Source organism: Patella vulgata, chromosome 2 (genome assembly GCF_932274485.2).
Source record: "Patella vulgata chromosome 2, xgPatVulg1.2, whole genome shotgun sequence".
NCBI lineage: Eukaryota > Metazoa > Mollusca > Gastropoda > Patellidae > Patella > Patella vulgata.
This window is the reverse complement of record NC_065880.2, coordinates 91,513,426-91,585,514: the sequence shown is the minus strand read 5'-3', so window position 1 is coordinate 91,585,514 and position 72,089 is coordinate 91,513,426. Positions and strand designations below refer to the sequence as shown.

General features: G+C 39.5%; 2 protein-coding genes across 2 annotated transcripts in view; one reads left to right on the top strand and one right to left on the bottom strand.

Annotated features, from left to right (window-relative positions):
- The first annotated feature begins 34,403 nt into the window (after nucleotides 1–34,403).
- On the top strand, nucleotides 34,404–67,496 carry LOC126810099 (parapinopsin). The gene is made up of 4 exons (XM_050535065.2): nucleotides 34,404–34,526; nucleotides 55,246–56,257; nucleotides 65,033–65,138; nucleotides 66,700–67,496. The coding sequence occupies exons 2-4, from the start codon at nucleotides 55,571–55,573 to the stop codon at nucleotides 67,185–67,187; spliced, it is 1,281 nt and encodes a 426-aa protein (XP_050391022.1). The 5' UTR covers nucleotides 34,404–34,526; nucleotides 55,246–55,570; the 3' UTR covers nucleotides 67,188–67,496.
- Nucleotides 67,497–71,416: 3,920 nt separating this feature from the next.
- The window catches only part of LOC126810098 (QRFP-like peptide receptor), a 1,921-nt gene continuing 1,248 nt past the window's right edge, over nucleotides 71,417–72,089 (bottom strand). Inside the window, exon 1 of the mRNA XM_050535064.2 lies at nucleotides 71,417–72,089. This exon is cut by the window's right edge and continues 1,248 nt beyond it. Within this exon, the coding sequence (XP_050391021.1) occupies nucleotides 72,044–72,089 (46 nt within the window). The 3' untranslated portion in view covers nucleotides 71,417–72,043.

Here is a 72,089-nt window from a genome sequence, read left to right as displayed (position 1 = left end):
ACAATTGGGGGTGGGGGGTCGGATCCCCCGGACCCCCCCCCCCCATGTGTGACGCCGATGACCATACAGTGCTGTGTGGTTGACATTTTGCCCGGGCAGTAATCAAATACCAAATGTCAGGAGTTCATTTCACCCGAACAACTAAACCCCGGTCCTTGTAACTCCCCCGCTCTGCATCACTGATCGAGGCAGACCACGCTGGAAAATCCCAAAGATATTTCTCAATCCAACATCGGGGAGCCACGGTGGCTAGGTGGTTAAGACGCTGGCTCGCTAGCCTGGAGGTCGGGTGTTCGATCGCTGCATTGGCCGAGAAAGTTCATCTGGATTTTCCGACGTGGTTTCCCCTTGTCAGTGGTGCAGAACGGAGGGCCTGACAAGGACAGCTGTCTAGTCCTTCGGATGAGACGAAAAACCGAGGTCCCGTATATACATTGGAATGCCCATAAAGATCCCTTGGCAGTTGGAATTCGATATAAGAGTAGGCGATAGTGCCTCTGCCCGGGCAAAATTTCCCTCATAGCCCAGTATAGGAGCAGAACAGTAGGACGTTAAACCCCATTTCATTTCATTTCCATCCAACATCGGGATAATGCGCCAGCGTCTTACTCTCTCCACCAGCTTGCAATCCCATGCATGGCGCATAAAGGGCTTCGTTAGCTCGGTAGCTGCTTTCGAATCGTGAGGGCGTGGGGTGTGTAGTGACCGAATGATTTAAAGCGTGTGCATTATATCATAACGCCCATCATTGAGTCAAGTGCTGTGCTTTCGATTACACGCCTGTACGTGGCAGGGAGTAAGGTTGCCGGTCAGACCTCTTGGGTTTTCTCCGGGTCCCGAATTATTGTGTCGAGATGACGTCAAACTCTCTCTTTCTCTCTCTCCCTCTCTCTCTCTCTCTCTCTCTCTCTTTCTCATTTAAAGAAGAAATTACACGGCACAAGAGTTGATATAATGTCATTCTGGTATTTCGTTCCGCTTTATTAATGAGTTTCTAATCATAAATTATATATATATATAAATAGATTCTGACTACTCTATATTCCCTTGCAATATGGTTAAAACACTGATCCTATTTCGTTTCGTTTTTTCATAGTTTAAATTTTTGTTTTACTTGTCTTTATTAAACTAGGATCTGGAAGAGTTGTTATATTATCGGCGTTCTGGTTGAAGTGAGGGATTGGCCAATGAAATGGTCTGTTACGGCAAGTTGTTGGCGTGCGATGCACAGAAACCACTAGAAAGGTCAACGCTGATTGATTAATCAATGTCTGACATCATAGGGTCAAAAGCCGCTCCTACGATCCCTGGCGCGACCTTCCAGTACAACTTGTCAGATCTTCATGTAGTGTAGGCCATCGAAAGTATAAAAAAAACGAAACGAAATATAGATCTGTATTTTAATCCGATTGATTCCCTTGTTAACAGGTATTAATCACCGAATTACACCTAACAGTGTTAACTCTCCTAGAATCCTGTATATCAATGTACAGCCAGGTCTAATACCTTCCCCGGGGACCTTTGGTACATTACAGCTAATTTAACATAGTATCAAAGGCTGTAACAGTAGGGGAACACACATTGATAATTATTAAATCTATAATTCTAACAACCAATACAGGGCACGGGCACATATCATATCATTTCCTATAAAACACAAATTAATATGGAAAACAATCACTGGTTTTATTTCACACTACGTTTCAACAAGTTCCTCTTGTCGTTGTCGTTCTTGTTGAAACGTGGTGTGAAATAAACCCAGTGAATGTTTTCCATATAAATTTGTGTTTTATATCATATGTTCAGTTACTAAATGCCGTATAAGGATTATATCCATAGGCGTACGCTGCCCCCCTAACTTTCGAGCAAGCTGACTCTTCGGGCAGAAGGGTAAAGTGAAAAATTTTTTTTTAATTTCATCTACTTGGCAAAATAAAGTGCCCGAAATCTAATAAAACACTAATTTTACGGGCTGGAATAGCAGTAAAACGCGTTTGCGGCCGTCAAAACCGGCGCCGCTGTCTGTAAACCTGAAATTTTTTCGGGCATTTCTAGTTTCTGTCATTGAGCCCTAATAAAACATTAATTTTACTTTTCGTTTAATAGCCGTAAAACTCGTATGCGGCTATTAAATTTTCAAAATTTTCTCCAATCTTTTGATTGGAATTAGAGTCAGCCATCTTAATTAGGCTATATTAGACCACTTTGAAGTTGCTTTGTTCACGGGCCGTCAAATATTCAAAAATTTTCTTGTGGGGGGCGGGGGGGGGGGGGGGGTACAATACAAGGGGAGCTCTGCTTCTTCGCCTCTCGAGGAATATCGGCGCCGCTGTCTGTACACCCGAAATTTTTTCGGGCATTTCGGGTTCTGCCCCCCTAGCTGTCATCCAGCCCGTAAGCCTATGATTATATCATATAATATTGTAGTCATTTCGACCTCGTTCTGTCTCGAGCATCCTAGCTTCTCTAGTGAGCAACCAAAGCCCGTCTCATTTTATGTCATATACCTGGGCTCATTTATACCAATTCAATTCATTACAGTTATATAATTAACTAGTATTGTACATGCATACATAATAAGCAGGCTATTATAACAATTGATGTGTGACAACTTATGTTACCACTATACATGATTATCTAACTTGAGCATTTACATACATCAGCTGGACTGATTGTATCTTCAACTTATATAACTCTAATGGCCATGTAATCCCATATCTTCGAAGGTCAGTTTTTTAAACATATTCCTGAAGCAATGGCCCGAGAAATCCCTCTCTGGCCATTGATCCCAAGTACAGCAGCATGACAGCCCTTCGTTTAAAGGCTCAATACCACTCTTGTTGTAACTGAATAATATGTCCCAATCTTTATTCTGGTCAACAAATTGCACTATTTTACAATATTCCAATTAATTGATGATACAAATTTCATCTTAACACACCAAATTTAAAAAAATTGGAAAAATTCAACTAAATGATTTGAAAAGCCTGACGTAAAGCTTTTCAAATGTGACTTGGATTCAAAAATATTTTTGAACCCTCTGGACAAGTAAAATAGGATTTAATGGATAATTTACACAACAGGTAGGACACTAACACATCTAGTACTTAGAATAAGGCTATTTTTTTTGGAGCTGTCATACCAGCAAGAGTGTTATTGTCCCTTTAATCTGGGTCTTCCCTAAAACTTTGGACAGTGATTTAAGGTATTAAAAACTGTGAAAGTATTGTTCGTCTCCAAACAGTATTGTTTACATTGTATTTGATATGATAGCCTCGTTTGTCACGCAATTAGTTTTCTACAATATTCTGCTATGCACTGGTTAATTGGGCATAATGAAATCGTGAGTCATCACGTAACGTTATGTAAACATATTCGGTCCAATGTAGAGCTATGTTTAAAGCGTAATGATATTGGTTGTTAATGGGACTATTGACCAGTCATAATTTGGAACAGAAATATGCTTCCATTAAAAATGGGTTCTAGCGTACAAACTGGGTGATTTAATGGTATATATGGACTAAAAACATATTCAAACTAATTAATTTGTCATAACTTTGCTTCAAATCGTTCTCAAACATTGTAATTGCGAAGGAATTCGATCAAATCAGGTCATGCTTACGTCACGTGACTTACCTGTCTTGGAAGTCAGAGGAGAATTCATTGCATACATAAGACGATGTTGTCTTTAATCGCTTACTATTTATTACAAATATCGAATCCTAATTAAATTCTCGGATTATCTACTACCCGCGTCTTTTTCCGTCATTTTTATCTCAGAGAGTGTTGTACGTCTAACTCTTCATAAAGTTTATCAACTTGTACATCAAGCGCGCAATGTTCGCTTGTGACCTTTGACATCACGCGTGCAGAAGTTCCTAATCGTCGGGCTGTTGATTAGGGGAACCCTTACATTTTTGTCCTGTATACGCTCCATGTGTGTTTTTCGGGGAATCCAGTATTTTTCTAGTAAGATTGGATATCTCTATTTTCCACATATACCAAAATTACCATACTTTTATTGGAAAAAACCACCCGATAAATACTTTTCTGGGAACCCATCTTTAAAGGAGCTAAGTCGCTAATATTTGGGACCTAGAAATTGGCACAAATGGGTCGCAACACATATAATAATGTAATATGAATTTATATAAACTGTTTTACATTCAATCGTGTCGGTTTTACTGTGAATTGTCATCAGAAGTCTCAACCGCAAGTCAGTTTCTAGTGTCTGGTTATTCCAGTCAACACCGATAATATTTATTGCGCATGCTCTCCAAATAAGAACATGATATCACCGTTTCACATGACTTGTGGAATATGTCTAGTCTCATTCTTAGAGCACCTTGTTACAAATGGCGCTGAAACGCATTATGGTACACGATTCGTGTACCAATGGTAAAATGTTTATTTTGTCTTAAATATTGGATATCAGAAGCCCATCTTTTCCTGTTAAGATCACAACACCAATGCTGATTTAAATTGCCCAAAAAATCGTGTTTTCAATGTCGAAGATTTTGGATGATATTGAGTTACGGACTTAGCTACTTTAAAACAGTGTTTGGTGGGATTAGGTCTAAGTAAACGAAACACTGCGGGGAGTATGTGTAATCCCATATCTTAGAAGGTCAGTAGTAAGTTGACTACAAACCAATTTAAATACTGATAGGATGTTAAAAGGATCAAGAACTTTATTCCCTAATCGGATTGATCGACTATGTGAATTTCATTCTTAGTTTCTATCGAAGAATCATGAATGGTGTCTACTCTTGAAATAGGGAACAGAAATAAACATTACTTGTTTGAAAAGGGCCGACATATTGTACTGACAAGCCAATTAACATCATATATAGAGAAATGAAACGAAATAAAATGGGGTTTAACGTCCTACTGTTCTGCTCCGAAATGGGCTAATGTGACAAAGTGATCTATACCTTTCCTCAAATTGAACGATCATTTAGGTGCATAGAACTTTATGACCTCTGCTAGTTTTGATAATATATGATATTGACTTTTCAACTCTGTAAATACTTCTGTAATTAATCCCATATGTCATTTACAAACTACATATGATCTGTGGACACGTTACGCTTTACTTCAAAGGATATACATACTGGTCAGTAAGCATGCGATAAGGCCGTTGCCCGGGCAAAATTTTCCTCATAGCACACTGTATGGTGTATGCCCGTCTTCATTAGGGGGGTTAGATGGCTGAATGGTTAGCGTGCGCGCGCTGTATCATAAAGTCTGTCATTAAGTCGACTGGCGTGGTTTCGAATCCCCGGTTGTACGTGACAAGGAGTAGGGTCGCCTGTCCAACCTCGTGGGTTTTCTCCGGGTCCTCCGGTTTCCTCCCACTGCTAAAGACCCCTACGCGCAAGCGAATTATTGAAATAAAATTAAACCATATGTTAGTCCCGAAATGACCTAGTTTGTGTTGAGTGGACGTTAAACCCCATCTCTCTCTCTCTCTCTCCGTCTTCATTAGCTCAGTTAGGAGCAAAACAGTAGGACGTTAAACCCCATTTCAATTCATTTCATTTTTCCTTTTAATCGTATCGGCATATTTCATTTCATTTTTTAAACAAGGGGGAAATACTAATTTTAATATCTAAATTTTTAGCACATATATTTAAATGTCTGGAAATTTTAAAACAGGATTTATTTGTATACTTTGTTGGTGTTAATAGCGATCAGGTGCTCCTAGTTCAGCGCCTGACTCTATTTATATTTATGATTAGAAACTCACCTGGTCTCCACATTAATAAAGCCAAATGAAATACCAGAATGATATTACATCAAATCTCATTCCAGATAGAGTGAGAGAGAAAGCGAGAGAGAGGGGGTGATGTCCAATCGACACAAACTAGGTCATTTGGGGACTACCACATGGTTCAATTTTATTTCAATAATTCGCTATTGCGTAGGGGTCTTTAGCAGTGGCAGGACCCGGAGAAAACTCATGAGGTTGGACCGGCGACCCTACACCTTGTCACGTACAACCGGGGGATCGAAACCAAGCCAGTTGACTCAATGACAGACTTTATGATACAACACGCACGCTGCGAACCATTCAGCCATCCAAATGTATTTTTGGCAGAGGCAGATTCAAGGGGGGGGGGGGCGAGGGGCGCCCCCCCCCTAATTTTCGACAGTGCACTTTTTTACTGCTGAAAGTGCCTTTTCTCAGACCCAAATATGTCCGTTCCCAACCCGTTGCAGGGATCCCAAATGACTCAAACCATCGATTCAAACACACCAGTCTGGTCTAATTAATGCTTCCACTTTCAACCGAATCCTTGTTGTTTAGCTGACGGTGCCCTAATCCTATAGAGTGACTATAGACAGACATCTTGTGGAATCGGCGGCGTATACACTCATGTCCATCACCGACGCGCATGAGTGCAACTTGATGTAGCATTGTTTCATGTGTGGACAGTACAAAGTACGAGTTACAAGGCTTAAATAGTGAAGTGACTAGGGAATAGATTCGTCTTTTTTCACATCATAATGCCTCGCTCGCCCTCGACAATTTTCGAGCCGCATGTTCAACTGGCTTTTTTGCTCGATTTTAAGGCTCTTTTTCAACGATTTCCGAACGTTTACTTAGACGAAAATATCACCCAAATAGCTCTTGGAATGGCTACAGATGCAAGGAAATGACGGATAATTTTCTTGGGGGGACCCCCCCCCCTCCAAAAAAAAATATAAAGTAGAAGAAATGTTTTGATATAAGATATTAATTGTTTGCTATTTTCCTATCAAATAAATAAATCACCTGTCTGGAAACCTGTTTTATTCACCTGGTTATATTCCCTCACCTGTATTATCCATTCATCATAGAAAACTAACTAGCGTAGTTATTCTGCGTTTAATGTCTACGTATATTCATTTGTCAAACTTTCATGATATCGCAATAAATAAAACGTTTAACCGCCTGGCAGAAGAGGGCATTACATTTATTATACAACATCTCGCATCAATTTTAAAAACGCGTACCGCCGTACTCATTCTCCCAAGCAGAGTTATCAACCCTTGCAGTTCGCACTAATGCTGGGCTTAGTGCTAAATGAAAATGCCAGATCAATTTTCGTCATAGGTCACGAGATGTAAACAGGGCTGGCGCTAATCCCAACCTTAACCCTAACTCTGGATCTAGACACATATATTACCCTAACCAACATGTACAATCTCGCCAACAATCACGTGCCCTAACCTTATTTACATCGCAGAGACCTTGACAAAAATTGAGCTGGCCTTAACAAATAGATTTAGCATTAATGCTGGTTAGCTATTCGGCAAACATCTAGTCCCCGCTGTATGACCATAAGGGATATGTAACTACACCCATACAATTGTGATGCGGCTGTCGGTTTACTGTTAGGAAGACCTGCCGCTTTTAGAAAGAAAGCCTCAAAATGGCGTCGTTCGAAGACATTCGTCACACGTCAGTAGACCCCAGTACTCGGCATTTAACATTAGCATTTAAATATGAACACGAGGGAAAACAAAAAATAGACAAAAACGGTGATAAACGATATATGAATTAGTGTCTTTTTCACGAAATTTTAAACTAAAACATCTTAGGGAAGCGGTCATTTTATAGTTTGATGACGGTGGCTAAGTGGGTAAGACGCTGGCTCGCTAGCCTGGCGGTCGCGTGTTAGATCCCTGCATTGGACGAGTAAGTTCATCGTGATTTTCCGACATGGTTTCCCTTGTCAGTGATGCAAGACAGAGGGCCTGGCAAGAACAACTGTATAGTCATTCGGATGGGACGAAACACCGAGGCCCCGTGTATACATTGGCGTGCACGTAATAGATCCATTGGCAGTTGGATTCGATATAAGAGAAGGCCGTAGCGCCGCTGCCCGGGCAAAATGTCTCTCATAGCACTGTATGGCGTATGCCCGTCTTCATTAGCCCAGGTTAGGCGTGCACGTAATAGATCCATTGGCAGTTGGAATTCGATATAAGAGTTGGCCGTAGCGCCGCTGCCCGAGCAAAATTTCCCTCATAGCACACTGTATAGCGTATGCTTGTCTTCATTAGACCAGTCGGAGCAGAACAGTAGGACATTAAACCCCATTTCATTTCATTTCATTGGTTGATAGTTAACACCATAGTACAAACTGTAGCTCTATCGTCAGTGAAGGGACAGAATTCTTAAAACATTTTAGTTGAAACAAACACTACTACTTAATCAAAATCTGCACATCGCCCCATTTTTCCGCCAAAAATGTCAGCCATCTTGGAAATATGCTAAGTATATGAACATGCGATCATTTTACAAGGTTGTAAATGTCAGGAATGGAATCTGTGACCCCCAATACATTTATATTGATACCAAACACAACTACTTAAACGAAATCAGCACATCGTCCGATTTTCCCGCTAAAAATGGTCGCCATCTTGTAAATATCTTCATAAAGTGATGGAAAATATACTACAATATTAATACATTACCAAATCACAGTTGATATGTCGATAACATTATAAATAAGGTGAAAATAAAAAAAATAAGTTGGAATATTATCGCAAAATGGCCTCCCATACTATGAAGACCTACTCAGAAAAAATGTCAACATTGTTTTTTTGTCATCGAACATCAAAACCTACAAAATAAAGCTTATTCCACGATTTCTACCCGTAAAGCCGACGGATTTACATTAACGATTGGACTATATCTTTCTAACATCTGTGATAATGCCATAACTGTTAAATTTTTTAAGTTCAACAGTCTAGCGTCATGGTGTACAAGGGAATAAACAACTTCCAGTCCACCTATAATATTTCAACATATGTTTTGGCTAAATGATCTTGGCAGTGCGTAGGCTCAGTCGTCAATAGCCAATAACTGGAATTATATATATATATAATTATATACAACCGGGGAATCGAAACCACGCCAGTTGAATTAAGGAAGAGCTTATGATACAACGCGCACGCGGTAACCATTCGGTCATCAACCCCCCCTGAACCCATTGAACTGTGCACGTAACATACTGGCGACTCTAAATAAAACACTATTTATGGAATATAATGGAATAACAATAAGGTTTAATACACTGCTGGGTTTATACAAAATTTTACATGTCGTTATCAACTATATACACAAATTAAATTTACAGTTAATCGATTTAACAGATGTGTTTTTCAAATTTTAATTTCTTTAGTCTATATTTTATCGCGTGCCATTATATTTTTGTTGTATTGTTGAAGTTATTATGTGTTACAAAAAGCTTTAAATGACTGCATGTGATGTTCACTGTTCAAATGTTCTGGGATTAGCTGTCATTTATAAATAATTAATATCTACAAGGAACACGCACCGGTTTATATCAAAATAAAGGAACACGTACTCGTTGGAGTCAGAATACAAAAGCACGCCCTCGGTGTCGGATTAAGCCCTATAGTGAGGTCCTAAGCACTTAAAAGATTTTCGTGCCTCCATAAAGTATACAATTTAAAATGGAATGAAATGGGGTTTTACATCCTTCTGTTTTGATCCTATACTGGTGACCAAAATTATGAACAAATGAGATTTTTGCGTCGGTTATTGTAACACGTTAAACCCAATCGGATTAAAATACAGATCTATATTTCGTTTCGTTTTTTTTTATTCTTTCGATGGCCTACACTACATGAAGATCTGACAAGTTATAGCGATAGGTCATGTCAGGGGTCAAAAGACCGACTTATGACCCTATGATGTTAGACATTTGATTAACCAATCAGCATTGTTGTTACTAGTGGATTACCCACAGTTCCGTGCAAAACACGACTAAAGCTCGCCGTGACAGACCGTTTCATTGGCTTATCCCTGACACCATTCAGAACACGAGTTAAATAACAACTCTTCCAGATCCAAGTGTAGTAAAGACAAGTAAAAGGAAATTTTGAACTATAAAAAAACGAAACGAAATAGGATCTGCGTTTTAATCAGACTGCGTTAAACCTAGATTTAATATCACTATTTTAATTTATTTAATATTGTTTTGTTGTTTTAAAATGTTATTTGAGAAAGAAATGCGTAACATCCTAGATTCTGCGCTCCAGGTGATTTGTAACTTCCGTTGACGCCATATTTATTATCGTTGACACCATATTTATTATTATCGTTTTCTTATAAAGAAATCGATTTCCCTAGGGCCTTACATCAACCAAACAAATCTTTATATAATTCACCTCTATCACTTCCTCAACAGAAAGAGATTTATCTAGAATTTCTCCTAGTTGATGAATTGAAAGGAAACAATAGTTGATGTTTTATTGTTTAAAATACACACCATCTTTCATTGTGGTTGATAATCTAGATTACTTATAGGCTTACTAAATGTTTAAGCATTCGGTAATTTCCGTCGGTTGTTTCCGCATATTATACCGGAGATTGACGAATGACTCTTTATCTGAGGACAAAGGAAAAATTTAAACAATAATTTCCCTCTTATTTTAACAGATTAAGGAGAAAATGAACAATTTGTTATCAGATTTTCTGATCGCATTGTTATTGGCAGTTTTGAAATTGCCACACGTCGAGTTACATACCACCATGGTGAAGGGTGAAACACGATGACTTAGACACCACCATGTGGAAGGGTGAAACACGATGGGTTAGACACCACCATGTGGAAGGGTGAAACATGATGGGTTAGACACCACCATGTTGAAGGGTGAAACACGATGACTTAGACACCACCATGTGGAAGGGTGAAACACGATGGGTTAGACACCACCATGTGGAAGGGTGAAACATGATGGGTTAGACACCACCATGTTGAAGGGTGAAACACGATGACTTAGACACCACCATGTGGAAGGGTGAAACACGATGGGTTAGACACCACCATGTGGAAGGGTGAAACATGATGGGTTAGACACCACCATGTTGAAGGGTGAAACACGATGACTTAGACACCACCATGTGGAAGGGTGAAACACGATGGGTTAGACACCACCATGTGGAAGGGTGAAACACGATGACTTAGTCACCACCATGTTGAAGGGTGAAACACAATGACTTAGACACCACCATGTTGAAGGGTGAAACACGATGAGTTAGACAACAACATGTCTGATCTTCACACAAACCGGTTTGGCCCAGATTTAACAAAGCATTCTCAGACTTAAGTTGAGAATTGACTCAACTTTCAATCATTGTTTATTAGAAATATCTTTGATTCATAAACACAAAACTTTGCACATAGTTTCTTATTGATGTATTTGATATATTAAAACAACAGAAGTTTTATAAAGAGCCATATTTTAGTTAACATAAATAAAGCGAACAATTTTGAGTAAATTCTTAACTTAAATCTGAGAATGTTTTGTGGAACCGGGCCTGATCTCCTCCCCAACCGACCGGATCTCCTCCCCAATCGGCCTGAACGCCTCCCGAACCGGCCTGACGATTTGATCTTCTCACAAATGCGTCTGATCTTTTCTCCAACAGATCTGATCCGTTATTGGTCAAGAAAATTTCTCAGGATTTTTTTCGGTTTGTTTTATTTTTCTTGATAAGGAACAGCGTCAAGTCGTTTCGATTGGTTGGACGAAAAGCGGGTGGCCCATGTAAACGACAGCATGCACGTAAGAGACAGTTCATTAGACCAAGAGTAGCAAAGTGGGCGCCACAGTGTCTCAGTGAATAAGACGTTGGCTCGATTATCTGGAGGTCACGTGTTCTATTCGTGCGTTGACTGAGAAAGTTCATCGTGATTTTCCGGCGTGGTTCCTCCTTGTCAGTGGTACAGTACTGGAGGCTTTGCAAGAGACAACGTACAGTCGTTCGGATGGGACGATAAACCGAGAGCCAGTGTACATATTGGTGTGCACTTAAAGACCGAAGCGCCATAGTCCGAGCAAAATTGCCCTCATAGCACACTGTATAGCGTATGCCAGTCTTCATTAGCCCAGTCGGAGCAGAACAGTAGGACCTTAAACCACAATTCAGTTATTTTCAGTAGCAAAGTAAAACTCCCTTTCATTTTATTTCATTCAAAGCTTTGTAAGTAAAAAAAAGATGTGATTAATTTACTGATTGTTTTTTTTACACCATTAGTCTTCTACGTCTCTTTTTCTCTTCATCCGGTTTGTTTTTAATGAAATAGCGGCTTCAATATGGCTGCCTGGTTGCCTATCGTCGCTTTAATTGGTTGTCAAAGAAAAACAGTATTTCTACGAGTACATGACAACTTGAAGCTTCATTAACAATTTCACGACAGTTTACTATTTTCCGACTAATTTTTTTTTAGACACGCGCAGATCCAATTTAAAATAAAGAGGAAGAATTAGCTAGTTATAAGAAATACAATGTTAGAGTTTCAGGAACCAATATCCTGTGAGTGATAAACTATTTGTTCGACACAGCAGAGACTCTCTGGGTTTAAATCAGCATTTACATGGAATTAATCAATCAGATCCTATTTCATTTCATGTTTTATTGTTCAGAATTTCGTTTTACTTGTCTTCACAACACTTGGATCTGGAAGAGTTGTTATATAACCCACGTTCTGGTTGATGTTTGGGATTAGCCAATGAAACGGTCTGTTATGGTAATTTCTTGGTGTGTGATGCACGATGCTGTGGGTAAACATTCCCGGCCAAGACAAATAAAAAATTGTATTTCCAAATACCCACTTGAAACATCAACGCTGATTAGTTAATGAAATGACTGATGTCATAGGGTCAAATACAGCTCGTATGACCCCTGACGCAACCTCCAATATAACTGGTCACAAACATCGATCTCTACTGTTATCAGATTGGGGTTTAAAGGTATTGTTAAGGCTTCTTTTTTTTTAAAAAAACAAAAACAAAATGCAAGTATTGTTTTTTATTTGTACACTTACAGCTTCGCTCAGAATAAATGTAGCACTATTTTAGTGATAACAGATATCGGTTTTGTATATGGATCATTTATTTACAGCAGGAACAAAATATAAAACACCTACATAAATACACCAGGAACATAAATTAAACATCAACAAGGTACATTAAAGATACATTATGTAAGATTTAGATAAAGAGCCAGCCATTCTTGCTATAATAGTTCGAAAATATATAATGTAAAATAAATAATAAGAAAATTTCATTCAAATTACTCAAATTACTGCGAGCGAAGATATTAGCTTTTGAAGGTTTATCAAGACGTGTACAGTAATTTCAACCACCGTAGTCTCGCTCCTCCATTTTTAGCTTAAATCAAAAAATGGCTGTTCTAATCTATTTAATATCGGAGAAATCCGATGCCATCGAGAGTTGAATATGGTCTTGATAAGTTAATGTCTAATTAATAGTTTAGATAACATTTCAGGCCTAAAGAAAGACCTGCAATAGGCAGATTTAGCTCTTGAATAATGTATGTTTAACATAGTATATGACTATAATTTAACCATTCCGCTAAGTGTATGTATTGTTTTCCTTTTGTAAATAAATCGGAGAGATTTCGATTTGACGGTTTTTACGTATTTTTCAAACAGGTTTCAAAGTGTGTTGGTTCTGTTATGCAAGATCATTTTCGACGTTCCAAAGTAAAAGTTCGGTGCTAAGACCACCTAAAGATAAATTTGAAATGTTCCTATTATTAATTAGAACAGGTTTCGCTTTAATTTTTTTATTTTACGTTGACATTTTATTGCTTTAAATCTTCCTAGTGCAAAAACGGTAAATTTCACCTTTTGACCTCCAGGGTCACTAAGACTAAAGGTGAATTTAGCAAGTTTACATTTTTATTGAAAGTTTGATTACTTTCGATCATTTTCAGCTTCTTTTCCTAATACAAGAACGACTGCGCATTCACTTTCAGTGCAAATGAACTCATTTGACCTTTGACCCCGAATATCTCGAAAACGCCCCAGCGGCGGACTGATTACCGCTCGGCATCGTATTCTACGCAAAATTTTACTCTAGAAAAGTTGGGTCTGGTTTTGTGCCCATTTGATGGACCCCCCCCCCCCCCGCGCTGATCCTCCGGTCTATACATAAAGATTTGAGTAAAACAATAATTACATTTTTTGGAATAAAATATAATTCTATTAAATGGTGGTCGCGCTAGCAGTTGAAATCCCCACCCGATTGACATAACATTCATAAGTATAGTCGATAGTTGTGCCAGGAAGACGGTTGTCGAATAGTACCATGTTCCTATCATTTTTGTCTTTCGTCTTCTTTTTTTTTTAGTTTATTGTAAATGTCCTAGTTACAAGCTATGATCGACTGCTCCGTCGACATAACTGATGTGAGCATACGTTTCGTGGCCTGGCAACCTATCATTTATTAATAAAGATCATCTAAATACCCGCTAGTTACAAGGTATGATCGACTGCTCGGACAACATAGCTGATGTGAAGATACGTTAGGTGGCCTGGCAACCTATCATTTATTAATAAGAATCATCTTAATACCCGCTAGTTACAAGGTATGATCGACTGCTCGGACAACATAACTGATGTGAGCATACGTTTCGTGGCCTGCCAACCTATCATTTATTAATAAGAATCATCTTAATACCCGCTAGTTACAAGGTATGGTCGACTGCTCGGACAACATAGCTGATGTGGAGATACGTTTCGTGGCCTGGCAACCTATCATTTATTAATAAGAATCATCTTAATACCAAACAGTGTCGGATTGAGATGGAGAGATACACTCAGTGGTGGCGCCAAGCGGGGGGGGGGGGCGGTAATCAATACCTTCTATGGTGAATAAATCCCACCACATCCCCACTCAGTCATAGACTTGCATGTTGTAGAGCATTTCCGACAGTCAATTTTTCAAAATTTTCTTGGGGAGGACCCCCCACAAGGACTCGCTACTTTGGCGCTCATAAGGGGAATTCGTTGAGGTTCGCAAGTCCGTTCGTTTGACATTTTGTTCTCTGGTCGGATAAACTAGTGATTAGGCGACGGACGGTATCTGATCAGGGGCCGGTTGCTCAAAGCTCTGTTATCTTTTAACGATCCGTTAACATGGAGTTAATGGATCATTAACTTTAACGGAGAGAAAGGTTGTTGCTGGAAGCCCCGTTAACTTTAACGTGTAGTTAACTTGGCGTTATAGTTAACGTAGGTGTTGGTCTCCGTTATCTGTTTAATGATGACACTAGTTGGCTGTAGCAAAAAGTCATAGATTACATTGTACCTATGTAATTTTCTATAGAACATTCTAGAGGGTTGGCAGATGCGGGCCTATTCCATTTTCTATAGGATGAAATTCTATACTATTTTACAGAATTTTGGTGGCCTGTAGGAAATAATGGCCCCATAATTCTGTAGTCCAAATCCCATAATTTTTCCTACAGATTTATGCTAAAATATCTAAAGGAAAAAATAAAGTATTCTCATAGGCGTACGAGCTGGGGGGGGGGGGTGGCGGGGGTACCAAATGCTGGGAAAATTTGGGCACACAATTGTACTTTGTAAAATTTGTATAAAAAAAATTATTGTATTCTTGAATGTGTCCAATTTAACAGCGAATTTATTACTATTATGTAACATACTAAGAACCTAACTACATTTTGTGGGAACCAACCACCACCGCCCCCCCCCCCCCCAGTCAAAAATTTCCCCGTACGCCTATGAGTATATGGTGTTTTCTGTAGTAAATTCTGGTTATCTTTTTGTCTTTAATCAAGTTTTGTGAACAGACTGCACAGTTAGTTGTCTCACTGTCTTCAGTTTATTGTTAATACTAACTTCTATGAAGTTGTTATACATGTACATTGAATTCAAAAATTTAAAATTAAGCCAATGAACAAACAGTATTCTCTTGGATTAACTTTAATGAATCCGTTAGCTAACGGATAATGAAATTGACTTTCCAGCAACAGAAATTTAACGGACCGTTAACAAACGACAAGTTACCAAGATAACGATCCGTTAAACTCTAACGGATCGTTAAAATAACTTAGTTTTGAGCAACCGGCCCCTGATCTATTTATCTCGACGATCGGTGCCTGACTGAATACTGTCAGACAGCATTTCCGGCAGTCTATCTTTCAATATTTTCTGGAGAAGGTCCCCCATACTATCCGTAACCACTTTCTGCTTTGGCGCTCGTGAGTGGGCTTCGTCGAGGTTCGCAAGTCCGTTCGTTTGACACTTTAACTCAACGATAAGTGCCTGAAATACTGCAAGGTTGCATTTCCGGCAACCTGTTTTTAAAAAATTTTCTGGGAGAGCCCCCTCCCCACCTCTAAATGAAGCTTGTGCCTTTGCCCCCTTAACCTTGGACTTTGCCCCAGCTTTGCCCCTCCAACCACCGACGGCTGGCGCCGCCACTGGATACACTAACTCGTAACTAGGCTATACTATTCCACTGAATAGCATGTAAATCAATGCAAATGCCACACTAATCACAGTATTTCGTTTGATTAGACCTAACCCCACTTAACATTGCCGTAATGAAAGCAAATTTCTGTTCCAAATTATGACAGTTTAACAACCAATACCTAACTGCGTAACATTATGATTCGGATCTATAACTTAGTTCTAGATATGTTTACATAACGTTGTCGTTACTCACGAAATTTATTACGCCCAATTAACCAGTGCATAGCAGAATATTGCAGACAAACTAACTGCGTGACAAGCGAGGCTATCAGAACGACTACAATGTAAACAATACTGTTTGGAGACGAACAATACTTTCACCGTTTTTAATACCTTAAATCACTGTCCAAAGTTTTAGGGAAGACCCTAGAATACTCGAAGTGCTGTCATGTTGCTGTACTTGGGATAGATTTGATTGAACGGGAAGAATAGACACACTCCTTCAAAAGCTCAAGTATCAGAAGTCATTCCAGCAATGGCCACGGAGGAGGTGGTGGTGGATGGAGGGGTGCTTCTCGGGCCATTGCTTCAGGAATATTCGCAAATGCGGCTATTTTGTCTGCGATAATAAAAATGAAAAATAAGACAATTTGTCTGCAATATCACCTTCGGTCGAAGCGGACATTAAACACTAAGAACAACTACCAAGGAGCCTGGCTACGCTTGATTGACATCGCATGAATGGAGTTACGAGAATGAAAGTCATGTTATTTCTTAAACATGAATTATGCAAGAGCTAAATCTGCCTATTACAGGTCTTTCTTTAGGCCTGAAATGTTATCTAAATTATTAATTAGACTTTTATTAAACATACATTATACAAGAGCTAAATCTGCAAATTGCATGTCTTTCTTTAGGCCTGAAATATTATAAACTATTAATTAGACATTAACTTATCCAGACCATTTTCACTGGTTTGCTGCTCAACGCTCATTGATGATTTAATCTAAAAATGGATAATCGAGACTATGTTTTTTTGGGTTTTTTTTATCGTAGCGACTTTAGTCAATTGCTAATATCTCAGTTCAGAGTGGAGCATATTGACTGAAATTTTCAGCATATTCCCTTTACATTATCTAGTTTTCAACTATTAGAGTGAGAACTGTCAACTCTTTATCTAATTTCCTATAATGCTCCTTTAAGTATATGTAAACTATTACATATTAAATTGTCTGTAGTTACCTTATCCTATCTGGATTATCTCCCTTATTTTATGCCTTTATAAGTACACTTACGTAGTACGATTTCTTCAGCATACCTGTTTTGCATTTCTTGTGTGGGGTATTATATTAATATTTTATAAATTGTACAATTACATAACTTAATAATTCCGATTGGTTGCTAAATTGATAGTTTATTGACCTTTTGGTGTTATTTTGTCAGGATTATCGCCCTTTTTATTGGGGAGTTTTGTCACCTAAATTTTGACGTCATTGACAACATACCGCCTTTTTTACGTCTCGTCATTCAGCCAGCAGACGGCTATCTTTGGAGACGGTCCACATTTTCCCATTTGCTTCTTTGCATTCAGTATTTGTTTGTTTTTCGCTCTGTTTTTGTGATGGGTGGAACATGTGCCCTAACTTTAGTTTTAGACTACCTGGTTTTTTTTTATACATTTCACCGATGTGGTTACTTGAATAGTTAAATTTTACTACAATATGCTTACCTTCATATTTATTGTAGCCTAACATATAGCAGATCATGACTCATGCTGACTTTACACAATGGTTTCTTTGGGTTATATTCCTGATTGTTTTCAAATTAAAGTGAAGTCTTGTTTAAACTGGTTTTATTTCTGACGAACTCCCCAGATGAGGACTAGCCCAATCAGATTAAAATACAGATCTATATTTCGTTTCGTTTTCTTATACTTTTGATGGCCTCCACTACATGAAGATCTGGCCAGTTGTAATGGGGGGGGGGGAGGGGTAGCGTCAGGGGTCATACAAGCGGTTTTTGACCCTATAACGTCAGCCATTTGATCAACCAATCAGCGTTGATGTTACCTACAGTTCCGTGCACCTCACGCCAAAACCTCGCCGTAAGAGACCGTTTCATTAGCTAATTTATCGCATCAACCAGAAAGCGGGTTATATAACAACTCTTCCAGATCCTAGTGTAGTAAAGACAAGTAAAAAGAAATTTTGAACTATAAAAAAAATAGGATCTGTGTTTTAATCTGATTGAGATTAGCTTTGTCAGTTTGACTCAGCATCCTGTTATTCCCACAGAATTTCATCAACAAAATAATTCACGTTTTCAAATAAACTCATACTAACACTATTATTATATATAATCTGACATCCAATATTACTACATTAGTGCTAGCCTTGTATACATCTCGTGACAGGGCGGTTGGATGGCCGAATGGTTAGCATGTGCACGCTGCATCATAAGGTCTATCATTAGGTCAACTTGGCGTAGTTTCGAATCCCTGGTTGTATGTGACAAGGAGTAGGGTCGCCTCGTGGGTGACCTTGGCGAAATCTATATGTGGCCTTTATATTTAGATCTAACTGGAAATGTGAAATGAAATGGGGTTTAGCGTCCTACTGTTCCGCTCCGAATTAGGATAATGAAGACGGACATACGCCATACAGTGTGCTATCAGGGAAATTTTGCTAGGACAGCGGCACTACAACCTACTCTTATATCAAATTCCAACATTACTGTCAAGGGATCTTTTATGTGCACACCAATGTGTACACGGGACGTCTGTTTTTCGTCCGAACCCGAACGACCTGCATCTGGATGGACTTTCTCGACCAAAGCAGAGATCGAACACCCGACCTCCAGGCTAGCGAGCCAGCGCCTTACCTACCGTGGTCTCCAGATCTAAATAGACAAACGCCATTATATATCTAGAAAAGACAAAATGAAGAGTAAAGTATTGCATGGTTCAATACCTCTGACAAACCGAGTGAAACCACGACTATTGAATCGTCTGAATGATAGAGACTAACCGGATTGTGACGTCATACATTTCAACTGTGCTTTTCTGCTCTCAAATATACTACCATAGTCAACTCTGGTGCGGACCCGTCCATGCACGTGAAATAATACCGATTCTGTTCAGGCCAGCTCAATTTTTGTCAATGTCGCTGAGATGTAAATAAGGTTAGTGCACCTGAATGGCGAGATTGTAAGTTAGGGTTGGGTTAGGGTAATGGTAAGCATTGGGGCTAGGTCCAGGGTTAGTGTTGGGATTAGCGCTAGCCCTGTTTATATTTCATGACTTATGACGAAAAATTGAGCTGGCCTTATCATTTAGCACTAACACCACCTAAATGAGGAGAAATATTTTCTCAAAGCTTGTGGCTTTACAAAAGTCACGGGTACCCCCCACCCCCACCCACCCCGACCTCATGCCAAACTTGATGATGTCTACACCCTGACCCCTTCGCTGCTCAAATTCCTAAACACGCCCCTGCAGCTATATTTGATGCTGTCTACACCTTGAACCCTTCGCTGCTCATATTCCTAAACACGCCTTTTGCATCTATATTTGAAATGCCCTTTACGGTCTTCAATGAAGATACCATGAAAAAGATCAATCAAAAGTCCGAAAATCCTCGCAACATATTGACATTTAAATAAATGATTTCTTCCTCTCCAGACGGATCTAATAAATGGACCTCCAGACCTTAAAGTATTTGATTGCCATTTCATTAGTTTTTGATCTACCACCTAGAAATATCAGTGCGAAAATGGTAGAAATTTATTTGGATGAATTTCTGTCAGTTTTTTTTAAAAATCAAATATCTTATAAAACTCTTCTGATGATAAATTCCACATAAAAGCCCACAAAAGTTGCCACAAATGAAAAAAAAAGGGGTCCAATCTCCGTGCAGTATTTACAAAGATGTGATGAATTGAAAATTTCAACAGTCGGCATCCTCCATTGCAGAGGGAGCCACTGTGGCTCAGTGGGTAAGACGCTGGTTCACGAGCCTCCAGTTCACGGGTTCGCTCCTGTTGTTGGGCGATAGAGTTCATCGTGATTTTCCGGCAAGGGACAATGTATAGTCGTTCAGATGGCATGAAAAGCCGAGGTCCCGTGTACACATTGGCGTGCACGTAAAAGATCCCTTGGCAGTTGCAATTTGATATAAGAGTAGACCATAGTGCCGCTGTCCGGGCAAAAATTTACCCCATAGTCCAACCGGAGCAGAACAGTAGGACATTAAACCCCATTTCGTTCTGTCCTCCATTGCAGACGTCAGCTATGATCTTCGCCAGATTTGTTTGACTTGACTTCGATTGATCAATGTAGAAATATAAGACCTTAAGTGGCTTTTCATTTTATTTTCTTACAAATCTGATTAACCATTATTGATTTCAGACTACACAATCAACAAAAGTGGCGGATTGATGCAATCTGGTTAAAACACAGATCCTATTTCGTTTCGTTTTTATAGTTCAAAATTACGTTTTACTTGACTTTACACTTTACTACATGTAGTGTAGGCCATCGAAAGTATAAAAAACGAAACGAAATATACATCTGTACTTTAATTAGATTGGGATTGATGTGAATGATCTATGACCACGTGGTGTTTACCCTTTACATGGTGGGTGCGGGGGGGGGGGGTGCGCGATGTATCATTAGGTCTGTCATTGAGTCAACTGGCGTGGTTTCGATTTCCCGGTTGTACGTGACAAGGAGTGGGATTGTCTATCCAACCTCGTGGGTTTTCTCCGGGTCCTCGGGTTTCCTCCCAATGCTAAAGATCCCTACGCGCAAACGAATTATTGAAATAAAATTAAACGGTATGTTAGTCCCGAAATGACCTAGTTTGTGTCAAGTGGACGTTAAATCCCATCTTTCTCTCTCTCTCTCCACTCGACACAAACTAGGTCATTTCGGGTCTAACATTGGCCGAGAAAGTTCATCCAGATTTTCCGCGTGGTTCACAGGCACTTGAAGGGATTAAAATAAAACTTCTTACTACTGCTTGGCTATATATTATAGTATATAAGAAGGTATTTCAGCCGCCATCTTTGTTTTCACGTCCTCAAGGCATTTCGTCTGCTAACATCCCACAATACTCACTAGTTCTAACACTACCCGTCGTTTTTATTGCCAACGAGGCCTTATTTGATCATTATTCAGCTTCCGATGTAATTAAATTGGCCATTTAACAGCGTTATTAATTACAAATCAAACTTGAAGCGCGATATCCGTCTTCATCAGCCCGGAAATAAGATTTGTTTGTAGCAGTCTGTATCACCCAGTCCCTTATAAACCTATCCGTTACTCGAAATTTGGTCGGTAAATGATCGAGCCTACGAAGCGAGGCCGCACCGCAGGTGCACACTGGATCACCCAGTTCCTAGGAAAATTTGTCAGTGATGCAGGACGGAGGGCCTGACAAGGGCAGCTCTCTAGTCTTTCCGATGGGACGAAAAACCGAGGTCCCGTGTACACATTGGCGTGCACGCAAAAGATCCCTTGACAGTTGGAATTCGATATAGGAGTAGGCCGTAGTGGCACTGTCCGGGCAAAATTTCTCTCATAGCACACTGTATGGCGTATGCCCGTCTTCATTAGCCCAGTTCAGTATACTTTTCATTGGTAGTCAGTGACTAACGGTAAACGTTAGCTTAGTCGGCTATTTATTGATTTAATTTTAAATGGACCACTGTTTAAATCCAAGTTGTATCCAAGCCATCCGAGGGTCTACAGTGTTCATTTTGAGCTTGTCGTGTAAATAAAGGTCTAATTAATAGTTTATATAACATTTGAAGCCTTAAGAAAGACCTGCAATAGACAGATTTAGCTCTTGTACAATGTTTGTGGGTAATCTGGGAATAGGAATGGAAGAGAATAAAACACATTATAGCTGAATGAAATTGATCTATTTCATCCCATCATCATCACGTGTCTTATTAAAAGAACATTATATTTATTTTAATAATGTCAGCCCACATGTTTTGAAATACCTTGACATCTTCTTTGCCAAATGGTTAGTTCCTTTGTAGATCCTCCGGTAAATAAGCTGGAAACTTATGCTTTCTCGGCTAACAGCTGAATGAAACCCGGGACGCCCTACTCACTATTCCACTGTGGTCCCCTTGCTCTTTAATGGTAAACGTACAGTAACGCTTTGAGACATTCGATCAATCTGATTAAAACACAGATTCTATTTCGTTTCGTTTTTTATAGTTCGAAATTTCCCTTTACTTGTCTTTACTACACTAGGATCTGGAAGAGTTGTTATATTACCGGCGTTCTGGTTGAAGTGAGACATTAGCCAATGAAACGGTCTGTTACGGTGACTTTTTTGCGTTTGATGCACGGAACTATGAGTAAACCACTAGAAACGCCAACGGTGATTGATTAATCAATGTCTGGCGTCATAGGATCAAAAGCCGCTCGTACGACCCCTGACACCACCTTCCAGTACAACCGATCAGATCTTCGTGCAGTGTAGGTCATCGAAAGCATATATATAAAAAAAAGACGAAACGAAATATAAATCTGTATTTAAATGAGATTGACATTAAAGAATTCCAATCTGGTAGAAACAAATTTAATACCGTAAAAGCGAACTGAAACATTTGTTATATCCTGATGCCATTTCAACAATAAAGGAGACCACATGCCTCTTAATGGTAAATGTGCAGCGACAAGCACTTTGAAAAATTGGCTAAATCCAATATTGTATAGAAACAAATTTTAATGCTGACAAGTTGTTCTATAAAAAACTGAAATGCATTTCAAGGCAGTGAACTATTAATTTTATCCGTGGGATGTGAAATTGATGACATGCGGTCATTATCAACCCTTGGAAAAGAAAGTAGTATCAAATTTATAGGCAACAAATCTTTCCATAATTATAACCTTGATGCCACATGAACAGTAAATCTATTTCGTTTCGTTTTTTACTTGTCTTTGACAATAAATCTCGGATACAAACAACAACTGCGCAAAAAAAGAACGCATTTAAACATACATTATGAATTAAAGAGCTAAATCTGCCTATTGCAGTTCTTTCTTTAGCCCTGAAATGTTATATAAACTATTAATTAGACATTAATTAACATGACAAGACCATAATCAACTCTCGATATCATCGCTAGCCTGCGATCTTAAGTGGATTATGAGCCGATTTACTGCATAACTTTCCTTCACGATTTAACGATTAAATGGATAATCGAGACTATGCTGTTTATCGTACTGACTTTAGTAATGATGAACGAGGCTAGGCGGAAATTTCATTCGCTTAGTTCTCGGTTCAGAGTGGATCAATTTGAATGCAATTTTCAGCAAATTGCCTTTACATTATCTAGTTTTTAACTATTATAATGAGAACTGCCAACTCGTTATCGAATCTCCCATAATGTATCTTTAATGTAATATATATATATATATATATAGCGCAAGTTGTAAATGAAATGAAATGGGTTTTCTCCGGGTCCTCCGGTTTGCTGCTACTGCTAAAGACCCCTAGGCGCAAGCGAATTACTGAAATAAAATCGAACCATATGTTAGTCCCGAAATGACGTAGTTTGTGTCGAGTGGACGTTAACAAAGCATTCTCAGAATTAAGTTAAGATTTACTCGACTTTCAATCACTGTTTATGAGAAATATCTTTGATCCAGGAACACAAAACTTTGCACATAGTTTCTTATTGATGTATTTGATATGTTAAAACAACAAAAGTTTTATAAAAGGCTATATTTTAGTTAAAATAAGCAGAGCAATTTTAAGTAAATTCTTAACTAAAGTCTGAGAATGCTTTGTGAACTTGGGGCCTGAGTACATATTAGCTTGGATTAAGCCGCGGGTAAATTGATATATTCGTGACAAATGCCAATGGCGGATCGTTACTTTAAAACGGACAATCGTTACTTCGTAAATAATCGTAGTAATTACACTAACGATCGAGGCTTTTATCGTGAAAAATATTATAGCGAGAACGACCCAGCTTCTGTTACTTCGTAAATAATCGTAGTAATTACACTAACGATCGAGGCTTTTATCGTGAAAAATATTATAGCGAGAACGACCCAGCTTGTTACTTCGTAAATAATCGTAGTAATTACACTAACGATCGAGGCTTTTATCGTGAAAAATATTATAGCGGGAATGACCCGGCTTCTTATTTAAAGGGGTATTATGGAAGATTAGATAAAGAGTTAACAGTTTTCGCTATAATAGTTAAAAACTAGATAACGTAAACAGAATATGTTGAAAATTTCAGTCCAATTGTTCCACCCTGAACCGAGATATTAGTGATTGAATTTTAGGGCTGGCCTCGATCATCATTACTATAGTCGGTAAGATAAAAAAACAAAGTCTCGATTATCTGTTTTGACGTTAAATCATGCACCATAAAAAAAAATGTATTCAAATCCAGTAAATATCGCAGGCTAGCAATGGCATTGAGAGTTGATTAGAAATTAATTAATGTCTAATTAATAATTTAGACATAATGTATGTTTGAATCTTACATAATACATTTCTAAATTATTCGGTAAGGAACGGCTAAATTTATTTGTTAAGGCCAGCTCAGTTTTTGTCAAGGTCGTTGAGATGTAAAAAAACGGTTAGGCCACGCATTGGGGCTAGGTTCAGGGTTAGAGTTGGGATTAGCGCTTGCCTCGTTTACATCTCGTGACCTATGACGACAAATTGAGCTTGCCTTATCATTTAGCTCTAACCGTTAGAAACCAATCTGACGTGTCGGTCGGCTCAAGATGGCCGACAAATGAAATAAAATGGAGTTTAATATCCTACTGTTCTGCTCCAACTGGGCTAAGGAAGACGGGCAGATACCATACATTGTGTTATGGGGGACATTTTGTCCGGGCAGCGGTACTAGGGTCTACTCTTTCATCGAATTCCATCTAACAGGGGTTTCTTTAAGTGTACGCCAACGTGTAGGGCCTACACGGGTCCCCGGGTTTTTCTTGTCAGGTCCCGAAAACTCGAAACCACTCCAACCTGGGTCATCTTGTTTAGCGCCTACTCATTAAGTCACCTCGACTCCCGATAAATAAGAAGTCTTAAGATACTTTTAAATTTGTCATACATATGTAGGAAGATGTTGAAATATCTTTCAAGTCCATGTCCTAAAATACACCAACGAAACATTAAAGAGAAATAAATTCGACCTTTATGGTACAAGTGAACTAAGGAGTTTAAAATTACAACACAAGAAACTTGTTGAAATAAAGTAATGAGCTTGGAAAGTTATTCCAAGGATAATGATAAAGAAAAAAACAGGGGAAGAACGATCTAAGTCACATTTTTGTCTCTTGGCATAAAAGGCAAAACAGACTTTTGGACGAGAATCTTTGACGCCAACAAAGCAACGATTGAGTTTAATTATAACTTCAAAATGATGTTTAATACGAATCATAATTACCAGTACAACTGACTTCAACTTTTCAGGCAAATTAAGGTTAAATAAAGGGTACGATGGACTGGCATTTGTCCGGGAGGTCATTTCAGAAGGGCCTTGGTTCGATGTGACTCCGATCGTTTTTACCTGAAAATGATTGTTCCACAAAAAGCTTATACGGTTTGCTACTGGATGACGCCATTAACTGGGGTTTGTTTAAAAAGTGAGTTAGATCGTTCTTCCCCGGAGCTCTTCAAATGGAATTCGACTTTTTATCTCACAGAAGTGGTGGGGTTGTGTAGTGGCCCAAGTCCACTTTACATGGTAACGTTTGTCATTAAGTCAAATGACGTGTTCCCGACCCGAATGTTGTACACAAGAAAAAATAAAATGAAATGGGGGCATACTGTTCTGCTCCGAATGGGCTAATGAAGACGGCAATATGCCATATTGTGTGCTATAAGGACATTTTGCACGGGCAGCGGCACTATGGCCTACTCTTATATCGAATTCCAGCCGCCAAGGAATCTTTTACGTGCACGCAATGTATACACGGGTCCTCGGTTTTTCGTCCCATACGAACGACTAGACAGCTGTCGGTAAATCCCGATAAACTGAATGTTGTACACGAGAGTAGAGTCGCCTGTACAGCTTTAGACTCGATCTATTTGGCTAGGCCAAATTCATATTTCCCCAAGGTCACGAGATGTAAACAGGATTAGGGCACGTGATTGTTGCCTAGGATTGTCGGTTAGGGTTAGTGTAAGGCGTAGCACTATAGGTCTCGCGTTAGGGTTAGTGTTAGCCCTATTTACATCTCGTGAGCCTGGCCTTGTCACATGGATCTGACCTGCAACGTTATGATTATGTTTTTGCTGGGTTCTCCGGTTTTCTTTTTATACGTTCACGCCTCGTCCGTACGTCTGTCGGCCCGTCCGTCCACAATTTCTTGTGAACGCTCTAACGCCAACAGTTATCATCCGATTGTTTTTAGATTTATATATGCTATTTACATTAGTCAGATGATAAAGCCTCTTTAATGTTCCATTAATTACATCTAGAGTTATGGCCCTTGTTTCGCTTTGTTGCAGCTTGTGAACACCCTAACATCAAAAGTTATCTACCGATCTGTATGAAATTTATATGCGTCATTTAAATTAGTGAAACAAAGAAGCTTATTGAATTTCAGCAATTTCCGTTAATTACATCTAGAGTTATGGCCCTTGTTTCACTTTGTTGCAGCTTGTGAACACCCTAACATCAAAAGTTATCTACCGATCTGTATGAAATTTATATGCGTCATTGAAATTAGTGAAACAAAGAAGCTTATTGAATTTCAGCAATTTCCGTTAATTACATCTAGAGTTATGGCCCTTGTTTCACTTTGTTGAACCTTGTGAACGCTTTAACACTCTGTATGAAATTTATATGCATCATTTAGATTTTTGAAACGACAAAGCTTATTGAATTTCAGCAATTAACAATAATTACTTCTACAGTTATGGCCCTTGTTTCACTTTGTTAAACCTTGTTAATGCTCGATTGATGAAAGTTATCATCCGATGTGTATGAAATTTATATGCATCATTAAAATAAGTGAAACCGATGTATATGGAATTTCAGCAATTTTCGTCAATTACTGCTAGAGTTATGGTTCTTGTTTTACTTTGTGAATCTTGTAAACGTTCAAATGACAAAAATTATCATCCGATTTGTATGAAATTTATATGCATTATTTAAATTAGTGAAACGAAAAAGCCTGTCAAATTTCAACAATTTCTATAAAATACTTCCAGGGTGAAGGCCCTTGTTTCAGTTTGTAGAGCCCTGTGAACCCTCAAATGACGAAAATTGTAATCTGATCTGTTTGAAATTGTCTTGTAAATGTCCCTAATTACCTACAAAAGAATAAATACGCAACAACTCTTGTTGACCGCCCGGACGATTTAGCTGCTGTGGGCGTATGTTTCGTTGCCTGGCAACCTTTGAAATAGTCCCGACGTTTGTGTCGAGTTCACCCCGATCTCTTTCTCTCGCCCGCACTCTCTTTGTGAATAAGAGTTAAAATAGAATCCTCACCAACAATGGTCTTATTTTAGAACACCGATTCTTGATACAGGCTTCCTGCTTAAATAAATTGATTTGCTGAAATAATTACCCTTATTTATGTTTTCAAAAACTAAAAATGCACAAAACCATAAATACAGTAATTTGAATCGATGTCAGTTGATTTGACTTTGAATTAATGTAGTGTTTATTATGGCTATGACAAACCGTTGAGAAATTCAGAGCACGATGGTCTTTACGGTTATATTGAATTTGCCGTAACGTGTTAAACATCCCTCATTAGACACGCCAGATTCAAGAATACAGCTACCTACCAATTACCGATGTTTGGCTAAATTTACGGTGCCTAAGGCAGCATTAACAGAAAAACAGAACTATAATTATTGCGCCTTGTTAAACCGTTTTGAATGAAAGCGTGACATTGCGCTTCCATACACGTCATAGATTTAATGAATCTGGTCTATGTGTATAATTGTTAGCGCGTGCGTGTTGTATCATAAGGTCTGTTATTGAGTCAAATGACAGACGTTATAATACAGCACTCACGTACTAACCGTTCGACCATCAATTCTCACCCCTCCCACCCCCTCTATTGTAAATGCGATCACCTTGTTTGATGAATGCTTGGTCTCAGCAATCAGCGACATATTTTTAATCCAGATGCTATCGTTCGTTTTTCGGATAAAATTACCATTTTCCATTCCTAAATATTCTTCTGGGATCTGTTTGAGAGAGAGAGAGAGAGAGAGAGAGAGAAATGGGGTTTAACGTCCACTCGACACAAACTACGTCATTTGGGGACTAACATATGGTTCAATTTTATTTCAATAACTTCTTGCGTGTGGGAGGAAACCGGAGAACCAGGAGGAAACCCACGAAGTTGGACAGGCGACCCTACTCCTTGTCACGTTGAAGCTTGGAATCGAAATCACGCCAGTTGACTCAATGACAGACTTATGATCTAAAGGAACGCCAGGGACATTCCGACCCATATCTAGTGTAATCGACAAAATAAACCCGGATGTTCAATGTCGATTAGATCTTTTAAACATTCATTATGCAAGAGCTAAATCTGCTTATTGCAGGTCTTTCTTTAAACCTGAATTGTTATCTAAACCATTAATTAAACATTAATTAACTTACCAAGACCATAATCAACTATCGATGACATCGCTAGCCTGCGATATTAGTATACTCAGCCAAATTAAAAACTTGACACTGATGAATTTCAACAAATTTTTTTTTCTGGTAAGTCAAATAAATTTTAAAGTGTTTCTAACGATAGTAAGTAGTAAGAAGCCTTTAATTTCATAAAATTATAAAGTCACGTGGATCACGTGACTTTTGAGCATATAAAGATGAAATACCTGAAAAATACGTGCAAGCACAAACTCGTGAGGTCAATCGATGCAAGTTTGCTTAAAATGAACACGCACACGTAACTTGAACTGGAAAAACAAATTAAAATTGTTATTTTCATCTTTGTTAGAAAATGCCGCGCCTTTCAAATGTAGAACGTCTACGTGCTATAGGTAGGCTCTATGCTGGTCAGTCTGTGGTCACTGTTGCAAGAGCCTTTAATTGTTCACGCCAGACAATAATTAATCTTAGAATGAGAGTGCTTCAAACTGGAACTATTGCCGACCGCCCAAGGGCGGGAGCGCCACGTGTGACGTCACTCCAGGAAGATCAAGCAATACGATTACGTCATCTTAGAAACAGATTTGTCACTGCAACCTCCACAAGTAGAGAGATGTTTGGTGGAAGGGTAACTGCACAAACTGTTCGAAATCGCTTGCAGGCTGCTGGTCTTCGAGCTCGGAGGCACTATAATTAATGGACCAATATTGACACCTCTTCATCGCTGTAACCGACTTGTGTGGGCCACAAGACACATAAGATTTACTCAAAGACAGTGGAATTCGGTTGTCTTTACTGACGAATCTCTATTCACTTTGAGATTTGCCGATGGCAGGGTCCGAGTGTACCGCAGACGAGGTGAACGTTACGCTCAAGTATGCGTCAGAGAAGTTGACCGATTTGGTGGCGGCAGCGTCATGGTTTGGGGTTCTTTTTGTGCACATGGACGTTCTCCTCTTGTTGTTGTCCAAGGGAACTTAAATGCTGTCCAGTACAGGGATCAGATTTTGCAATCTGTTCTTCTTCCGTTTATGCAGAGACATGGGCCTGGACTAACGTTTCAACAAGACATTGCTCGACCCCATACAGCAATTGCTACCCAGGATTTTTTAAGAAATGCCGGTGTCCAAGTCCTGGATAGGCCGTCGCTTAGCCCCGACCTTAATCCTATTGAACACATCTGGGACGAACTGGGTCGACGTGTTCGTCAGCAAGTGAATCCACCACTGACGTTGCAGGACCTTCAACATGCTCTTGCTGAGCAGTGGCGACGTCTTCCTCGGGCAGTGTTTAATAATGTTCTGAGATCCATGAGAAGACGTTGTGTGGCAGTACGAGACGCTAGAGGAGGCCACAACCATTACTAAACACTTTATTTCGATTGTTCTCTAAGTCTGTGAATTTCATTTTGGGGGGTACTGTGACATCACGAACGTTATCAATGTCAAGGACTTTCGGCGAGGCGTATTCTTGCTTTCTGTTGATGTCAAGGTCGTCTGTGCACAATATAACACTAAAATAGTTGCCTTAAACCAAATATAAAAATCTAGTCCCAAAAATCCCGAGTGTCAAGTTTTTAATTTGGCTGAGTATATATTTAAATACGTTTTGTGGTGGATACGGTTATCGTAAAACTGGATAATCGAGACTTTGTTTATTATCGTAACAACGGTAGTAATGACAACCGAGGCTAGCCTATAATTGTATCGCTAATATCTAGGCTCAGAGTAACGTAATTTTCATTATCTATTTTTTAACTATTAAAGCGAGAACTGCCAGCTCTTCATCTAAATCTTACCTAATGCGGATTTAAGAAAAACAATGTTATTTTTCCGGGATCAATGCTCTGTTGATCTGACAGCATCCATTAAACTGGCGAAAATAATTCTTACATTTCTCCCGTTTCCGGTTACAGAACAAAAGGTCAAGGTTAACAGTGTAACTAAATAAAAACAACGTCTAAAATGAATAAACGTATAGTTAAAGGGACAATAACACTCTTGCTGGCTTGACAGCTCCAGAAAATAAATATTAGCCTTATTCTAAGTACTAGATGTTTATGTGTCCTACCTGTTGTGTAAATTATCCATTACATCCTATTTTACTTTTCAGAGGATTCGAAAATATTTTTAAATCCAAATCACATTTGAAAAGGTTTACGTTAGGCTTTTCAAATCATTTAGTTGAATTTTTCCAATTTTTTAAATTAGGTGTGTTAAGATGAAATTTGTATCATCAATTAATTGGAATATTGTAAAATAGTACAATTTGTTGACCAGAATAAAGATTGGGACATATTATTCTGTTACAACAAGAGTGGTATTGAGCCTTTAAGGAAATTCTCTAGAGAATAAACTGTTACTTAAACCCCATGTAAAACAAATTCAATCTTCTAATGTCATATAAATTGTTTTAAAAAGACATCTTGAAATCAATGTCTAAGATGAATAAACGTTTAGTTAAGGGAATTCTATAGAGAATAAACTGTTACTTAATCCTCGTATACATGTAAATTAATGTCATATAAATTCGTTTAAAAAGTCGTCTTGATATTTCTGTTGTTTTTTTTTTATAGATGTTTACCATTCATATATTTATATATACAGCAAGATAATTTCATGTAGATTTCCTCCCACTGCTAAAGACACTGCGAATTATTGAAATATAATTTATTACACCATGGACCTTATAATGTCCATGATTAAACCATATGTTAGTCCAAATATGACCTAGTTTTCTCGAGTGGAGGTTAAACTCTCTCTCTCTCGCTCTCTCTCTCTCTGTCTGTCTGTCTGTCTCTCTTATTGTTGTTTTCATTAGTCATGTTAGTTCGAAATGAAGTAAAATGGAGCCATACCGTGTGCTATGAGAGAAATTTTGCAGTCGTCAAAATAAAATGCCCGAATTCCCATGGCGTTTTGGTTTGTAGCCACTCTACATTGTGCGACAGTTTTCTGGCATCGATTATTATTTGTGTCACTAAGCTCCCAGTGAAATTTGTGGTATTGTGAATGCAACAATCTGATAGATTGAGTTAGCATGGGCTATATTGGACCACTTTCAGGTTGCTGTACCCATCGACTGAAATAGCAGCAAAAAAGACGCTCGCTGTCCCCACAAGTCGTGATGGGCGTCTCCTTCAGCGCTCATTGGGGCCCGATTTTGCCAGCCATAACTGAAATGGGTCTTTCCCCCCCCACTCCCCGATCAGACTCGTACGCCTATGGACGTCACAAATCAATAATGGCTAGCTGTTTCCTGGTTCATAGTATGGACGTACTTATTTTTATATAATTTTGTTTTTATGAAAACAGATACCCACTTGTCTGAAACATTGAGATATTATTAAATATGTCATTGTTTATGAAAACTAAGCCTAAAGCTCATACATGTCGTTATAAAAACATTTCGTCTGGTTTCCGGGTCCTAGTTCACTCAATCTGAATAAAGTACACATCTATATTTAGTTTCGTTTTTTTAATGGCTTACAATACATGAAGATCTGACTGGTTGTAGTGGAAGGTCGCGTCAGCGTATTAATCAAATATATGACGTCAGACATTGGTTAATCAAACAGCGTTGACTTTTCTAGTGGTTTACTCACAGTTCCGTACACCTCACGCCCAAAACCCGCCGTAACAGACCGTTTCATTGGCTAATCCCTCACATCATCCAGAAAGTTGGTTATAGTGCATCTTAGTGTAGTAAAACGAAATTTTGAACGATAAAAAACGAAAGGAAATAGGATCAGTGTTTGGATCAGATTGTGGTATAGTAGTACATGTATCGGGAACGGGGGCACCAAGATTTATTCAAGTTTCTCCCACCCACCAAACATGAAAATAAATAAATGAAATGGGGTTTAACGTCCTACTGTTCTGCTCCTAAACTGGGCTAATGAAGACGGGCATACGCCATACAGTGTGCTATGAGGGAAATTTTGCCCGGGCAGCAGCGCTACGCCCTACTCTTATATCGAATACCAGCTGCCAAGGGATTTTTTACGTGCACGCCAATATGTATAGGGGACCTCGGTTTTTCGTCCCATCCGAACGACTAGACAGCTGTCCTTGTCAGACCCTCCGTCCTGCATTACTGACAGGGGAAACCACGCCGGAAAATCTGGATGAACTTTCTCGGCCAATGCAGTGATCGAACACCCGACCTCCAGGCTAGCGAGCCAGCGTCTTAAATAAAACTACCCATGTTTAGGGCAACCGACTCCAAACTTCGTTTTCCATTTCTTCAAGTTTTACAAATCGGTCTTGCAAATTGCAAATACTCCCTTACATTTTTTAGCGTTGCGATAGTAGAATGTCAAAGTTCAACCCACAGCACATTGTGTGGCGTATGTCCGTCGTCATTAGTCCTGATACAGTATACACGTAGGACGGTAAACTCGATTTCATTCCTCTTCTGATATAAATTGAAGAGAGAGAGATGGGGTTTAACGTCCACTCAACACAAACTAGGTCATTTCGGAACTGACATATGGTTCAATTTTATTTCAATAATTCGCTTGCGGACCACGTTCTTCAGTTTACAATGCCAACCTGCTAAATGATTAGTTGTTCTTGGCCCCACAGTGGCGAAATGGTTCCAGATTTCTGTGCCGCCATTTGTGATTCAGAGGAGCTGTATATGTCAACCGATAAGCTGTGATTAAATATCAGTAGTTTATTTTTTTTATATTTCAAATTAATTATTACATCAACACAGTTCGCAATTTTAAATTTATAAGTAAACTGATTTCACCAATTTGCCCTTCTACTGATAGTGGGAAGTGTTCACCAGTGACACTAATTAATTAGAACAGACTATAGTCCTACACCCACAGTCCAGGGGGGGAAGGGGGTGCATGGCTGAATGGTTAGCACGTGCGCGCTGTAACATAAGGTCTGTCATTGAGTCAACTGGCGGGGTTTCGATTCCCTGGTTGTATGTGACAAGGAGTAGGGTCGCCTGTACAACCTCATGGGTTTTTTTTTCCGGGTTCCTCCGTTAACCTCCTACTGCTAAAGACCCCTACGCGTGAGTGAATTATTGAAATAAAATTAAACCATATGTTAGTCCCGAAATGACCTAGTTTGTGTCGAGTGGACGTTAAAGCCCATTTCTCTCTCGCTCTCTTCGGGTTCTCTGGTTTCCCACTGCTAAAGACCCCTACGCGCATGCTAATTATTGAAATAAAATTAAACCATATGTTAGTCCCAAAATGACCTAGTTTGTGTCGAGTGGACGTTAACGCCCCCCCCCCTCTCTCTCACACACACACACACCCACACCCACACACCACAATATGACATGATAACTTATGACTGCCCTCGAAATGACACCCCCAACCTCTCCCCGACTGCACGCCACTTTAATGTGTAACCACTATAGATATAATATAGGTATAGTTATTATACGACACCATGAAATAATCACTGATAATTGCTGATAAAAACATGAATATCGGAATGTATTGATCTTTGTAGGGTAGAGTAGTGGCGTGATACTCTCAACATCATTTATTGATAGCGTCCCCTCTTACAGTATTAACCAACCACTGTCTCCTGTATAATACTCATTCATAGTACCTCATCGTATTGTATCAGTTGATATTAACACACGGATTCTATCTCACATCACGTAAGTTCATCTTATATTATCACTACTGACACAGAGAGATAGATAGATAGAGAGAGAGAGAGATATATAGCACAAACTATGTCATTTCGGGACTAACATGTTCAATTTTATTTCAATGAATCACTTGCGCGTAGGGGTCTTTAGCAGTGGAGGGAAACCGGAGACTCCGAAGTGAGCGAGAGAGAAATGGGGTTTAACGTCCACTCGACACACACTGGGTCATTTCGAGACTAATACATGGTTCAATTTTATTTGAATAATTCGCTTGCGTGTAGGGGTCTTTAGCAGTGGGAGGAAACCGGAGGACCCGGAGAAAACCCACAAGGTTGGACAGGCGACCCTACTCCTTGTCACGTACAACCAGGGATTGGAAACCACGCCAGTCGACTCAATGACAGACTTTATGATACAGCGCGCGCACGCTAACCATTCAACCATCCAACCCCCTGCTGTACTGTGGGTGTAGGACTATAGTCTTTTCTAATTAATTAGTATCACTGGTGTGAACTTCCCACTCTTATTAATTAGTATCACTGGTGTAAACTTCCCACTCAAATTAATTAATTAAACATACATTATGCAAGAGCTAAATCTGCCTATCGCACGTCATTCTTTAGGCCCGAAATGTTATATAAACTATTAATAAGATATTTATTAACAAAACAAGACTATAATCGACTCTTGGTGGCATCGAATACTCGATATTTCAACTAGATTAAAAAGGTTCGCCATTTAAAAATTTAATTTAAAAATGGGAAAGCGAGGCTATGTCCCGATTATACCAGTGCCCTGGTTACCACTGTTCACACATCTTGTCAAAACTACAAACAATGATAACTTAGCAGACTATGAAGTAATTTGAATTATTATATTTTTGAATTATTATAGCAAGAATGGACCAACTATTTATTAAACTCTTAACTAATGTATCTTTAATTACTGTCACTGGTGGGGGGTTGGATGGCTGAATGGTTAGCGTGCGCGCGCTGTATCATAAAGTCTGTCATTGAGTCGACTGGCGTGGTTTCGAATCCCCGGTTGTACGTGGCAAGGAGTAGGGTCGCCTGTCCAACCTCGTGGGTTTTCTTCGGGTCCTCCGGTTTCCTCCCACTGCTAAAGACCCCTACGCGCAAGCGAATTATGTAAATAAAATTAAACCATATGATACTCCCGAAATGACCTAGTTTGTGTCGAGTGGACGTTAAACCCCATTTCTCTCTCTCTCTCTCTCTCTCTCTCACTGTCACTGGTGAACACTTCCCACTATCAGTAGAAGGGCAAATTGGTGAAATCAGTTTACTTATAAATTTAAAATTAAATTGCGAACTGTGTTGATGTAATAATTAATTTGAAATATAAAAAAATAAACCACTGATATTTAATCACAGCTTATCAGTTGACATATGTATATCCTCTGAATCGAAAATGGTGACAGAGAAATCTGGAACCATTTCGCAACTGTGGGACCAAGAACACCTACACATTTGAAAAGTTTAAACATTTGATACTTTAAAATGAAGAAGCTTGGTCCCGGCCATCCAAATATATACAAGTTCCTAAACTTGATTAAGTCCCGGGGGGGGGGGGGCTGAATGGTTAGCACGTGCGTGCTGTGCTGTATCATACGATCTGTCATTGAGTCAACTGGCGGGGTTTCGATTCCCCGGTTGTACGTGACAAGGAGTAGGGACCCCCCGTTAAACCCCATTTTTCTCTCCCTCTCTCTTTGATTCAGTCCGAACAGATAGGTATTGAACAGATAGGTATATTGAACTAACCATCAGACAACTGAAATCTGGGTGTACACTTGCTCCCAAAAGAAGACAGTACCGCCATATTATATGTATCTTTTACATGTAATCATTTTCACTAAATATTGTATAAATCATTTTGTTGAAGTGTCACAAACTTGTTACAGAGAGAGCGAGTTTAACGTCAACTTGACACAAACTAGGTCATTTCTGGACTAACACATGGTTTAGTTTTATTTCAATAATTCGCTTGCGCGTAGGGGTCTTTAGCAGTGGGAGGAAACCGGAGGACCCGGAGAAAACCCACGAGGTTGGACAGGCGACCCTACTCCTTGCCACGTACAACCGTAGTTCCTTTTTAATTGACCAATCAAATTCATGTAAAGGAGATATCTCCTAGATATCTGCTAAGAAGATTATGAAATTTATCACACAAGCGATATCTACTGTAGACTGTGTTATTGCTTCGTTCGTTCGTTAGTTTCTAGATTTTTTTTTTTTTTAAATAAGTTTATTTACAAATATTATTAACATATTATACACGTATACAAAATTATAATAATATGTAAAATTGGCAATATGCAATGGACAACAATATAATACATTAGCTGTTTATAATTGTTAAATGCAGCTATTTGTTGGGGTTTTTTTTATTTCCCTATAACAATTAAATTTGTAAGTAAACTACCATAAACTACCTAGAGTTTTACGTCCACTGCCAACTAAGTGTTATTGGGTGATAAATATCCTTATATAGTGGTAGTGAGTTTCTAATCATACAATTGATTCATTCATGAGTAAATTGTGAATGAAAGATAAGTGAATAATATTTAGGATACCCGTTAAGTTTAACTTCACTATCCCCACATCTGGGGCCTATTTCACCAAATTTTAACTAAGATAAAATTCTAATTTTAGTTATTTTATTGGATAATATTAGATTGATTTTAGTGCTCAGCCAATCACAATTGAAGTATCTACTAAAATTTGGATTTTATCTTTAGTTAAAATTTCGTGAAACAGGCCCCAGATTGTTTTGGTAAGGGATTGGGAGGTTACTGGACTGTGGGTGTAGGACTATAATCTATTCTAATTAATTAGTGTCACTGGTGTAAACTTCCCACTCTAAGTAATTAATTAAACATACATTATGCAAGAGCTAAATCTGCCTATCGCAGGTCTTACTTTAGGCCCGAAATGTTATATAAACTATTAATTAGACATTAATTAACTTATCCAGACGATTTTCACTAGAGTTGCTGCTCAACACTCATTGATGATTAAATCCAAAAAAGGACAATCGAGACTATGTTTTTGACCGTACCGACTTTAGTAATGATGATCGAGGCTAGGCTTAAAATTCAAAAGCTAATATCTCGGTTCAGGGTAGAGAAATTTGACTGAAATTTTCAACATCTATTCACGTTATCTATTTTTTAACTATTAGCGAGAAAGGGCAACTGTTTTTCTAATCTCCCATAATGCATCTTTAACACAGACTTTCTCTACTAAACACGTCATCACACTAAACACGTCATCAGATAAAATCGAACAGGACACAGTGACGCGCAGTGAGTCTCAACAAGTGTGCCGCGGCACACAGGTCTGCTGCGAGATCTTCCTAAGTGTGCCGCGAAATTTTCGACGGCACACTAAGAAAATCCGAAAACCCACACGATTCCAATTGAGTATTCACTGATGTCTACTAGTAAGTTCATAGCTGTGTTTTATTTTATTTAGTTTGAGTCGTTCTATGTTTCTATGACTAGCCTGTGTCTACGGTTGTATGCCGTCTATGACTTGCCATGTTTTTATTTTGCAAAATTCAGATATTTTTCACATATATTTAGCCAGGTGTGCCGCTATTTTTTCATGTGCTCTAAGGTGTGCCGTTGCCTAAAAAAGGTTGAGAACCGCTGGTGTAGAGTTTTTGCCCCAGCCCGACCCCGTGTAGTTTTTTAAGAACTTTCGTTTCCCGATTCTGATCTTGATCATTTCATAATCATATTCTGGAGGTTCCCCCTTGTTAGTGGTGTATGACGGATAGCCTGGTAAGGAACAGCGTATTGTCGTCCGGGTGCTACGAAAAACCGAGGTCCCGTGCACACATTGGCGTGCACGTAAGAGAACCTTTTTTGAAGGTTGGAATAAGAGTAAGAGTAAGTCACAGCGCTGATGTCCGACTAAAATCTCCCTTATAGCACACTGCCTGTCTTAATTACCACATGTCGTAGCAGAAAAGTAGGACGTTAAACCCCATTTCATTTCACGATATAAATATTGGGTTTTGTCCTGACATTGGATCTTGTACCTCGATTCACTGAAATTAACCCCAGGCAAACAAGTCCGGTTATTTTACGTTTACCCTAGTCAGTGATACAGGACGGAGGGCCTGACAAAGACAGCTGTCTAGTCGTTCGGATGAGACGAAACACCGAGGTGTCCGTGTACACATTGGCGTGCACGTAAAAGATCCTTTGACAGTTGGAATTCGATATAAGAGTAGGCCGTAGTGTCGCTGTCCGGGCAAAATTTCCCTCATAGCACACTGTATGGTTTATGCCCGTCTTCATTAGCCCAGTTCGGAGCAGAACAGTAGGGCCTTAAACCCCATTTCATTTCATTTCATTTACGATAACCTTCTGGTCAACATATAATAAAACTACTGATATTAGATTGGTCCAGTTCAATTCCATTCGATATTTACACAAATAGGATGAAACTATAATAGAATGTTCATGATCGAACGTAATTAACGTCTTATTATATCAAATCGAAAGAATTGAAATGAAATGAAATGGGGTTTAACGTCTTACTGTTTTCCTCCGACTGGGCTAATGAAGATAGGCATACGCTATACATTGAGCTATGAAGGAAATTTGCGGCACTTTGGCCTACTGTTATGTCGAATTTCAACAGCCAAGGGGTCTTTTATGTGCACGCCTATGTATACACGGGTCCTCGTTTTTTCTTCCTGTCTGAATGACTAGACCACTGTCCTTGTCAGTCCCTACGTCCTGCACGACTGACAAAGGGAAACCATGCCGGAAAATCTCGATGAACTTTCTCGGCCAATGTAGGAATGGAACACGCGACCTCCAGGCTAGCGAGCCAGGGTCTTAACCACTTAGCCACCGTGGCTCCCGAAATGGTAAGAGCTCACGACACAGTTTGTCAAGAAGATAGCATATTCACTAGTTTTAAAGAAACCCCATGTAGACGCGTCGGAGAATACTAACCAAGGTAAAGAAGACCTTTTTATAGATATATAACGACTCTTATTGAAATTGTAAATAAAGCCGTATCTGTTGGAGTAGCACAGTTAGAGGTTGATTTAAAGGGACAATCTCCATTATATCTTTTGTGTCCGGTTAAGCGATTTCGACGTTCACGTCCAAACCACTCAATATTTTGAGCTGGAATTTTGAGACAAGGTAAATACACCATTCCTTTATATTTTGGCGATTTAATTTCATACATTGTGACAAATTTTTCTATTTTATAAAATACGAACTATTATTTAGATTTTGTGAACTTATTGACCCCAGCTGATTTTGATAATAGACGATATCGAATTTTCAACTCTGTGTATACTTCTCTTAAGGCACGAACTGTCTTTGATCTAATTAAACATGTAACTAATTCAATATGTCATTTACAAACTACATATGATCTGTGTACAACACTCGACATGACTGGTCAGTTATCATGACGTGATAAGAAGACAATCCCATATATGATCACGAGTCTTATCTATTGTCGGACCCTATATAACTAGGAGTTTGTTTGCTGACAGTTAGACAGACGACCATTGCACCAATGAACTATTACATGTACTATAAAATTACGATAACCATGTATACTATTTATAAAACTGTTATAAAGCAGCAAGCCTAGGCCCCAACCTAAGCGCGGTTTCTGTTTATTTCTGGGAAATAAAATGGCTTAAAAAAAAGGAGAGGAGAGGCTTGGACGAGTGCGGGGGCTCGCCCGAGCACGGCCTTGGGAGAGGGGCGGAATGGTGGATTTAATATAGTTATGTACTGTCCTGATGTGCTCCTGTCGTAGTCTAGTTTCTGTTTAATACATGTTCCTGTATACAAGTTCCTGTATTGTTGTTGTGGTTATGTAGCTGCGTTTTATATACCTGATGTAAATAAACTCAATATATACGAAACTAACCTACAATTATCACTAAGATAGTGTTACAACGTACACGGACTTTTATTTCTAAAACTCCGATAAAATCGAGATGGTCCCTTTAAGGAAGGCAATACAAGTAAAACTACGCTCAATCAATGAGCGGATAACTATCATCGAGGAAGTGAAATTTGATCTTGATAAATTTGAAGAAGGAGTATTGAAACTCGATTCAATTATCACACAGAAAGATGTAGAAATTAGGTTACTAGACAATAAATTGAATGAACTAGAACAGTACTTCAGAAAAACACACATTTAAATCTTAAGGATCGAAGAAAGCATAGGCGTACGGGTTCGATGACAGTTAGGGTGGTGGGGGGGGGGGGAGAACCCGTACGGGTTCGATGACAGTTAGGGTGGTGGTGGGTGGGGGGGGGAAGAACCCGTACGGGTTCGATGACAGTTAGGGTGGTGGTGGGTGGGGGGGGAGAACCCGTACGGGTTCGATGACAGTTAGGGTGGTGGTGGGGTGGGGGTGGGGGCAGAACTCGAAATGGCCGAAAACATTTCGGGTTTACAGACAGCGGCGCCGGTCTTCTGCGAGAGGCGAAGGAGCGGAGTTTACCGTGTACGGAACCCCCAAGAAAATTCTGGAATATTTGACGGCCGCAAACTCGTTTTCCTGCTATTCCAGGACAACACGTGAACAAAGCAACTTCAAAGGGGTCTAATATAGCCTAATTAAGGTGGCTGACTCGAATTCCAATCAACAAATCAATCGTTTACAGTATAGTAATATGGGTGGCGGGATTTGTGCTAAAGAACACATATGTATAATAATATTATGACCTTCATTAATTATTCTCCATTGTCAGTATATTAGCTATTGTATGAGTTTATTTAAAACGCAAATTAAATTGTTTATGAAATATTCTGAGAATAACAGGAAAAGGGGTCTTAGTTCAAGGATAGATTCTATGTCTAAAAACACGTAATAGGAAAGTTACCATTCCATATTTGGCATGGGTGACCAATCACATGATTAATTACATCATAATTGGCCAATAGAATAATTAATGGCTGTGAATTTGAGAGTATATAATTAATAGAATGTGCACTTTAGGGTGGACATCATGAAGATTTAATAGAGGAAACATCATGTAGAAATTTGTTAGGAGAGACCGTTGAGGTTCAAGGGACAACATCTAGATTATAATATATGCTTGTAACCCATGTATCCAGTTTGATATAAAACTGTAGAAATCGTATTTTTGTTCCGGTCATCTTGTGTGTTATTCATACTATTTAAGATGCAGTATATTCAATCACAATGTGAAGCAGTCATTAATGGGGATTGTCAGATACATTTAAAGATACGTCCTAACCAGTTAAAGAATTACCAATGCGACCTGAATCCCAAACAACCAATCAATTGTCGCAGGGTATGCGGGCCTAGCCCTCCCGGAGAAAATTTTGAAAATTTAACCGCCGCAAATGTGTTTTTCTGCTATTCTAGACCATAAGTCAAGCAACTCCAAAGTTGTCCAATGGTTTTGTAACCGAAATCCCACTCTATGCCGACCTGAATTCCAACCAAACAGTCAGACTGTTGCAGCGGCATTCATAAATAATAATCGATGCCCGAAAAATGTCGCACAAAGTGTCCATTAAAAGAAAAGTAAAATTAGTGTTTTATTAGATTTCGGGCACTTGGTTTTGGCAAGTGGATGAAATAACAAATTTTTTTTCACTTTACCCGTCTGGCCGAAAAGTCAGATTGCCCGAAAGTTAGCGGGGGCAGCTGCCCCCCCCCCCCGGTTCCCTTGCTAGTATGCCTATGGAGCAGACTAATTAAGAAAATTGCGTCGAAACTGCATATTGACTTTTTAAAGACAATATTGTCGATGCGACACATCGTGCTCGAGTTATTAAGGAGGCTAATAATAATAGAGCGCTAAATCTATTTGTTAAGGCCAGCTCAATTTTTTTCCAGGTCGCTGAGATGTAAATATAGTTAGGGCACGTGATTGTTGGCGAGATCGTAGGTTAGTGTTAGGGTAAACATTTGGGCCAGGTCCAGGGTTAGGCTTAGGGTTGGGATTAGCACTAGCCCTATTTACATCTCGTGACCTATGACAAAAAATTGAGCTGACCTTATCATTTAGCACTAACCACATATGCACCTAATAAATCGAGCAGCTGGCCTTATGATTTAGCACTAACACGTATGCACCTAATAATGATAGAGAGGGGGTTTAACTAGGTCACTTCGGGACTAACATGCAGTTCAATTTTATTTCAATAGTGCTTTAGCGCGAATGGGTCCTTGGCGGTGGGAGGAAACCGGAGGACCGGGAGAAAACCCACGAGGTTGGACCCTTCTACTTGCCATGTACAAGCGGGGATTCGAAACCACCCGCTTGACTCAATAACCGACCATGTGATCAAACGCGCACACGTTAACCATTCAACGACCAACCCGCTTAGCATTGTTTTTTCGATCTGACCCTGACCTGTTGCGGAGAATTTATTGCTTGTGAAGATATTCAGAAAGTATAAATATAAATTCCAAATTTTTCCAAAACTTCATGTCCGCTGAATCCAAAGAAGACGTATTTAAGGCGTCCATTAAATATAGGCAAAGTACAGGAATACTATAGAAGACTGTTAGCAGACGACAGTTTGGCGCCAAGGGACAATACGTCACAATTTGATCAGCTGTTGGTCGATATGTACAGAACATAAAGATTTTTTTGTGTTAAAATGGAAACTAGTTCAATATCATTTGTAATCGTTTGTCATTATTCTTCTACGTGGGCTCGACTCTCATTATATCACACCCGGTTAGTCTGCTACAGGCGGCCCTATTATAGTATGTCAATTAAAGATACATCATGGGAGATTAGATAAAGAGCTGGTAGTTCTCACTATAATAATTAAAAACTAGATAATGTAAAGGGAATTTACTGTAAATTTCAATCAATTTTATCTACTCTGAACCGGGATTTTAGCGATTAAATTTTCGGCCTAGCCTCGATCACCATTACTAAAGTCGGTACGATAAAAAACATAGTCTCGATTATCCATTTAATGATTATATCATGAATGAAAGTAGAGCAGCAAACTGGATCCTAATCAAGTAAATATCGCAGGGTAGCGATGACACCGAGAGTTGATTATGGTCTGGATAAGTTAATTAATGTCAAATTAATAATTTAGTAAGATGTCAGGCCTAAAGAAAGACCTGCAATAGGCAAATTTAGCTCTTGCATATTGTATGTTTAAACTACAATAACGTCATTATTAATGTGACGTCATAATATATGTTTAAACTACAGTTTTATTTGTAACATCTCAGCGACCTTGACGAAAATTGAGCTGGCCTTAACAAATAGATTTAGCCGTCGTTCCTATTATAGTATGTTAATTCAACTAACGTTTTATTCGTAACGGCTAAAGATAATCCCATAACAACAGTGTTAACGACTAAAGATTACAGTTATTAAAGGGTAAATATACTCTTCAAAAAAGTAGGGGATATTGAAATGCAAATACCTATGCAGGTTGTGATATGATAAATAGTCATGGACACTTGACATGCTTTGAGAGTATGTTCACAGATGAAGAACTTATCGCCCCAACAGAACCACTGAGCTGCACATGCGACACGCAATAGCGCCATACAAGTGGGAGGGGTTCATTGTCAAATTTGACACTTCAAGGAAGGGTTGATGAAAACTGCCGCGTGCTGGTTTATCTATCCATGTTTGCTTTCCTATCGGTTCTTGCATAAGATTTACTGTTTAGCGTATCTTTGCTTTAGTGTGTTACGTTTAATTTGATCGGGAGACGTGTTCATGTTCGTCGACGTCAACGTCAACCGACAACACTGCAAGAATTGGCCGTGGCACTGCAAGAGGAATGAGTCAGATTGCTCCAAATCGTGATTGGACGGTTGATTAGGAGCATGCCACGACGAATTGCTGAATGTCTGAGTATTGGTGGAGCAATTACTTAACATTAAGACAAAAATCAAACACGTCCATTTTCACTTTTGACAGTGTATCTCTTTGCGAGTGAAATGGTGCCGTCAGATAAGCCGCCCAAATGAACTGTTTGTGTTCATGTGTAGGCAATTGACCTGTTATTAACATACACTGGTTACCTCTAATAAAAACAGCAGTGCATTTCCGCAGTTTTGTATTGTTTCTGAATATCCCCTACTTTTTTTGAAGAGTATATAATCCCATAACCACAGTGTTAACGACTAAAGATGTAATCTATAAATGCGTCCTGTTTCGGTGCAAGCTGGCCTTAAATACCTTAATAAAGACGACAGTATCGCTGTAATTGTTAATCAATAATATCCTATAATTAGTTCTTGCTACCTAATCATACATATCATCTCTGGATTATTCTCTTTCTGTATAAAAGAAAAAATACAACAGTGGTGTGAGTCCGGTACACACATGAAGTACACGTAAAAGAACCCTTGACAGTGCATGTATAATATAGTGCGGTAGTCTTTTGCTTTTACTAGACCAAGTTCACACACTTTTAAGTCTATAGCCGAACCGAGGTCCGGTCTACACCCTGGTGTGCACGTAAAAGAAGCCTTGACAGTGCATATGTGGCAGTCTTTTGCTTTCACTAGACTAAGTTCGTACATTTTTAAGTCTATAGCCGAACCGAGGTCCGGTCTACACCGTGGTGTGCACGTAAAAGAAGCCTTGACAGTGCATATGTGGCAGTCTTTTGCTTTTACTAGACTAAGTTCGTACATTTTTAAGTCTATAGTCGAACCGAGCTCCGGTCTACACGTTGGTGTGCACGTAAAAGAGGCCTTAGAAGTCGAAAAAATGGTAGGCCGTATCACTGCTGTCCTGGAATATTTTTCCCGTAGCACATTGCATAGCGCATGCCCGTGTTCATCAGTCCAGTTGGTGCAGGGCAGTGGTGTCACGTTATTGAGTTAAGCGGCCCACACATGTTCAATTTTTTCGTCAATTTATTAGCGTCAATTTTCATTCTGATCGAAAACATCCAGATGAAAGGAATAGCATACAAGGTCTATTTAGTTGGCGAGTCGTCAATAAATATCAAAGGAACTTTGATCCGTCAGTTAAATGGTTCAATTAAATTGTTTGAATTAATTCACCGTCTTCCATGCACGTTCAATTTCTTCATTAATTTATTAACGAAAACATTGAACGTGTATTGGTTGCTTTAAAGTAGCTAAGTCTGACTTAATAATATCATCCAAAGTCTTCGACATTGAAAATAAAAATTATTTGTCATTTTAAATCAACATTGATGTTGTGATCTTACCGGGAAATGATAGGCTTCTGATATCCAATATTTAACACAAAATAAACAGTTTACCATTAATATACGTATCATAATGCGTTTCGGCGCCATTTGTAACAAGGGACTCGAAGAACGAGGCTAGACATATGTCATACGGTGACCTTTATTCTTATCTAGAGAGCATGCGCAATAAATACTATCGGTGTAGACTGGAATAACCAGACGTCATACATTGCCATTCGATTGAAACATCTGACGTATTTCGCAGAACATAACTGATTAGAAATTACAGTAAAAACGGAAACGATTGAATGTAAATCAGTTTATATACATTCACATTACTTTATTATATGCGCTACGACACATTTATGTCAATTTCTAGGTCCCAAATATTAGCGATTTAACTTCTTTAATTTGCGTTTCGATTCCCCCTCTCTAATCTACTTCAGACTACTAGAACACGCACCAAGGGAGTTAATTTGGTGATTAGTATTTTTGTCATCGGCCTAAACGACTAGCCAGGCAGATTGTTAGCTCAGCCGACTCTACAAGGTCCGCATTCTGAATGAGATTGGTTAATCCAGGTCAAACATAATAACATTCTAGTAATTATGTCACTTTCACTTCAGACTTTCCCAACAATAGTAAGTTCAAGCGGACCGTGAAATTAAATGAAACGGGGGTTTAACGTCGTACGCTTCGATCAGGGGCGTAAATGTGGGGTGGGGGGGTGGGGGTGGTGGTACCCCCCCCCCCCCCCCTCAGGAAAAAAATAGTCGGTCGCAAAATCAGTGCAGTCGGTCGCAAAATAAGAGCAGTCGGTATCAAAATAAGTGCTCACTGCACACGTCACGCTGCTCACGCAAAACTTTAGTATAAAATAACCTTGAAAACTTAATGTGTTTCACTCTTATTCTGCTGTGAGTATGTAGGTCTAAGAACAAAATTTACCCCAGGGAGAAAAATAGTTGGTCTCAAAATAAGTGCAGTCACTGCAATCGGTCTCAAAATTAATGAATTAATGAGGTAAACAAATAATGCCAGAATAGATCCCAAATACTAGTCGGTCGCAAAATCAGTGCAGTCCGTCGTAAGATATGAGCAGTCGGTATCAAAATAAGTGCTCACTGCACACGCCAATCTACTCACGCAAAACTTTAGTATAAAATAACCTTGTCGACTTATCATGTTTGAAAAAATAGTCGGTCTCAAAAAAAAAGTGCTCACCGCAGTCGGTCTCAGACTAAATGAATTAATGGGGTTTTTTCTGACCATCAGTCCAGGGCATTTCAGAGACCATGTAAGCGCCCCATTGAGGTAAAGTGCCCTCAGGCCCAGTTCTCAAAAATTAAAAGCTCAGTAACATATCGGCGCTCAATTCCATTATGCCATCATTCTTCAACTCCTTCTCTGTCTTATACTATCTCATCACTATCATATTCACAGTTACAGTGAATCGTCCAGTTAGTAGTACCACTAGTGAGTCACTCGTGGGTCAAAAGACTGTAGAATTGTTAGTTCTACTCTCACAAAACAGGCGACATTGACAGATAGGCCTCAAGATTCTGTCCCATTTCTTATCCTCTCGTTAACGAGAATTTGGATCCATTTGCCGTGACATTGACTATAATTGTCAGGCCCAGTCCCAAAAATTTAAAGCTCGGTTACACATCTCAAATTTTTTCGCGCCCGCGGCGCTCGATTCCATTATAACATCATTCTTCCATTCCTCTGTTGTCTTATACTGTCTCAGCACTATCATATTCACGGTTATACTGAACTGCCTAGTAATGTTAGTAGTACCACTGGCACTGGTGTGTGGGGCGTGGGGCGTCAGACTATACAAAAGTTCTGTCAACTCCTGCAAAACAGGCGGAATTGACAGGGGGCAGATCTTGAGATTTTGTCTAATTATAATTATACAATACCATCTATGTTCTACCGGGACGCTTAATGTTATAACCAGTATTTTGTTGACATTCATTGTGGGGTGGGATTGTGGCTGGGCTGGCGCCCTAGATTTGGACCCCACCCCACCCATCTAGATCCGCTACTGCATATGGCCCCTACAAAACTCGCACCTGAGCTGCTCGGTTTCTGACTGCGTCACTCGTACTACCATCTATGTTCTACCGGGACGCTTAATGTTATAACCAGTATTTTGTTGACATTCATTGTGGGGTGGCATTGTGGCTGGGGTGGCGCCCTAGATTTGGACCCCCCCACCCATCTAGATCCGCTACTGCATATGGCCCCTACAAAACTCGCACCTGAGCTACTCGGTTCCTGACTGCGTCACTCGTACTAGGGGTATGGGCATCAGTCGGTCGCATTTTGGCAAAACACCCCCCCCCCCCCCCAAACAAAATCGTTATGTACGCCCCTGGCTTCGATACGGACTGGGTTAATAAAGACAAGATAACGTCATAAAGTGTGCCATACATTTAGTCTGAACAGCGGCGGTACGGTCTAATCTTATAGGGTTCTTTTACGTGCACACCAGTGGGTACACTTGACCACCGTTTAGGGCCACCGGACTCGGCGAAAACCCACGAGGTTGGACAGGCGACCCTACAAGCGGGAAATCGAAACCACGGCACCAGATTTAGTGACAGACCTTGTGATTTCACGCGCACGCATTAAACCACTAGACCCCCCCCCCCCCCCGCTACACACAATTTATATATATATAGAGAAGTGGAGTTTAACGTCCACTCTACACAAACTAAGTCATCTCGGGACTGACATAGGTTTCAATTTTATGTCAATAATTCACTTGCGCGTAGGGATCTTTAGCAGTGGGAGGAAACTGGAGGACCCGGAGAAAACCCATGAGGTTGTCACGTAAAACCGGGGAATCGAAACCAGCCCAGTTGACTCAATGACAGACCTAATGATACAGCGCGCACGCGCTAACCATTCGAGCACCCCACACAGTCATTTTAAACAAGATATATATATGTATATCAAATCAATTAAATGAACCAAGGTGGGTAAGCCGTTATAATGATGGAATAGGTGATTATTTCTTGCTGTTATCTAGTAAATGATAGACAATAATTGGATTCATTGCCTTCTTTAATTCTTGAAATGGGATTGTACCAACTCGGTTAATGAAGAACCACACACGATTTATCCTAGATACAAGACACAATCAACATATATAATTAAAAATTAACATAGATTAGAATAATGGGCAAAATATTTGACTTTTATATAGGAATGAAATGATGAGAGAGAGAGAGAGAGAGAGAGAGAGAGAGAGAGAGAGAGAGAGAGAGTGCTAGGAGAAAACCCACGAGGTTGGGCAGGCGACCCTACTCATTGTCACGTACAACCGGAGAATCGAAACAACGTCAGTTGAATCAATGACAGATCTGAATGGTTCTAGATCACAGGGTCTGGCATTCAGTTGAGTGACGTGAGTTTCGGTTATCCTCTTGTACGTGACAAGGAATAGGGTCACCCACTGCTAAAGCCCATACGCGTAAGCGAATTATTGAAATAAAATTCCACCATGTATTAGTCCCGAAATAACCTAGTACTGATGTGTGTGTCTCTCTCGAGATGACCTAGTAATGGTGTGTGTGTTTGTGTGTGTGTGTCTCTCTCGAGATGACCTAGTAATGGTGTGTGTGTGCGTCTCTCTCGAAATGACCTAGTAATGGTGTGTGTGTGTGTGTGTCTCCCTCGAAATGACCTAGTACTGGTGTGTGTCTCCAAATAACCTAGTAATGGTGTGTGTGTGCGTCTCTCTCGAAATGACCTAGTAATGGTGTGTGTGTGTGTGTCTCTCCCTCGAAATGACCTAGTACTGGTGTGTGTGTGTATGTCTCTCTCGAAATGACCTAGTAATGGTGTGTGTGTGTATGTCTCTCTCGAAATGACCTTGTACTAGTGTGTGTGTGTGTGTCTCTCTCTCTCGAAATGACCTAGTACTAGTGTGTGTGTATGTTTCTCTCTCTCTCGAAATGACTCTGTCGAGATGACCTAGTACTAGTGTGTGTGTGCCTACGAACAACGACATCAGCATGGTTTCTTGTACTCTTAGCCACGGGAATGTTTGTCGGATCGATGAGTGATTATTTTAGATAGTTTTTGTTGGATTTATAATGGGTGAACATGGTTAATTATATGGATTGACTACGTGTATGTACAGGCCAATCAATACAAGGGTAGGAAAGCGAAAGAGAGAGAGAGAGAGAGAGAGAGAGAGAGAGAGAGAGGGAGGGAGAGGGAGGGAGAGGGGGCGGGGTTTAACGTCCACTCGAGACAAACTAGGGTAGGAGAGGGAAAGAGAGAGAGAGAGAGAGAGAGAGAGAGGGAGGGACAAACTAGGGTAGGAGAGGGAAAGAGAGAGAGAGAGAGAGAGAGAGGGAGGGAGAGGGAGGGAGAGGGAGAGAGAGGGGGCGGGGTTTAACGTCCACTCGAGACAAATTAGGGTAGGAGAGGGAAAGAGAGAGAGAGAGAGGGAGGGAGAGGGAGGGAGAGGGAGAGAGAGGGGGCGGGGTTTAACGTCCACTCGAGACAAACTAGTACAATTTATATTTCGGGACTAATGTACTATATGTATGTCTCGAAATGACTAATGCCTCTCTCTCTCTCTCTCTCTCTCTCTCTCTCTCCCTTTCATTCATAAGTAATCGATTTTTCAAAACCAAACATTTAGAATTAATTAAGAGTGTGAATCAACAATTAGCATACTAATAATTGACACGCCCTGTAATACAAACTGTCCAGCTAACTGTGAAATACACAACACCTAGATACTGGACACAGCAGGAAGATAACTCCCAACTAATTGACAACTAAACTCAACCCATAATTACTTATTTCCATGTAAACTGTCATGATATGTTTTGAGAAATATGCGTTTGAAACTATTTTTACATCCGCATAGCATCGAAGGGTGTATCAATTGTACAAGACGCCATACCAATATTTCAGCTAAATACCAGGGCCCTGTTTCACGAAATCTTCACTAAAGATAAAATCCAAATTTTAGTAGATACTTCAATTTTGATTGGCTAAGCACTAAAATCAATCTAATATTATCCAATCAAATTACTAAAATTTGGATTTTTTTTATCTTAGTTAAATTTTCGTGAAACGGGCCCCTGGGCTATTATTCACAAAAACTTAAAATCATAAACTTAAGAACTGGGGCCTGTTTCACTAAATTTTAACTTAAAATAAAATCCAAATTTTAGTAATTTCGTTGGGTAATATATCATAAGGTATGTCATTGAGTCAACTGGCGTGGTTTCGATTTCCTGGTTGTACGTGACAAGGTAGGATCGCCTGTCCAATCTCGTGGGTTTTCTCCAGATCCTCCGGTTTCCTCCCACTGCTAAAGACCCCTAGGCGCAAGCGAATTATTGAAATAAAATTGAACCATGTGTTAGTCCCGAAATGACCCTCTCTCTCTCCCTCTCTCTCTCTCTCTCTCTCCCAGTTGAAGCGGAATACGACCCGATAACTAATTTTAGTTTTTTGGTTAATTACGGACGTCATTTGGAGATTTAAAATGTTCAACGAAGACAGAAAGGCGACCCTACGGGGAATCGAAACGATGCCAGTTGACTCAATAAAAGACCTTATGGAGCAACGCGCAAGCGTTAACCATTCCGTCACCCAACCCCCTAAAACGAAATGGTGTTTTACGTCCTACTGGGTTAACGAAGACGGGCATACATCATACTGTACAATGTGCTATATCAAATTCCAATTGCCAAGAATTCATTACATGCAAGCCCATGTAGAACGTGGTTTTTCGTCCCGTATGAATGAAATCAAGCGCTATTCAGTTTGGTAAAGTTCTTCGAAAGTAGCTTATGGCTAATCCCTCACATCATCCAGAACACGTCAATGATAACAACTCTTTCCAGACCCTAGTGTAGTGAAGACAAATAAATTTTGAATTATAAAAACACGAAACGAAATAGGATCTGTGTTTTAATCAGATCGGTTCAACTATGATCGTCATAAAATTTGCCATGTTTGTTCCTTGGGCAATTGCGCATCAATGGATGGACTTCGATTTCTAATATGACGCCACAGTTTTGAAATGACGGCGATGACGTCATACTTGGTTCCAGGTCCGTATAGACCAGTGGTGGGACCACTACGGTCCGCGGCACGACAGACCCTTCCACTACACCTGAACATTTATGAGTAATTTTATCTCTAAATGAAATAAAAAATCGAAATGGCTTATTGTTGGACCCAACCTCAAAAACAGACGTCACTCTCGCTAGGATCAATAATCTTTGTGGGTCTATTTGTCGCTTGCAGCGTCACTCAATGACGTAGTTCAAAGCCGTATATAGATACAGTTGCGACAACTGTGAAGCTAGAAAAGACACCATATTGGGCCCCAAGTAATAGTACCTACTAACTTAGTAACTATCTATTTATATATGCCCTATTATACTGTTGGCTGCCATGACAGGGATGTGCATAGACACGTCATAGATTTCCGCGAAAAGGATTCTATAGGGGATAAAACATACATTTTTTAAACGAGAAGTATAACTAAACAAACTATTATTATTATTATTATTATATACAACAAAAAGCGCATATTATTGTTATATAGCCTAATTCATAAGAAAACAATATAAAAAGATACACCAGATAAAAGCGCTATTAAATATATTTAACTTATGTGCAGACGGGTAAAGTGAAAAATGAAAATTTAAATAACAATTTGGGAGATAAAACCTTTTTGCCTTCTAGCCGTCAAAATAAGTGTCTGAAATTCCATGATGTTTTGGCCTGGACCCATTCCGGATTGTATGTCAATTTTCGGTCATCGACCATTAATTATATCATGAATTTTTCGCAAAACGAAATTTCTTTAAATTGACTAATGGGTAAAAACATTTAAAATCAGTGTAATTTAAATAAAAGGTGTCTAGAGACACTCTTCTCTACGCGCGACATGTGTTTCGGGCATATGTGATACGAGATATCGCTCTCCGAAACTTCATGGTTTCTTTTGCTATTTGTTTGGGGTAAGACGTTATCATTCAACTCCCATGTGTAAATAATAATATTAATTTGTCTAATATATAAACCGCAGTTGGTTTATAGTTTGTCCGACTCCATTGGGTATGTGCGGGGTTATTTCCAATGAAAAAAATCATCTTGTTCTGATGCTCAACCAGTTTCAAACATGGAGGCCACGGTGACTAATTGGGTAAGACGCTGACTTGCTAGCTTGGAGGTCGGGTGTTCGATCCCTGCATTGGCCTAGAAAGTTCGTCGAGATTTTCCGGCGTGGTTCTCCCTTGTCAGTGATGCAGGACTGGGAGCCTGACAAGGACAGCTGTCTAGTCGTTCGGATGAGACGAAAAACCGAGGTCCAGTGTATACATTCGAAAGCACGTAAAAGATCCCTTGGCAGTTGGAATTCGATATAAGAGTAGACGATAGTGCCGCTGCCAGGGCAAAATTTCCCTCATAGCACACTGTATGGCGTATGCCCGTCTTCATTAGCCCAGTATAGGAGCAGAACAGTAGGACGTTAAACCCCATTTCATTTCATTTCATTTCAATGAAATTGAATAACAATGTGATCCTATTAATTCATAATAAACATTGACGTCAAACGGGGTATGTATGTATGTACGCCAAAATGACCATAAAGACCATGTATTTCTCAAAAATTTCCAAGGCCGGCGGGAGACCCCCCCCTCCTCATGGCTACATTGTCTCAAGTACCGCCCCCCCTCCGTACACCCCCCCCCCCCCACACACACACCCTGCAAAAATTCCTGGATCCGCCCCTGTAAACAGTTCGAAATTGAAATAACGCAGCAATCTGTTTCACAGAGTATTACAAAGATCTTCTAATATCTCTGTAAAAGATGACTGCCTTCAACACATGACGTCATATCACGCGGCGTCAATCATTGGCTCAATGGTGGCGCGTGCATTCTTTACATAAGACGTTACTGATTCCAGCAGAATGGCGCCTTTTACTCATTTTAATACCCGTTTACACTAAAATAGGAAATAATTGTTACCTAAAAATACTTCAAATGTCTATTTTTCTGATACATAAAAAAATGTTTTAGAATTTAACTTGTCGGAGGAAAAAAGTTAATATTTGTTTCTCATTAAGTCGCATCGATGTCATCCTTATTAGTGATTGTTGCGGTCTAGCGAATATTCACTGCTGATCAGTGTGATAACGCAGCTGTCGGATTAACCTTGTGGGGGGCCCTGGACATACCAACTGTGCGGGGGCCCCCATTGTTGTTTGTTCAAATTGTTCGTACTGACCGCGGATCGTACTATAGTATGTATTCCGCCCCCTTGAGTGACTGGGGTGTTTTCCTCCAGGAATTTTTTTTTAAAATTAGGATTAATTTCAGTGCATCTGAGACAATTTAGGCAGCGATTTCCTGGGCTCCGAAAATCTGTTGGTACCTACCAGTCCCGGGGGCCCCCCAATATCCCTTACTGCCCAGGGCCCAATCCTCGCCCCCTCAGCCCAGGTACTGGTTGGCTCCGTCCGGGATAAAATATTAGTATGACCCAGAATTGTGGGGCCCCTAAATGTGGGGGGCCCGGGACATTTGTCCCACTTTGCCCCCCCCCCTAGATCCGGTACTGTGTCCATGCAACATTTGCCCCCATTAAGCACTGAATGGCGCATGCCCGTCTTCACTAGTCCGGGGAACCACGGTGACTCCGTAAGACGTTGGCTCGGTAGTCTGGCCGTCGCTGATTTGCCCCCTGTGTGGCCGTGAAGATTCCTCCTTGTCAGTGATACAGGGTAGAGTGCCTCGCAAGGGACAACGTATAGTCGTTTGGATAGGACGAAAAACCGAGATCTTGTGTACATATTTACGTGCACGTAAAAGATGCCTTGCCAGTTGGAATTCGATATGAGTAGACTGTACTGTAGCGACGCTGTCCGGGCAAACTTTCCGTCATACTCATAGCATACTGTATGGCGTATGCCCGTCTTCATTAGCACAGTATAGGAGCAGAACAGTAGGACGTTAAACCCCATTGATATACTATCTCAAGTATCGGGCTAATCCCGTCCTGCAAAAATTCATAGCCGACTGTATGGCGTATGTCCGTATTCATTAGCACCTTATAGGAGCCGAACAGTAGGACATTAAACCCCAATTCATTTTATTAGTTCGATCGATACCGAAAAGTAAGCTGGTAAACCGAAATATAGATTTTGTTATCCGGTTGGTCAAAAAGCTGTGACAGGGCAAAAATTGCCCCATTGCGCAATGCGTGGCGCATAACCGTCTTCAAAAGCCCTGTCGATCCCGACATTAAAACCGTATTTCCTTTGTCACCCAGGCACCAGCTTACCATGATTTGTTAATTAAGTAATACCAATAAAATTAACACGATTAGTTATTTGTTAATGTCTAATTGGATGTATATTACACACATGCTCTTATAATTTATTGGAAATCTTTTATATCGTCAAATGGCGTGTTATATATCTATATATATATATATATCGTTTTGCTTATTTGTAGAATAAATCTAATGGCCGTGGGACCAATCAAGATATTGGACATTACTGGTTTAATTAATCCCAACTATGGTAACGGATCCTACCTGCGAAGCAAGCAAAAATAGATTTAATTTCATCGATGGAGAATCTGGAGTTTTCGTGTACATCTGTTATTTTGTTTTATGAGATGAGATGAAACTTCATTTGATGAATTAAGATCTGTGGATTTTTCTCATTTTCAACTCATCTCAACTCTCTGCAAATCAAAGAAGAAGACGTGAAGGACAAAACTCGACCAGAAAACGTCCACATGTCCAGAAGCTTCTTACATTTCTTGCTTGTCGGACATGGCGGCCAGCAGCGATCTCACCACCATGGTCATATCCTCGGAGGAGATGACATCTCTAGTTCCAGAGACGTCCTCCGCTGGACCGAAGCCTCCCCCCATGTCATCCTTGGCTTATACGATAATTGGGATAGTAATGATGTGTTATTGTTGTTTGGGATTCACTTTCAACAGTTGCTCCATTCTGGTTTTTGCCAAGAACAAGAATCTCAGATCCCCGACCAATATGTTTATACTGGCGTTAAATATTTGTGATTTCCTCATGGCATCTGCAGCAGCTCCGTTCTCGGCGTTCTCAAGTTTGTCCCACGGATGGATGTTTGGAGAAATCGGTTGTTTATACGAGGGTTTCATGGTTTATTTTCTCGGACAAACATCCATGTACCTACTGGCAGCCATATCATTCGATAGATATTTTGTTATAGCCAAGCCATTACAAGCTTCTAAAATAACACATCGTATTGCTGGAATAAGTGTTGGTATCTGCTGGTTTCTGGGATTCTTGTGGTCGGCGTTACCTGCCGTGGGTTGGAATCGCTACGCGTTGGAAGGAGCCGAGATATCTTGCAGTGTTGTATGGCAGAGTGACAACCCCTCAGACATGAGCTATATATTTGTAATATTTTTCGCCTGTCTGGTTGTTCCTCTAGGTGTCATGTTTTTCTCCTATTTCAACGTGTATATGACGGTAAGTGAAATAAAATTAATATTTTTCTCTTATCAACAGGGGGCGTTGGATGGCCGAATGGTTAGCGTGTGCGCGCTGTATCCTAAAATCTGTCACTGAGTCAACTGGCGTGGTTTCGATTCCCCGATTGCACGTGACTGTTCAACCTCGTGAGTTTTCTCCGGGTCATCCCACTGCTAAAGATCCCTAAGCGCAAGCGATTTATTGTAATAAAATTGAACCATATGTTAGTCCCGAAACGACAAAGTTTGTATCGAGTGGACGTTAAATCTCTCTCTCTCTCTCTCTCTCTCTCTCTCTCTTTCATTACCCCAGTCGGTGCAGAACAGTAGGACTTTAAACCCCCATTTCATTTGATTTAAATAGGTCAATAATTGTGTTCGGTAATATGATACTGATTGGGACTAGCCGAACTAAAATATGACCTAATGTTCCCGTCAAAATGTACAACGTAATTCAGACATTATCTGACGACATATTCCCGCTGTGGGATTAAATAAGGCTAATGATTGGTTTTAATAATATGAAACGGAAGTCAACTGTCCGTCCTGTGATTTATATAAGTCTAATATTACCTGTGGCTTGCTTGTTAAATTGCTTCAATGGTACACACATCAATAATCTGTCTACAGGACGACAACACATAAAACAACAGGGGAGTTGGATGGTTGTATCATAAGGTCTGTCATTGAGTCAACTGGCGTGGTTTCGATTCCCCGGTTGTGCGTGACAAGGAGTAGGGTTGCCTTCCAGCCTCGTGGGTTTTCTCCAGTTTCCTCCCACTGCTAAAGACCCCTACGCGCAAGCGAATTATTGAAATAAAATTGAACCATATGTTAGTCCCGAAATGACATAGTTTGTGTCGAGTGGACGTTACCCTCTCTCTCTGTGTAAAAGTTAGATAAAGAGCTGGTCGTTCTGGCTATATTGGTTGTTTGTAGTTTTGACAAGATGTGTGCATTGCTTGTTTATTATTATAAATGAAATGAAATGAAATTAAATGGGGTTTAACGCCCTACTGTTCTGTTCCGAACTGGGCTAATGTAGACGGGCGTACTAGTATATTCGAGAGTTAACCTCGCTTCTCCATTTTTAAATTAAATCATTAATTGGCCGAACCGTGCATTGATTGTTTATTATCGTAACCGCGGTACTAGCATATTCGAGACTTAACTTCGCCTCTCTATTTTAAATTAATTGGCCGAACCGATCAAATCTATTTAAAATCGGAGCCACCCGATAGTCGTTTATTATAGGCTTGTTTTGTTAATAAATGTCTAATTAATAATTTGAAATAACATTTAAGCCGTAAAGAAAGACCTGCAATAGACAGATTTAGCTCTTGCATAAAGCATCGTTATAATTACACATTAAAGTAGCCAAGTCTCTAAGTCAATATCATCCAATGTTCTCGTCATTGAAAACAGGTATTATTTGTCAATTTAAATCTACATTGATGTTGTAATCTTATCGGAAAAAGGTGGGTTTCTGATATCTAATATTTAAGACAAAAAAAACATTCTACCATTGCATTTCAGAGACTCGAAGAACGAGGCTAGACATTCCACAAATCATGTCAAACGGTGACGCCATTTTCTTATCTGGAGAGCATGCGCAAAAATATTAACGGTGCACACTGGAATAATCAGACGCCAAAAAATTGCCATGCGATTGAGACTTCTGGCGTATTGCGCCGAACATAACTGATTTGAAATTAGAGTAAAAACGGAAACGATTAAATGTAAAACAGTTTATATACATTCATATATTACATTATTATATGCATTGCGACCGGCCGTTTGTGTCATCCGGTTTCCTCCCACTGCTAAACAGCCATACGCGCAAGCGAATTATTGAAATAAAATTGAACCATATGTTAGTCCCGAAATGACCTAGTTTGTGTCGAGTGGCCGTTAAACCCCATTCTCTCTCTCTCTCTCTCTCCATTTGTGTCAATTTCTAGGTCCCAAATATTAGCGATTTAACTCCTTTAAATAACCAATCTAATAGGTACATATTAGCGTGCATTATGCCGTGGGGAATTTGATATTTTCGCGAAAATTGTAAATGACGAATCGCTGCTTTAACATAAAACAAGAACGTCATAAAAAGCGAAACTATTATATAGTAAAATAATTTTTATATCAACTGCTTTTTATATTTATTGTACGAGGTTGATTGATATTAGCTGTCATCCACTGTTATACAGAGAAAATAGATTTACAGCTCGCGTGCTCGTAGTCTTATTCATCGTCATCTCCTTGTTTGTAACAATAACCACAAAATTCTTTTATCTTCTTTGCCAGGAAGGTGCTGATTCTATAAACAGGAGATTCCCGGTGCCATGCCATAAAATCTGGTTATTCCCTTCAGACTTGTAGGGTCGCCTGTCCAACCTCGTGGGTTTTCTCTGGGTCCTCCGGTTTCCTCCCACTGCTAAAGACCCCTACGCGCAAGCGAATTTTTAAAAAAAAAAAATTGAACCATATGTTAGTCCCAAAATGACCTAGTTTGTGTCGAGTGGACGTTAAACCCCATTTCTCTCTCTCTCTCTCCTTCAGACTTGTCTTTAGTAGATTCGAGGGGTGAGAGGCACGGTGGCTCAGTGAGTAGGAGATCCCGTGTTCGACAGCTGTCTAGTCGTATGGATAGGACGAACAACAGAGGTCCCGTCTACACATTTGCGTGCACGTAAAAGATTCCTTAGCGCCGCTGTCTGGGCAAACTTCCCCTCATAGCACACTATATATGGCGTATGCCCGTCTTCATTAGCCCAGTCCGGGCAGCACAATAGGACGTTAAACCCCATTTCATTTCATTTTGTCTTTAGTAGATTCGACGGCGGTTGAGTGACCGAATGGTTAACGCGTTCGCGTTGGATCATAAGGTCTGTCATTGAGTCAAGTGGTGTGGTTTCGATTCTCCGCTTGTACGTTACCAGGAGTAGAGTCGTCTGTTCATCCTCAGGGATTTCTCCCCAATTATTGAAATAAACTTGAACCATATGTTAGTCCCGAAATGGCCTAGTTTGTCTTGAGTCGACGTTAGTCTCTCTCTCTCTCTCTCTCTCTCTCTCTCCCTCTCATGAACTATATATAGCGAGAACTGTCAGCTTTTTATCAAAATCTTATAACATACACCTTTAACAAAAGCGGAATAAATAAAAAACTTCCCACGGAAATGTGTTATTCGATATCATTGAATACAGGCATTTAAATCAACTACATGTTCATGACACAGATTCCAGATATTCCTATTTTTAAAGGGACAATAACACTCTTGCTGGCTTGAAAGCTCCAGAAAATAAATAATATCTCTATCTAAGTACTAGATGTTTAAGTGTCCTACCTGTTGTGTAAATTATCCATTACATCCTATTTTACTTGTCCAGAGGGTTCGAAAATATTTTTAAATCGAAGTTTCATTTGAAAAGGTTTACGTTAGACGTTTCAAACCATTATGTTGAATTTTTCAAAATTTTTAAATAAGGTGTGTTAAGATGAAATTTGTATCATCAATTAATTGAAATATTCTAAAATAGTACAATTTGTTGACCAGAGTAAAGATTGGGACATATTATTCAGTTACAACAAGAGTGGTATTGAGCCTTTAAAATTAACTTTACTATGGCGGATGACGTCCTTTTTTGAAGATACATCAAGTTAGATTTATTTGTTTTTATTTTTTATAAGAATTTAATTTTGTTTTCAAGAAAAACAGTGACACGCGTGGGCTATTGTAGAAAATAAACGACTTTGTCTTATACTTTAATTTAAAAATGTATCACAAAACCTCCGTTTATTTCCTCCAGACTTGTGTCTATTGGATAAAAACTCTGTGCCGAGGTGTTGTGTTGACGAATGGTCTATCGCTTGGGTGTTAAATCAAAAAGCATGCTATCGATTCCTAACTTGTATTTAACGAAGAGAAGGGTTGGACTAAACGTGCAATTTGTCATATTAAAGACATTCTTATTTTCATATCAGGGATTTGGCTCTCTGTCTCTCTCTCTCTCTCTCCGTTTCATTTTGTTTCGTAGGATAATGTTCCGTCTTTGTTGAGCATTTTAAATCTCAAAATCACACTTAAGTCCGTAATGAGACTGGTGTTCAACTGTAGACATAATTAACATAAGATTAAACTAAAATTAGTTAACGAGTCGTCTTCCGCTTTTAAAAACTTCAATTTGAAAATTGTGGTTTCTTCCGTTTTCAGCTTTAAAATTAAAAAGTTTTACATTCTTGATCTGTACAAAATGCTGTTATTTTCACCAATTACGTCATGTTGAACATGATCTGTTTCCAAGGGTCGTGGTTGAGATTTAAATCCATGTACAAATTTTAACTGATGACCAGGGCCCTGTTTCACGAAATTTTAACTAAAGATAAAATCCAAATTTTAGTAGATAGTTCAATTTTGATTGGCTAAGCACTAAAATCAATCTAATATTATCCAATCAAATTACTAAAATTTTAGTTCAATTTTGATTGGCTAAGCACTAAAATCAATCTAATATTATCCAATCAAATTACTAAAATTTTAGTAATTTGATTGGATAATATTAGATTGATTTTAGTGCTTAGCCAATCAAAATTGAACTAAAATTTTAGTAATTTGATTGGATAATATTAGATTGATTTTAGTGCTTAGCCAATCAAAATTGAAGTATCTACTAAAATGTAGATTTTATCTTTAGTGAAGATTTCGTGAAACAGGGCCCTGGTATTTAACTGAAATATTGGTATGGCGTCTTGTACAATTGATACACCCTTCGATGCTATGCGGATGTAAAAATAGTTTCAAACGCATATTTCTCAAAACATATCATGACAGTTTACATGGAAATAAGTAATTATGGGTTGAGTTTAGTTGTCAATTAGTTGGGTGTCATCTTCCTGCTGACAGTTTGTATTACAGGGCGTGTCAATTATTTGTATGCTAATTGTTGATTCACACTCTTAATTAATTCTAAATGTTTAGTTTTGAGAAATCGATTACTTATGAGAGAGAGAGAGAGAGAGAGAGAGAGAGAGAGAGAGATGAATAATAGTCCTGTGTCCAGTATATAGGTGCTGTGTATTATTATGCTAATTGTTTATTCACACTCTTAAAGGGGCATCATGGGAGATAAGATAAAGAGCTGGCAGGTTTCACTATAATAGTTAAAACGAAGATAATGTAAAGGAAATTTGCTGAAAATTTCAGTCAAATTGGTCCACTTTGAACCGTGATATTACCTTTTGAATTTTAGGCCTAGCCTCAATCATCATTACTGAAGTCGGTACCATAAAAAAACATAGTCTCGACTATCCATTTTTGGATTAAATCATCAATGAGCACCAAATCGGATTCAAATCCAGTAAATATCGCAGGCTGACGATGACATCGAGAGTTGATTATGGTCTGGATAAGTTAATTAATGTCTAATTAATAACATTTCATGTTTGGTTTCTCTCTGTGATTTATGGAACTTATATTCATACAGGGGGGGGGGGCTAAATAGTTAGCACGTGCGCGCTGTACCATAAAGTCTGTCATTGAGTCAACTGGCGTGGTTTCGAATCCCCGGTTGTACGTGGCAAGGAGTAGGGTCGCCTGTCCAACCTCGTGGGTTTTCTCCGGGTCCCCCGGTTTCCTCCCACTGCTAAAGACCCCTACGCGCAAGCGTATTATTGAAATAAAATTAAACCATATGTTAATCCGGAAATGATTTAGTTTGTGTCGAGTGGACGTTAAACCCCATTTATCTCTATATATATATTCATACAATAATATCGTCAGTTGAGTTATAATTGAAAACACATTTTACTTCCGTCAAGAACTTTAATGTAAGGCAAGAAACTATAGAAATAGTTGGATTCCTTAAAAAAAAAACCACCTATGTAATTTGCCTGTTCCATTTAAAGGGACAATAACACTCTTGCTGGCTTGAAAGCTCCAGAAAATAAATAATATCTCTATCTAAGTACTAGATGTTTAAGTGTCCTACCTGTTGTGTAAATTATCCATTACATCCTATTTTACTTGTTCAGAGGGTTCGAAATTATTTTTAAATCGAAGTTTCATTTGAAAAGGTTTACGTCAGACGTTTCAAACCATTATGTTGAATTTTTCAAAATTTTTAATAAGGTGTGTTAAGATGAAATTTGTATCATCAATTAATTGGAATATTGTAAAATAGTGCAATTTGTTGACCAGAATAAAGATTGGGACATATTATTCAGTTCCAACAAGAGTGGTATTGAGCCTTTAAACAGTTACTTTAAACTTTCACAGTTTTCCATTTGGCAAAGGATTAACCAACCCTTAAGACGAACAGAGAATTAAACATGGGTGCCATGGCAATACCGTGCTACCATTTTTTTTTCTTCTCCTTCTTTTTTGTCCTTAAGCCTTGTGCGGACACGTCGACAACAAGGGGTAATCTAAGACCCCAGACATAAATTGGTTTTTGGATGCATAATTTTATTCAAATATGATCAAACTACAGCCTCATATAAAGACTGAATAATAATCAAAGTAAAAAAAAAAATATTTGAGGTATTAACAGTGACGATATGAATTATAAGGTATTTTTGAAACCATACAAATTTACGTTTCCATGTAGAATCGTCTTTTGACGGGGATGGTAGAGTACCTAGATTTGTGTTCAGATCTAGATTACTAGAATGATCAACACAATATCATCAGTTAGAAAGATTCCAAATACAAAGCTAGCACCGAGGGCAGAACAGATTAGACCAGCAAAATGTTTAAAAGGAAAGGGGAGGACCCTTGTTTCCGATAATGTAATACTCGTAGTTTCTTGTCAAATGATGAATGTTGCCATTACCTCACTTCCGTTATACCCGACGTTAAGTAGCTAACAATGTATAAAATTCTCGTTAAGTAATTATGAACTAGTTCTCCACAAATGTTAACGATATTGTCGTAGGGCCCCAGAAATACCCCTTGTATACGCACAAGGGTTAAAGGCGATTTTACACAGAAACTTTTCAGATCGAAGCTTTGGTTTTTCACAAACACATTTGGTGTGCCAGGCTAACATCGAACACGGGACCGCCAACGTCTTCTTACTCACTGAGTCACCGAGGCTCCCGGAGATGTAATGTTATTCAATGCATTCTTCACACTTCCAAGGCCATAAGCGAAGCCCCGAAGCCCCGAAGCCAGAAATGTTCGCCCACTTCAAAGCCCAGCCTTGAGGCGAAGTTTTAGCATCGCAACGTCTTCGCAGATCATTTTTTGAGCGAAGCTAATGAGTAGAACTTTGTTGAATTTAACTTCTGCGCTTCGCTTTAAACATCGCAGCCGAACAGTCAGTCAATCAGCAACACGACGTCTGCCATTGCGATCACGTGAACCATCTAACACCATGACAAGGCCAGCTTCTGCTAGCTTTTGTACAATCGACGGAGAAAACCCACGAGATTGGACAGGCGAGCACACGTGCTAACCATTCGGCCATCCACCTCCTCGCCTATCTTAGCTTCACTTCGCATTTGAAGCTTCGCTTATCGAGGTATAAATTGGCCTTTAAGTGGTTTTTGGGAACACAAGCAGGGGCTGTTGCTCACCTTATCACCAAAATTGGTTTTTGGCACATCTCGCGTACATTCATGAAATCTGTGTTAAAATGTCCCTTGTGATTCTCAAAGACAATATAAATCCCTCGCAGTAGTCTATTCTGATATAACACAAATTCTGGTGATACTGTGAACAACGCCCCCATGTATGTCATGTCCTGAAAAGCTTTAGTTAAACATATATTATGCAAGGGCTAAATCTGCCTATTGCAGGTATTTGTTTAGGCCTGAAATATTATCTAAATTATTAATTAACTTATCCAGACCATAATCAACCCTCGATGTCATTGCTAGCCTGCGATATTTACTGGATTAGGATCTTTTTTTCTGCTCAACTTTCATTCATGATTTAATCATGAAATAGATAATCGAGACTATGTTTTTTATCGTACCGACTTTAGTAATGATGATCGATTATGTGGCTATAACTCTCTCATTATCGGTCTATTGTTGACTTAATGACATCATCATCCTGTTTTGGAAAAATATAATCACGATTCTTGGTTCATACAGAGTACAATAGACAACCTGTTACATCACTCGTCATCATATCTATTCGTCCATATATAACCCCGATAATTCACAATCATAAGATATGACGATTCAAGTTTTAACAATTTATTAAGTATCTTTTTTTGTTGTACAGTCAAACCAATTACATTTTCAAGTTTTAAAAGAGGTAATGTTATATAAATTATTAAACATACATTATGCAAGAGCTAAATCTGCCTATTGCAGGTCTTTGTTTAGGCCTGAAATGTTATCTAAATTATTAATTAACTTATCCAGACCATAATCAACTCTCAATGTCATTGCTAGCCTGCGTTATTTACTGGATTAGGATCTTATTTTCTGCTCAACTTTCATTCATGATTTAATCATGAAATAGATAATCGAGACTATGTTTTTTATCGTACCGACTTTAGTAATGATGATCGAGGCTAGGCCGATAATTCAATCTCTAAATTCTCGGTTCAAAGTGAATCAATTTGACTGAAAATTTCAGCAAATTCCCTTTACAATATCTCGGTTTAGAGTGGATCAATTTTACTGGAATTTTCAGCAAATACCCTTTACCTTATCTAGTATTTACTTATAGTGAGAACTGCCAGCTCTTTATCTAATCTCCCATAATGTATCTTTCAATCTGTGCCGGTTCCTGTTATTTATTGATTTAGTTTCATTACAGATTAAATCCATCAATAAGAATCAAGTATGGGACATGAAAAGTCGAGTAGCTCGTAGAAATCTTAGAATCGAGAAGAAAATGTTTAAAACAATTCTAGTCATGTGCGGTAAGTATACTTAAAACATAGATATGACGCCACCCTTCGATGTTTTTAACCAGTTGTTCTTTCTATTTACATAATGGACAGTCTTCGACCATTATCTATCACTTAATGGGCCAATCTCGATAATATTTTGGAGAATAAAGCTGCTTAATGTTGTGTTAAAAGCCCTTACTCAACTAAACCGAGTAACTAACACCGTCAATCTTCATCTGAAAACTGAGACCGGCGTCCCAAGCAGTATTATACGGTGTCTTGATAAAACCAGACTTTTCTCTAATAAAAATAACGTGTAGGTGAAATTTATCTTTCGCTATCAAGTACAGCACATGGGTCATGTGGGTCATGCACTGTATAGACCTCTAAAAGAATAACAATCGATTATCAGGTCACCCAACGAAAAAACACCCGAAGTCTTAAAAGGGTTACATGTCCAGATAAACGGTTTAGACGTTCACGTCCAAACGACTCGATATTTTGAGCTGAAATTTTGAGACAAGGTAAATACACCATTCCTCTATATTATGGCACTTAACTTTCATACGTACACTGACTTTTATTTTTGAGACTCTGTTCAAATCGGGATAAGTGTACATTGAAATCGATTAACGTCCTGCGATATATTTAAGGGGCATTATATAAGAGCTAAATCTGCCTGTTGCCTGTCTTTATTTGGACTTCATATGTTATATAAGTTATTAATTAGACATTTATTCAAATGACAAGCCTATAATCTGCTGTCTAGAACATCAAATGTTATATAAGTTATTATTTAGACATTTATTCACATGACAAGCCATAATCAACTCTCTAGATTATCGGATGGCACAGATTAAAATGGACTGAAATACGATCGCCATTTAAAGATTTAATTTAAAAATGAAAATGAAATGAAGTGAAATGGGGTTTAACATCCTACTGTTCTGCTCCTAACCTGGGCTAATGAAGACGGGTATACGCCATACAGTGTGCTATGAGGGAAATTTTGCCCAGACAGCGGCACTTCGGTCTACTCTTATATCGAATTCCAACTGCCAAGGGATCTTTTACGTGCACGCCAATGTGTAGATGGGACCTCGGTTTTTCGTCCCATCCGAACGACTAGACAGCTGTCCTTGTCAGGCCCTCCGTCCAATTTCAAAATGGAAAGGCTGGGCAGCGGTTCATCGGGATTTTCCAGCGTGGTTTCCTCTTTTCAGTGGTGCAAGAAGGGGACAGGGGCAAGCGATAACGTATAGTCATTTGGAAGAGACGAAAAAAGGAGATCTTGTGTACACATTGGTGTGCACGTACAAGAACTGCTGACAGTATAACGTATGTCCATCTCCAATAGTCTGAAAGTAGGACGTTAAACCCCATTTCATTTCTTTTCTTCCATATTTTGAAGAACCGGGCTTCCCAATTGTGTTAGTTGGTGATTGCGAAGCTGGTTTGTGTAGCCCCTCGGGTGCTTCTAGACACCTTGAATTAATAGTGCACCTGAAAGATCCCTTGGCAGTTGAAATTATTAATCTAAAAAATAAGAACTAATCAGTTAATTATTGATTGCTCTGTTTTTTGTTTTCAGCTGCCTTTGTCGGAGCATGGACGCCATACACCGCAGTGTCCTTCTACGCAGCATTTGGTGGGGCACATGCTATTTCACCTCTTGTGGGAACTCTGCCAGCTCTGTTGGCTAAATGTGCGGGTTTGCTCAACCCTATAATATACGTGGCGACCAATAAACAATTCCGTACCGCATTTTATCAGCTGGTGCCTTGTGACGGAGTCAAGAAAACGCTACAAAAGAAGGAAGACGAACCGGACTCGGACGACTCGGGCGACGAAAACGAAACGAAAACGAAGAAGGACAGTAAAGATAATAAAGATAACAAAGCGACTACGAGCAAAAAGGGTGGCGGTGGTAACGCCGTGGGTCCAGCCCCGGAGGTTATTGACGAGAAAGAAGCCGAGACTCAGATAGAGGAAATTATTCACACTCCGAACCATACCGCCAATACTAACGTTATAAAAGTTGAACGGGTAGAAATGACCGAACTAACTAAAGTTGATTGAAAAACTGTGTGTTCGGAGAACATCGTTTACTTGTGTCCAAAATTAGGCATTCCAGAAAGAGTTCGTGTATTCATGCGTGATGCTTGATACAGATGGATGGGACAGGTTAAGAGCGTATCGTCGCTGGAGATTACGTTGTCATGGTTATCAAGAACATGGTGTTATCACTGACTATTGTCTTTCACATATCGAAATATACATATATATAAATATTATATAAAGGTGGCGCCCTCAATTCATCATTTCACTATACGCCTGATTTGTTTGTATATAAAATGATAAATGTTGTACCACTGTTGGCATAGCAACGCTTCCATATTTAATATGTGCTCAATAAACCGTGTTTGTAACATAATTTCTTCTTTGGATAATCACAATATTCCAAAGTGCACAGGATGTTTCGAGATAAAATTAAGATGTTATTAGGGATGATTCGGCTGCAGGTTGACTTTTCGTCAGTGGAGGCTCGACTGGGCTGTCCCAGAATTGAATATCGGCGTGCATCGAAAGGAAATCTCTGGAATTATCAAGTCCACTTTATAGGGTGAACATAGTTAAATAAATTTATGTTTGTCTCAAGAGAGAGAAAGAGAGAAATGGGGTTTAACGTCCACTCGACACAAACTAGGACTAACATATGGTTTAATTTTATTTCAATAATTTACTTGGGCGTAGGGGTCTTTAGCAGTGGGAGGAAACCGGAGGACCCGGAGAAAACCCACGAGATTGGACAGGCGACCCTACTCCTTGTCACGTACAACCGGGGAATCGAAACCCCGCCAGTTGACTCAATGACAGGCCTTATGATACAGCGTATTTTATAGACGACATTATATTCCTTTTCTTTCCATTTCTAATAAATACATTTTTGAAAATTAAAACTAATTTTACGTGCCTGCCAACGCGTACAAGGGACCATGATTTTTAGTTCCGTCTGAAAAAGAGAGAGAGAGAGAGAGAGAGAGAGAGAGAGATGAGATTAAACGTCCACTCGACACAAACTAGGTCATTTCGTAACTAACAAATTTTCAATAATTCGTGTGCGCGTAGGGGTCTTTAGCAGTGGGAGGAAACTGGAGGACCCGAAGAAAACCCACGAGGTTGGATAGGCGACCATACTCTTTGTCACGTACAACCGGGGAATCGAGACCACGCCAGTTGACCCAATGACAGACCTTATGATACAGCGCGCACTAACCAGTCGTCCTTTCAGCCCCCGTCCCCCTTTCCACGGGAACGAAGCACATGATTTTAATATCCACCATCAACCAATCAATAACCAGGACGGGTGTGGGTTGCTTTTGTCAGTGGAGCGCGACTGCATGCCTGGCACGGAACAACGTCAGATGTCCCATGTACAAGTTCATGTGCACGTAAAAGATGGAATTCGACAAAGACCATGCTTCTTTCCTGGAAAAACTGTCCCCATAGCACAGTGCATGGCGCATACTGGTCTTTATTAGACATATTGGGAGGGGGGGAGGGCGGTTAGCGCGTGTGCGTTGTATCATAAGGTCTATCATTGAGTCAACTGGCGAAATGACCTAGTTTGTGACAAGTGTACGTTACCCCACCCCCTCTCTCTCCCTCTCTCTCTCTCTCTCTCTTTCTTGCCAGTAGTGTAGGGCAGCGGGTCTAACAAGAGACAATATTGGCGTGCGCGTAAAAGATGCCTTGGTGATTTGGAATTCAATATCTCCCTTCATTAGCCCAGTCGGGGCAGAACATTAGGGGGTTAATCTCCATTTTACATATTAATTTGTTATTATTTAAAACTAAGTCCATCAAATTATACAGGGACATATTTGCTTTATGGTTACAACATCCGCACTCTATTACGTTTCAATGTTTCTTTTGTTGACGATTCTGGAAACAGTTGAGACGGAAATTATTGAACTCAGTCATGTGATATAATAATAGATATGATCTAATTTGTCTCAGCATGGTTGAATTGTTTGAGATGACGTCAATTAGTTCACGTCTGTCTGACACACACTGTAGATAAACAAGAAGCGGTTGCCATGCAAGATACGCCCACATTTTGCAAAAGTTGGACAGACAACAAGCGAAAGAAAGAAGCGATTTTTCGTACAATCAGGAGCCATATTCCAAGAAGTTACTGTCCGCAATGCGTGAATATCTACAGGAACCTAGATATTTGGGATATAAACATATATTTCAAGTTTCTTCAACATCGGATAAAAATTGTGACCTCTACAGGGCCCACAACCTTGGTATTACATACTTTTACACTATTTGCCATTTTGTCCGGCTGTTTCGGTCCGATTTTTACGAAATTCGAAGTCAATTATCATTATGGTGTAACGGTGATATACTAGAATGTTTGGTTTTTTTTTTTTTAAATCGGATCAAAATTGTGACCTCTAGAGCGACCACAAGCTAAAATCAGGGCCCATAACCCAGGAAGTTGCGGTCCGATATGCACGAATATCGACAGAAACCGAGATCATTGGGTTATAAACATACATTTCATGTTTCATCTAAATAAAAATTGTGACCTCTGAGTGACCACAAGCTAAAAACATGATTTTGCGTAAAATCAGAGGCCGTAATCCATGAAGTTTCTATCCGATAAATTGCCAATATCGCCAAAATCGAATAAGAATTGTGACCTGTAGAGTGTCTACAAACAATATGCGTCCACATAAAAAGGGGATCGCCGGGGGGGGGGGGGGGGTCATTACCATATTTATAGATTCATCCAAAGCAGCGCCAACCTTAACATAAATAGAGTCGTGTGCAGTATACAGTAATCACACCTCCCCCTGATGGATTGTTGATCTGAAATACAGGAATACCACAAGATGCTACGCAGTTCGATTAGACCGCCTAGGTTGCGAGCCATGTGCAGCTACGCATTTCAATCACACCGCCTAGATTGCGAGCCATGTGCAGCTACGCATTTCGATTACACCGCCTAGGTTGCGAGCCATGTGCAGCTACGCATTTCGATTACACCGCCTAGGTTGCGAGCCATCTGCAGCTACGCATTTCGATTACACCGCCTAGGTTGCGAGCCATGTGCAGCTACGCATTTCAATTACACCGCCTAGGTTGCGAGCCATGTGCAGCTACGCATTTCGATCACACCGCCTAGGTTGCGAGCCATGTGCAGCTACGCATTTCGATCACACCGCCTAGATTGCGAGCCATGTGCAGCTACGCAGTACGATTACCCCCCCCCCCCCCGGTTGCGGGTGTTGTGCAGTCGCACAGTTAGAACACCCCTTAAGGCCGACACATATCTAAACTGTATCCTTGCACTGAAAGCAGGAAATACAACGAGTGTGGGAAATTTGACGTCTGTCATGGTATCAAGCCGGTCGTACGTTCATAAAATGTGCATGGCTGAAATCAAAGAAAACATTTTTGATGACACGGCAAATTTTATGCCATGACAGACGTCAAGTTCCCCATTGCACGCGTTAGACCTTAGGGCCAGTGGTAGCTGTGTTTTAGATCGTATAACCTAGTAATGTTCTCCCCGTTAAATCCATGATACCTAGAGAAAGACAGATCGGAGATGATCCTCCACTTTTGAGCACATTTGACGTTATATGCGGAATGTGGGTTAGGACCTGCAGATTTCGTCAATGCCTTGAGATGTAAACAGGGTTATGGTTGGGATTAGTGCTAGCCCTGTTTACATCTCGTGACCTTTGGCTAAACTTGAAGTTAGCCTTATCAATTAGATCTATCTAACCACCTTGAAGAGAGTTGGCCCAACGCCCGACCGAAGAATTCTATAGGCTGTGTCTTCGTCTTCGTTGGTGATTCCCTAATTCATGTCTGTTTACAGGGGTTAGAAATTATAGTGTGATTATGTCTACTAAAGATACTGAGAACCCGCATTGGATGTCCAGGTGACATATAAATGCAGATGACTGTAGCTAGCATCTGCATTGCAATAACCGCCCCCGCCCCCGCCCCCGACACCGACCCCAATACCCACCTTAACCCTAATACAACCACATCATTTTATATCACCAGGTATAATATTTCACAATTCGATCATCTATGTGCATTTCCTTTTAATTGTATGTTTTAGGATGTGAGGTCATTATCTGTTTAAACGAATAGATAACTCCATCATCTGTTTGAACTTATAAATGAAATGGGGTTTAACGTCCTACTGTTCTTCTCCGACTGGGCTAATGATGACGGGGTTTGAATAGGTAAACCCAACCATCAGCTTGAACATCTATTTGAACGAACAGAAACAGATAAGTCCATTATCTGTTTTAACGAACAGATAATTTCGCCATTTGTTTCAACAAACAGGAAACTCCATCATCTGTTTCAACGAACAGATAACTCTATCATCTGTTTCAACGAACAGATAGCTCTATCAGCTGTTTGAACGAACAGATAACTTTATCAGCTGTTTGAACGAACATATAACTCCATCTGTTTGAACGAACAGATAATCCACCGTCTTGTCCGTCTATTTAAACGAACAAATATCTCCATCGTCTATTTTGACGAACATATAACTCACATCATATGTTTAGACACGTTTCAACAGATAACATACAATTACGTCATATGTTTCCACGGTGTGTTCAAAGAGGTAACTATCCCATTTGTTGGAACTCCATGTTTGAATAAGTAACTCCTTTATCTGTTTGAACAGTTCATCATTTATATTTGAACAATCTGTCCCACAATCTGTTCAAACAGAGAACTCTATCATCCGTTTGAACGAATAGATAACTCCATCATTCGTTTGAACACACTCCATCATCTGTTTGAACGAACAGATAAATCCATCATCTGTTTGAACGAACAGATAACTCCACCATCTGTTTGAACGAACAGATTACTCCATCGTCTGTTCAAACTTGTGTAGACGAGGTATCCTTTATAACTGATTCAGATTTA

Coding starts and splice junctions, on each gene's coding strand:
- LOC126810099 (XM_050535065.2), top strand. CDS start 55,571: ATGGCGGCCAGCAGCGATCTCACCACCATGGTCATATCCTCGGAGGAG. Junction 56,258..65,032: donor ATTTCAACGTGTATATGACG/GTAAGTGAAATA, acceptor GTTTCATTACAG/ATTAAATCCATCAATAAGAA. Junction 65,139..66,699: donor AACAATTCTAGTCATGTGCG/GTAAGTATACTT, acceptor TTTTGTTTTCAG/CTGCCTTTGTCGGAGCATGG.